The sequence below is a fragment of the Rattus norvegicus genome, chromosome 6, assembly GCF_036323735.1.
Source record: "Rattus norvegicus strain BN/NHsdMcwi chromosome 6, GRCr8, whole genome shotgun sequence".
Taxonomy (NCBI): domain Eukaryota; kingdom Metazoa; phylum Chordata; class Mammalia; order Rodentia; family Muridae; genus Rattus; species Rattus norvegicus.
The window spans coordinates 141,200,450-141,272,538 of record NC_086024.1 but is presented as its reverse complement, the minus strand read 5'-3'; positions in this window follow the sequence as shown (position 1 = coordinate 141,272,538).

The following is a 72,089-nucleotide window of genomic DNA, read 5'->3' as shown; positions in this document are numbered from 1 at the left end:
TTCTCTCATTACCCCTCCCACTCCTGCTTTTTTGAGGATGCTTCTGCTCCCACACATACACACACACACACAACCATGTCATCTCCCTGGGTTTCCAACATACTGGGAAAAGGAGGTTTCACAAGACCAAGGGATTCTCCTCATATTGATGCCAGACCATGCCATCATTTGTGGGTGGATTAGTCCCTGGGAGCTCTTGGGTATCTGGTTGGTTGATACTGTTGTTCTTCCTCTGGGGTTGCAAACTCCTGCAGCTTATTCAGTCCTTTCTCTAACTCTACCATTTGGGTCCCCATGCTCAATCTGATGTTTAGCTACAAACATCTTCATCTATATCAGTAAGACTCTAACAGACCCTCTCAGGAGACAAGCTCCTGTGCACAAGGACTTCTGGGCATCAGTAGTACTGACTGGGTTTGGTGAATACATATGGGATGGATTCCCATGTGAGGCAGTCTCTGGATGACCTTACATTCAATACCTGCTCCACTCTTTGTCCCTGTGTTTTCTCCCATGAATATTTTCTTCCCCTTTCCAAGAATGCCTGAAATATCCACAATTTGTTTTTCCTTCTTATTGAGCTTTATATGGTCTTTGAATTGTTTCTTGGGTATTCCAAGTTTTTGGGCTAATAGCCACTTACCAGTGAGTGCATACCATGAGTGTTTTTTTCTGATTCGGTTATCCCACTTGGGATGACATTTTCTAGGTTAATCCATTTGCCTAAGATTTTCATGAAGTCATTGTTTTTAATAGTTGAGTAGTAATCTGTTGTGTAAATATACCAAATTTTCTGTATCCATTCCTCTGTGGAAGGACATCTGGGTTCCTACCAGCTTCTGGATATTATAAAGATAAAGAAGGCTGCCATGAACATAGTGGAGCATTTGTCCTTGTTACATGTTGGAGCAGCTTGTGGGTATATGTCCAGAAGTGGTACAGCTGTTACCTCAGGTTGTACTATGTCCAATTTTCTGAGAAACCATCGGACTGATTTCCAGAGTGGTTGTCCTAGCTTGCAATCCCATCAAAAGTGGAGGAATGTTCCTATTTCTCCCCATCCTCACCAGCATCTGCTGGCATAAATTGTATGTTTAGGTCTGAAAATAAAAAATAAATTCTGTTATGTTTTTATTTTCTAATTGTGATTGAATTATAATCCTGGACATATAATGAAAGATTAAACACATAATCTAGACTTCTTGGATAATAGTAAGTCTGTTTTTGTTCAATGAAAACTGTAGAAAGGAAGAAAGAATAGAGAAAGGAAGGAAGGATGAAAAAGAAGGAAGAAAGAGAGAGAGAAAGAAAGAAAGAACAAAGAACGAAAGAAAGAAAGAAAGAAAGGAAGGAAGGAAGGAGGGAAGGAAGGAAGGAAGGAAGGAAGGAAGGAAGGAAGGAAGGAAGCATGTGATGGTTGCTACTCAGAGCTGGGGAAGGAATATGAGCATTTGTCAGATTGTAAGATAACCTTGGACACTATTGCATGACTAACTCCTACTTTCCTATCCCAATTCCTCAGTATCTTGTCAGCAGAGACCCTCTGATCCTCTACCATGAAATACCCCTGGCATCTCATTCCTGAACAGGGACTCATAGCAGTAACTCTACTTAGGGATAAAAATAATTCTTCAGTGAAGTGCTTTACAATCCCCCCGGGTAAAATATTAACCAGAAATTTAAGGAAAGGCAACCCAGAAACTGCCCCACTTGGGGATCTATCCCATCTGCAGACACCAAACTCAGACTGCTAGGGTCCAGTCACAGTGGGAGTCTTCTTTATTGTAAGTTCTTCTTGAGGCAGTGGAGGAGGAAGAGCATCTGCTGCAGGTAAGACTTCATCCTACTTAGGGTTGATTTATAGTAATAAAAATTTACTTAGCTAAGTCTAAGTTATTATGGTGCTGTAGATGTCCTGCCCACTGTAATCCTCTTATTCCAGAAACTGTAGTTGCTTGCACTTAGCACTTCTTCGTAAAACAGCAAGGAAAGAAAGGGAAGAAAGAAAGAAAGAAAGAAAGAAAGAAAGAAAGAAAGGAAGGAAGAAAGAAAGAAAGAAAGAAAGAAAGAAAGAAAGAAAGAACGAAAGAAAGAAAGTGTCCCGCGCTTCGTCTCGCCAGCAGGAACGACGCGGCACACACAGGATCCTACTACAGAAAAGCTTTAATGCCTCTTGAGAGGGAGAGCATAAGCTTACAATGCGGAGACGCCGAGTGAGGAATAACCGTCCCTTATATAGGAAACTATCCTCGCCTAGGACGTGTCACTCTCTGACTGGTCACTGCCAATTATGCCAGATGACGTACCAAAACGTACGTGTCCCTTTGAGTAGGGAAGTTACCAGGCGCCTGCATATTGCCCTTTTTACTAGGTGCGTTCTGTCGGATGCCAGTGCCATCTTGTAATGGAGTTTGTGAGGACAGCTCCTCGGACAGCTCCTCACATCTGTGAGGACAGCTCCTCGGACAGCTCCTCACATCTCCCCCTTTTCTGTTTTTTTTTTAAGCAAACAGGACACCCAGATATAGGAGGGTGAAGACAGAGGTCATATCCTCGTACAAAGTTGGCGAACCTGTACAAGAGAGATACCCTTAGGCTGTTGTTGGGACCCAGGGCACTCCCGACCCGTCGCACTGCCATTTTTCGAGGGAGGGAAAACTGGGGCAGAAACCCTCATGTAATATGACATGCCTTCCAGGGAGCATATTTGGTAGAACTTCCCTGTGCGATGCTAAGCTCGTCACCCCTCATGGGCTGCTCAAGCCGGACACTCTAATCCTGTGCAATGAACCGAGGTTCTAGGAGTGCAAGAGCTGTCCAGCTGGCGACCGGTTGCTTGAGCATGGTCAACCAGATATCGGCTGACGCTCCTTGTTCAAGGGCTACAAGCGCCTGGGCGATCACTACTTTGTCCTTTCTTGTTTGAGATCTCAATTTGCAAAGCAACCAGAGGAGTAACACTAATCCACAGCAGAGGATCACTCCAGAAAGTCCCACTCCCACCCATTCCTTGAAATAAGAGACTGCTGAGGTGATCCAGGACGACAATCCCTCCGTCAAAGACAGGTCCAGTCGGGTAGAATTTACTTGAATGATGGTCGCTCTCAGCTCCCGAAGTGTCTGTTCAAACTCCGAGGTCCAATTCTGTAACAGATGCTGTGAAAGACTCTTAGACAGATTAGCAGCTCGGGTAAATTTGTCATATTATATGGAGGTGACACAAAGGCCTGGGAGTTTTTGCTCACAGCCAAGCTGGGCCAGTTGCCATAGAATGTCTAATTGCTCTCGGACCAGATCTATACGTTGGTTGACAAGCATAAGGCCTCCCTATATCTGAGTATTGGCCGAGGCCTGTCTGTCCCGAGCCACAGAGATGGTGGCCGATAAATCATTGATAGTTTGGGTTGTCTGTATTGAATTTGACAAGGCCAATGCTGAGGCAGTAACCGAGGCAGCGACTGCTGTCGTAGCAATAATGCCAGCAATAATAGCAGAAGTACCAAAATCTCTTTTTCCTCTAAATAAGGTCATGGTCCCCGGGGCATCAACAGGTATCGGGATAAAGCGAGGCATGCGGGTAACTACTGCGATATTTTATATGAGTAGCTGTCCAGACAGAGGCAGCAGGTTTGATGTTCCCCGTCCAGGAAAATGACAACCGTCCCTTTTCACCCTTTCCTCCAAGTAGCATCGCCATGGGCGTAAGATCAGTGCAGCTACCATTAACCCAATGTAAGGCCACCACCATAGAGAACTATGGCGTTAGCCACAATGTCCTCCTCACCAGTTCCCCATGTGGCCTCCCTTAACCAAGCAGAAGATTGATTACATAACATAATGCAAGGGAGATCAAAAGATGTTTTGTTGAATATGCCAAAACAAAGGCTGCCCTTAAGGGGAATAGTCCTATTTTCTTTTAGTCGTTCAACCGGTGGATCCTTAGGTAAATAGGCCAACCCTAAATCCCTGTTAGTGGTACATCACCGGCATCGGGAGTGGAAAGGTTGACATTATTCCCCATCGTAGCTCGCCCTGCACCGTTGCTGGCATCCATGGAAGAAGAGTGAGGGGGTGCAGGAGTCCCAGTCCCTTCTTGATCACTTGCTGTGATGCTCCCAGTAAGTCGTCCTGGGATCCATATGGGATTTTCATTGTCCTGTGGAAAAACACAGACAGCTCCCCTGGATCTTATTAAAACAGGATCTGGGCCTTTCCATTCATTTGTTAATACATCCTTCCATTTGACTAATTCTTTTGTCCTCTTGGGCTCTGAGCAATGTCGCTCAGCCGCTGTTTGTCCAGCTTCTCAAGATTTAAATATGATTTGAGTGTCCAATGAGCACGCTCTATGATTCCCTGTCCTTGAGGGTTGTAGGGCAGGCCCGTCAGGTGGGTAACCTGCATCTGAGCACAAAACTGATGGAATTTTTGAGATGTGTAGGCGGGGCCATTGTCAGTTTTTACACATTTTGGCTATCCCCAAGCACTCAATGCTTCAAGGCAGTGCTGAATGACATGTGTTGTTTTTTCTCCTGTAAGTGGGGTGGCATGTAGAATGCCGGGAACATGTGTCTATAGATACATGCACATACTGTAATTTTCCAAAAGTAGAATTATGAGTAACATCCATTTGCCAGATTTGCAATGGTTGTATTCCTCTCGGGTTGACCCCGATGTGAGGAACTGGGAGGAACTGGCAGCACTGTTGGCATTGGGTGACTATATCACGTGCCTCTTTTCTAGTTATAGAGAAGCGGCGGCGTAAAGTTTCTGAGGTGACATGGAAATTGCCATGAAAGGCTTTAGCGGCCTCTAAAGGAGAGGCCAGGGCCACAGCTATCATTTTTGTGGCTTTGTCAGCCAAATCATTCTCTGAACTCGTTGGGCCAGGGAGTCCAGAATGGGCCCGTATATGAGTAATGTATACAGGGAATCTTCTATTTAATAGGATAATTTGGATTTTTCGGAAAATATCTGCCACAGTACTAGTGGTTTTAATTATATCGGCGGTTTCAAGAATACTAATAGCACTAGCTCGGCCTCCTCCTCTGAGTCTAAGGTTTTATTTTCAGAGCTTTCAGAACTGTCAAGGTTCAGTGCTTCTAGCTCTTTCACAGGGTATAGGCTGGCTCCCCCTCCTGGTTTATGTGTAGAGGAGGAAGTGCTGGAATCTGAAAGTTTCAACACTCCCTTGTCTGTGGACTTACCGGGAGGGCACTTTTTCTTTCTTAGGACGTCTTTTTTCTTGCGCGCGCCCAACCTCTCACTACGTTCGGTTTCTGACAGACTTTCCCGGACTACCTCGAGAGTGGCCTGTCCTTCTACTACTGCTGCCTTACACGATTCATCCTTTAAACAATTCTTAACCAGCTTCCATATAGCTTTGGTCCCTAGGCGCAGATCCTCTTCCGCCAATTTTCTGTCAAGGTCTTTTCCAAGTTTGTTCCATGAGGCAATTGTAAACGAGCCTGAACAGGCAAACCAAGGCGCCACCCTCTCCACCTCCTTCACAAAGTTTTTAAGTGTTCCTCCTCCAATTTTGATGTTCCTCTGCTTTAACACTGTTTCCAAGGCCGTGACCACAGACTGTGAGGATCCCATGATGGGCCAGGAATGCCGGCGGCTTATCTACGTCCGTCTGACAAGGCGTGAGGTGAAAGGGTAATGTAAGGTTGGAGAGGTGGGAGGGAGAAGGTGAATTGGTGAAGGAACACTCTTATTGAAGTGGGGGGGATAGCAGGTTTCTGGAGGGGAAAGCAGGAAAGGTGATAGCATTTTAAATGTAAATTTAAAAATCCAATAAAAAAACAAAAATGGGTAGACTATTGGTTAATGATAATTTTATATGTTTAATAATAACAGGAAAAGCATTTTAATAGCAGAGATCTTTACAAAAATACATTCTCTTTTTATCTAAAAAGAGAAAACCAGTCACAGATTATATAATAATTTGATGAAGGCCATTCTGGAAGATCACATGCTAGTTATTTCCTTGACCCATTATGGTTCTTGACAGCAGGCACTATTGCTGGTGCCAAGAAGTGCTTGATGATAGGACCTTAGTTTATCTGTCTCCTGAGAGGCTCTACCAGAAAATGTTCAATCCAAATGCAGATACTTGCAGCCAACCATCTGACTGAGCACAAGAATGACAGTGGAGGAGTTAGGGGGAGGACTGAAGGAACTGAAGGGGTTTAAAACCCCATAAGAAGAGCAACAATATCAACCATACAGATTCTCAGAGTTCTCCGAAACAACCACCAACAAAAGAGGATACATGGAGGGACACATGGCTCCAGCTGCATATTTAGCAGAGGATCACCTTATCTGGTATCAGTGGAATAGAGGCCTCAGCATAAGAGAATCCTAGAGTGCTAAGACAGGAGTATGTGGTTGGGAGAGCATTCTCAGAGAAGCAGATGGGGATGGGATAAGGGTTTTGCAGAGGAGAACTGAGAAGGGGATAACACTTGAATTGAGAATAAATAAAACCACATATAAAAGAGCTTATACAGCTAACTAGCAATCCAAGGGAAGAAGGTGGTTTTTGTGATGATATACAGAAGACACACACTCACAAACTCTTGGTTTATGAAGCAAATGAAAATGAATAAAAAAAGAAATTGACCTGAAAGAGGATTAAAGGGAAGGAAGTATAAATAAGTCGTGGCCTATAAGGAGTCTGTTGAAATGAACTTAAATACATATAATACAGTATACTGAAATGAAAGGGTGAATTAAAGTCAGTATTTATTAATTGACTGTTTTCTTAAACTTTGTGCAGCATTGAAGTCCTCAGTTTGCAATCCATGCGTGTTTGGATTGAGAATCCTGGAAAAGACTAGAAAGGGATATTCAGGTTTGGTATCAGAAGAATGTACCTAAAAACATGATTATTGAGGCTGCTTATATTGCAGCATTTTTAGGGAAAGCTTTATATATGGCTAGGTGTAAAGAGAAAGACACTTAGCAGGGAAAGATTGTGGGGAAGATACTCCATCATTAGATCATAAGCCTAAAAATAATTCCCCCATTGTATTTCCTGTTTCTCATGAGCTTTTAATATTGAGAATGATAAAGATGATGATAATGATGATGATGAGAATAATCCACTCAGTCCAAGAAATAGACAAATTTAGAGGAAGAGGCTACAAAATATGATAATTCCAATTGGCTTATTTTGATATCTAAAACCCAGTTTCAGCCTAATATGTCTAAAAAAGATAAAATTTCATTTTATTCACTGGAACTTAAAAAGGATCTTAAACCTTCCCTCAGTTTTGAGAAGAACTTGAATATGTTCCAGTGTTTTGGATCATAAAAAAGATGAGGACTGTAACAGGATCCTTTACTCTATAAACATAGAAAAGTGCTTATACAATCTACTAGCAATCCAAGGGAAGAATGTGGGTTTTGTGATGATATACAGAAGACACCCACTCACAAAATCTTGGTTGATGAAGCAAATGTCAGTAGCAATTTCCCACCATTTTGTACAATACATACATACATACATACATACATACATACATACATACATACACACACATAAATACATAAAACACATTTGTTTAATGAATGAAAGCTTCAACAACTTCATACATACAAAGAGAGGCAGACAGACAGGTAGACAGACAGAAAGACAGGCAGAGAGAGAGGTAGATATGTACACATTCACACATTGAGTTAATGAAGCCAAGCTCCACCCACTTTACATATATGCCAATACATATATTTTTGATTTATGAAGCAAAGTCTTAACAACTTTATTTTTGGTACCAGAGCTTATGTATCCAAGAAAAGTCTTTTTAGTATTATAAAAGTTATAATGTTTCTGGGTTTTATATTTCTTTAAGTGAATAACAATTACAAAATAGTTGTTTCCTCAATACCTTTACATGAGAAAATGTTGCAGGGTAGAGGGCTAATATCCAAAATTTATAAAGAACTCAAGAAGCTGAACAGGAGCAGTACAAATAACCCAATATAAATGGTGTACAGAGCAAAACAGAGAATTCTCAACCAAGGAATCTTCAAGGGCCCAGAAGCACTTAAAAAATCTTTAATGTCAATAAATAAATAAATAAATAAATAAATAAATAAATAAATAAATAAATAAATAGTACACTGTTGCTATCTTCAGACACACCAGGACACAGCAGAAGATCGCATTACAGATGATTTTGCACCACCATACGTTTGCTGGAATTTGAAATCAGGACCTCTGGAATATCAGCCAATGCTCTTAACTTCTGAGCCATCTCTCCAGGTGATAGAGCAATGCTTAACTTCATGAAAAAAATCAGAAAAATCAGGATAGTTAAAACAATCCAGCACAGTTAAAGAACTTCTGGAAGCACAACTACCCCTGATTTCATGCTATACTACGAAGCAATAGTAATGAATACTGCTGAGCAATGGAATAAAATTGAAGACTCAGAACGTAACACAGAGGCCTATGGACATTTGATGTTTGACAAAAATTCCAACACCATGCAATGTAATAAAGGGACTATTTTCAGAAAAAAAAGGTTAATGTCCTTAGTCATTGTGAAAATGCAAATCAAAATGACACCTGAATTCCACCTTATACCGATTAGAATGATTAAGATCAAAAATTCAAGTGACATCACATGCTAGGAAGGGCAGCATATGGAGAACAAAGAACACTCTTCCATTGTGGGTGAGATTACAAACTGGTACAACTACATTGGAAATCAATTTAGCTGTTCCTAAGAAAATTGGAAATAGTTCTAACTGAAGACTCAGCTATCCTTCCCCTGTGCATATACCCAAAACATACTGCAACATATAAAAAGTTCCAACTGAAGACTCAGCTTTAAAGCCCCTGGTCATATACCCAAAAGATGCTGCAACATACCAAACACACATGTGCTCCATTATGTTTATAGTAGCTTTATTCATAATAGCCTGAAATTTGAAGCAACCCACATGTCCCTCAACTGAAGACACTGTACAGGGACTGTGGTTCATTTACACAATGGATTCAGTTCAACTAATAAAACAAAGAACATCATTCATTTGTCAGGCAAATGGATGGAGATACAAAATATCATCCCTCAGTACTTGTGGCTCATTCTAGAACTTTTACACTTGTTGTCTACCCTGACTCTCTCCAACCCAAGGGTTTCTCTTCACTTCCCTTCGCCCACCTTCTTATTCCTATAATATTTAGCTATTTAGGTTTTCTGGTTTTGTGGTCCCTATTCATCCCCAGCTCCTTACTTCACTCCTTAGCCCTTTCTCCTCTTCCTTCTCCCTTATCTTTCTCTCTTTCTATCCCCTTCACTCTCTTACCTCTCATGACCAGTATTATTCTGCAAGCCATGTGCAATCTAAACTCTTCCAGATGCCTTTCACTGTTATATCACTCACACCTACAATAAAGTCTTTCTTCTTCTCCTCAATCATAACTAGAGCCTGTAACATCCTGTTTTTTGTTCATCTGTTATCAATACCTTGGAAGTTGTGTACATCAGCCTCCTTCCCAAAGACAAGCCCTCTCTGAATCAAACTGCTGATTTAAATATCTCAAAGTATGTACAAATCATTTATTTCTGCTAGTTTCTGCCACCATTTTTGACTCCCAATTTTAGAGTGTGTTTTTCAAATACTTCTTCCCTCTATTGTCTACAATGTACATCTTTCCTCACCTACTTAAAATGTCATCTCTCCAGTTGCTGGGTTATCATCACCTAGGTATCTCTCTAACTAAAAATGTTATGTCTATCATCTGCCTGCCACAGTAGCTTTGCTACTCTCTTCATAGAAAGACATGATCCACTGTGACTACTGGAACCCTTCTTTTCCTCTAAAGCCTCTCCCATCCACCTCTTCATCAATTATCTGTACTAACTGCTCTAACCACTTGGTATCCTCACCTGGGTGGCAAACCAGGGCTTCCTTCTTTGTCAGTTATTACACTGTAAGCTACACTTCTGTGCCAAAAGCTCCTCTGTTCCTACTTAAACTTGATCATGTGAAAAGGGAGGTGTCTCCCTTCTTATTTGGGATATTTCTCTTTGGCAATCACTTGTTTGGGGATGGACAAGAATAAACTTCTTGTCACAGTATACTTACACTTTTACTCTCTTTTTGTCCAGTCCTTCCTGGATTTTCTCTGCTACCTACAGACTAAGATTCTCCATCTTCTCTATGCACTTTTGTTCTCTATAATATTGTAAGTCTCCTTGGTGTAATTTCTAATTGTGATCCTTGTCCTTCATGACTATAGTGTTCTCTGTCTCTATGATTTGCCTTGAAAATTTCAGGAACCATCCACCCATCAGAGGTCATTGTTTTTAATGGGTATTTTTTATTTATATTTTAAATGTTATCCCGTCTCCCAGTTTCCCAACCATAAACCCTATACTATCTCCCCACCCCCTTCTTCTATGAGGGTGTATCTGAACCCAACTACCCACCCTTCTGGTTCCCTGCCCTGAATTTTCCCTATACTGCTGAATGTATCCCTGGCAGTTCCAAGCACTTTTCCTTCCACTATTGCCAAACAAATCCATCCTCTGTTACATATGCAGCTGGAGTCATGGGTTTGTCCATGTGAACTCTTTGGATAGCAGTTTACTATCTGGCAGCTTGAGTTGGTTGGTATTGTTGTTCTTATGCAGTTGTAAACCCTGACAGTTCCTTCAATCCTTTCTCTAACTCCTCCAGTGGTAACCCATTCTTAGTTAAATACTTGTCTTTCAGCATTTGACTCTGTGTTTGTCATGTTCTGGCAGAGTCTCTCAGGTGCCAGCTATGTCAGGCTCCTGTGAGTATGCACTTCTTCGTATCAGGAATATTGTTTGGGTTTGGTGGCTCTAAGTATATGGGCTGGAACCCCAGATTGGGCATACTCAGAATGGCCATTCTGGTTGGGAATCTTTCTTTAGGTTAGGGAAGTTTTCTTCTATAATTTTGTTGAAGATACTTCCTGGTCCATTGAGCTGGGAGTCTTCACTCTCTTCTATATCTATTATACTTAGGTTTGACCTTCTCATTGAGTCCTGGATTTCCTGTGTATTTTGGACCAGTAGCTTTTTCCATTTTCCATTATCTTTGACCATTGTGTCAATGATATCTATGGAATCTTCTGCTCCTGAGATTCTCTCTTCTATCTCTTGTATTCTGTTGTTGATGCTTGTATCTATGGCTTTTCATCTCTTCCTTTGGTTTTCTATATCCAGGGTTGTTTCCCTTTGTGCTTTCTTTATTGCTTCTATTTCCATTTTTAATTCCTTCACCTATTTGATTGTGTTTTCCTGGAATTCTTTCAGGGATTTTTGTGATTCCTCTCTATAGGCTTCTAGTTGTTTATTTATGGTTTCCTGCATTTCTCTAAGGATGTTCTTCATGTCTTTCTTGAAGTCCTCCATCATCATGATCAGATGTGATTTTTAAATCTAGATTTTGGTTTTCTGGTGTGTTTGGATATTCAGTGTTTGCTTTGGTGGGAGAATTGGGCTCTGAAAATGCCATGTAGTCTTGGTTTCTGTTGCTTGGGTTCCTGCACTTGCCTCTTACCATCAGGTTGTCTCTGGTGTTACCTTGTTCTGCTATTTCTGACAGTGGCTAGACCTTCCTATAGGCCTGTGTATCAGGAGTGCTGTAGACCTGTTTTCCTGTTTTCTTTCAGCCAGTTATGGGAACAGAGTGTTCTGCATTCAGGCGTGTAGTCTTTCCTGCCTACTTGTCTTCAGCTGTTCCTGTAGGTCTGTGTCCTGACTTCACCAGGCAGGTCACTTGGAGCAGAAAAGTTGGTCTTACCTGTGGTCCCACGGCTGAAGTTTCTCATGGGGGGCTGCTTTTGAGTTCTCCGTGAGGGTGTGAGCCACCCTTTCAAGGGCCCCCGTGTGCCGGGGTCCCAGATGGCGTTGGTGTTTCCCTCTGGAGTCAGAAATGTGGGCAGAGTGTAGTCTCTTCTGGCTTCCCAGGCGTGTCTGGCCCTCTGAAGGTTTAGCTCTCCCTCACTCGGGATTTGGGTGCAGAGAACTCTTGACTGGGTCCCTTCAGGTCCGGGTGGTGTCTGGACTGCAGGGGACCTGCCCCTTGAGTGCCCCTATCTTCAGGTTCCCAGAGGCCCTATACAGTTTCCTCTTAGAAGTTCTCTTATTTCTGTGTATGTTTTTTGATTTCTTGAGTAGATTTTGAATTTGAAATTTGAAATTTGAAAAATGTTCTTCCTAACTCTATGAAGAATTAAGTTGGAATTTTGATGGTGATTGTAATGAATTGGTAACATGGTCATTTTTATTGTATTCATCCTCCCAATCCATGAACATGGGAGATCTTTCCATCTTCTGAAGTTCTCTTCACTTTTTTTAAGTAACTTGAAGTTTTTGTCATACAGATCTTTCACTACCTTGGTTAGAGTCTTCTCATGATATTTTATATTATTTGATACAATTATTTCCTTAATATTTTTCTCAGCTAAGTTTAAAAATAGACTCAACCAAAATGGAGATACTTCAGGTCTTCTTCGAAGGGGAATGAAAAATATTCATAGGGGGGTATATGGAGACAAAGTTTGGAGCATAATCTGAAGGAAAGGCCATTGAGGGACTTCCCCATCTAGGGATGCAACCAATGTACATACAGCCACCTACTCCAGATAATATTACTGAAGCCAAGCAGTGCATGCTGAAAGGAGCCCGATATAAATATCTCCTGAGAGGCACTGCAAGAACATGACAAATACAGAATCAAATGCTCATAACCAGCCAATGAACTGAGAATGGGGTCCACATTTGAGTAATTAAAGAAAGTATTGAAGGAGCTAAAGGGGTTTACAACCCCATATGAACAACAAAACCAAGTAATCAGAGCTCCCAGGGACTAAACCACTACCCAAAGAGTACACATGGACAGAGCCATGGCTCCAGCCAGCCGCATATGTAGCAGAGGACTGTCTTGTTTGGCAACAATGAGAAGAGAAGCCCTTGATCCTGCCTATGCCTGATCCCCAGTGTAGGGGAATGCCAGGGCGGGAAGTCAGGAAGGGGTGGGTGGTTGAATGGCAGAATACGCTCATAGAAGAAGGGGAAGGGAGAATTGGATAGGGAATTTATGGATGAGAAAGCAGGAAAGGGGATAATATCTGAAATGTAATTAAAAAGTACCCATGAATAAAAGACATATGGGACATCATAAAATTGAAAAGCATCTGTAAGAGAAAAAAACTAACAATAGGACAATAGATTGGGAAGGCCACAGATTGGGAAAAAGAATTTTGCCAACCCTACATCAGATAGAGGGCTAATACATAAAATAAATGAAGAATTCACCAAGCTAGATTCCAGAGAACTAAAATGAAAATTTACCACTATTAAACATGTGGTACAGAGCTAAAAATAGAATTTTTAACTGTGAAATCTCACATGGCTGAGAAACATTTAAAAAAATTTAATATTCCTTAGTCATATGAGAAATGCAAGTCAAAACATCCCGAGATTCCACCTCACACCAATCAGAATGTCTAAGAAAAAAAAAAAAACTCATATGAAAGCCTCTGCTGGCAAGGATGTTGAGAAACAGTAATACTCCTCCATTGCTGATGATATTTCAGGCTGGTACAACCACTATGAATACCAGTCTGGCTGTTCCTGAGAAAGTTGGAAATAGTTATTCCTGAAGGCCATGATATAACACCGCTGAGCATACACTGAAATGATGCTCTAACATATAACAAGGACACATGCTCCACTGTATTCACAATAGCCTTATTTCTAATAACCATTACCTGAAAATAACCCAGATGTCCCTCGAGAGAAGAATGAATATAAAAGCTGTGGTACATTTGCATAATGGAATACTACACAGCTATGAAAATAAATGACTTCATGTAATTCGCAGGCAAGTGGATTGAAATAGAAAATATCTTCCTGATGGGGGTAACCCAGACACAAAAGAACACACATGGTATGTACTCACTGATAAGTGGATATTAGCCCCAAAACTCACCATGCTGGTGGTTTAACCCAGAGAACATATGGAGATTAGGAGGAAGGAAAACCAGCATATGGATGTTTTAGTCTTGCATTCAGGAAGAAAAAAGATGATAGTGGGAGGTGGAAGGAGGGGGGCTCTTGGAAGGATAGAGGAGGGAATGGAAATAAGGGAGCAGTATCAGGTACTGAATGGGACAGGAAAGTAGTTCTGCCTGTCAGGAAATAGAATAAAAATATGTAGCAGTGGAGTGATGAGGAATTGTGTATAACCACAGGAGGGTTCCAAATGCCATGGAAATGTGAGGCTCCTAGGCCTAGTGGGGATGATTTTATGAGACTGGGAGATAGAACCTGTAGAGACCATCTGCAGTAGAGAGGCAAGACACTCGGTCATTGGAGAGAGCCACACACACACACCTAAAAGTTTTTTTTTAAACCAGAAATGTTCTTTTCAAAGGAAGAACAGTGATTAAAAAAAGGAACAGAGACTGAATGCAGTGCCACCTAGAGACTACCCCACCTGGGGATATATCCTGTCTGCAGACATGAAATCAGACAGTCTTGCAATTGACAAGAGGCACTTGCTGACAGGAACCTGGAGTGACTGCTCCTTGGGAGGTTCAGCCAGCAACTAATCAATGCAGATGTGGATGCATGGAACAAACCATCAGACTGAGCTCATGGGCCACTGTTGGAGAGCTGTAAGAAGGACTGAAGGAACAAAGGACAATTGCAACTCCATAGGAACAGCAACATCACCCAGCCAGACCACACATGGATCCCAGCAACTAGACCAAAACCTAAGGATTGTACAGGAAGGGATTCATGGCTCCACATAGCTATGTAGCAAAAGATGTTCTGGTCTGACCTCAATGGGAAGGGACAGCCTTGGTCTAGTAGATGTTTGATGTTCCAGCATAGGAAGATGCTGGAGGGGTGGGACAGCAGATGGTAGGGTTGGGAGACCACACTCATAGAAGCAAAGGGGAGGGTGGAGAGAAAGGTTCTGGGAGCCAGGTTGTGTGTAGGGTTAAGCGGGTAGTGGAATATCATTTGTGATGTAAACAAATGAATGGATTAATTTAAAAAAGGAGGGGAGAGGGAGAAGAGATGTTCAACATCTTTAGTCGTCAGGGATATGGAAATCAAAATGACCCTAAGATGCTATCTCACACCAATAAGAATGGCTAAATATAAAAACCCAAGTGACAGCAGATGCTGGTGAGGATGTGGAGAAAGAGGAATACATTTCCACTGCTGATATGATTGCCAGCTGATAAAACCACATTAGAAATCAATCTGGCAGGTCCTGAAAAAATTGGAAGTAGTTCCACCTGAAGACCCAGCTATACCACTACCAGACATATACCCAAAAGTTACTCCAGAATATAACAAGGTCATATACTCCCCTATGCTCATAACAGCTTTATTTATAATAACAGAATCTGCAAACTACTCAGATGACTCTCAATGGAAAAAGGGATACAGAAAACGTGGTATACTTAAACAATGGATGACCACTGAGCTAATAAAAAGAATGAATTCATGAAATTCACAGGCAAATGTATGAAAGTAGGAAATATCATGCTGAGCGACATAAAGCAGACACGAACACACATGGTATGTACTCACTGATAAGTGAATATTAACCAAAAATCTCAGAATGCCCATGATCAAACTCACAGATCATATGAAGCTTCACAAGAAGAAAGACCAAAGTGTGAATGCTTTATTCCTACTTAGAATTGTGTACAAAATAATCGTGGGAGGTAGAAAGATGGAACAAACAGGGCGAGAAAAATGAGGGGCATTGAAAAAGGGGAGTATGACCATGGGGAGAGAGAGGAGAAAAGTTCAGGGAGTCAGGACAATGAATAGATATATGAAGCAGTGGGGGATGGGGACTGGAGTAGCAACTAGATTGTCCTAGATACCAGTGAAGTGAAAGGTTCCTAGGATCCAACAAGAAAGACTTTAGCGAAAACAGCCAAAGAAGGGGAGACAGAATCTGTAGAGACAACCTTCAATAGATAGGCATGGTCCCCAGTTGAAGGATGGGGCCACCCACCATGCTCAAATTTTTTATTTATTTACATCCAAATAAGGTTCCCCCATTTAGTCCCGCCCTTAACCTCTATTCCTTCTCCACTTCTCCTCTGAGAGGTTGGGTCCCCCATGGCTATTCCCCAACCCTGACACATCAAGTTTTTGCCACATCCAAGGACATGAATATATTTTTGCTGGTGGTTCAGTCTTTGAGAGCTCCCTTGTGTCCAGTTTAGCTGACTTTGTTGATCTTCCTGTGGGGTACTCATCCCCTTCAGGGCTTGCAATCCTTTCCCCAAGTTTTCCATTAGCATCTCCAAGCTCCAAAGTTTGACTGTGGAAATTTGCATCTGTTTTTGTCTACTACTGAACAGAAAAGACTTATGCTAGACAGCTGGCATATACTCCATGGCATGTGGTGTTGCTCCACCACACCACAAAGGCACATGTTCCACTATGCTCACTGCAGATTTTTTGGTAATACCCAGAAACTGGATAATTCAACTGAAGAATGGATACGGTGGTTCATTTGCACAATGGAATACTCCACAGGTATTGAAAACAAGGACAATGTAAGTTTTGCAAGCAAATGGATGGAACTAGAAAATATCATCCTATATGAGATAACCCATACCCAAAATGACATGCATGGTACATACTCACTGGTAAGTAGATATTAGCCTTAACGTACAAAATAACGATGATCCATGCCAGAGACCCAAAGAAGTTGAAGAAGAAAGAAAACCTGAGCAGGAATGCTGAGACCACACTTAGAAGGGCTCCACTATGTTCTTAGCAGCCTTATTTTTAATAGCCAGAAGCTGGAAAGAACCCAGATGCCCTTCAACAGAGGAATGGATACAGAAAATGTGGTACATCTACACAATGAAATATTACTCAGCTATCAAAAACAATGACTTTATGAAATTCATAAGCAAATGGATGGAAATGGAAAATATCATCCTGAGTGAGGTAACCCAATCACAGAAAAACACACATGGTATGCACTCATTGATAAGTGGATATTAGCCCAAATGTTCGAATTACCCTAGGCGCACAGAACACAAGAAACTGAAGAAGTTTGACAAAAATGTGAATGCTTCACTCCTTCTTTAAAAGGGGAATAAGGATACCCTTGGGAGGGAATACGGAGGCAAAGATCAGAACAGAGGCTGAAAGAACACTCATTCAGAGCCTGCCCTATATGTGGACCATACATATACAGCCACCAAACTAGATAAGATTTATGAAGCAAAGAAATGCAGGCCAACAGGAACCAGATGTAGATCTCTCCTGAGAGACACAGCCAGAATATAGCACATACATAGGCGAATGCCATCATTAAACCAATGAACTGAGAACGGGACCCCCCGTTGAAGGAATCAGAGAAAGGACTGAAAGAAATTAAAGGGGCTTGAGACCCCATATGAACAACAATGCCAACCAACCAGAGCTTCCAAGGACTAAGCCACTACCCAACGACTATACATGGACTGACCCTGGGCTCCAACCTCATAGGTAGCAATGAATAGACTAGTAAGAGCACCAGTGGAAGGGGAAGCCCTTGTTCCTGCCAAGACTGAATCCCCAGTGAATGTGAATGTTGGGGAGAGGGCAGTAAGGGGTGGAGAATCGGGAGGGAAACACCCATAGAGAATGAGAGAGGGAGGGGTTGGGGGGTGTTCACCCAGAAACTGAGAAAGGGAATAACAATCGAAATGTAAATAAGAAATACCCAAGTTAATAAAGATAAAAAAAAAGATGCAGATGGATGGAACTTGGGTGGGATATTGGAGGGAGAGAGGAATGAGGAGGTAGGATCAGGTATGGATAGGGACAAGAGTGAGGAAGAGAGTGCTCAGAGACTGAATAGAAATTTATAGCTGCTGATGGTGAGGTTGTATGCATCTCTAGGAAGTCCCAAAGACCTGGAGCAGTGGAGGCTCCCAGGAGTCAATTCAGGTGACCTTAGCCAAGATGCCTAACAGTGGGTAAGGTAAATGGAACCTGAAGAGGCTGCCTCCTGTATTCAGACAGGATCCTCAGTAGAGGGATAAGGACACAAAACCAATCTTGAAATTTCTGACCCAAAATCTAGGCTCCCTAAGAGAAATGCAGCGATGAAACAGAGACTTTAGCAAAGACCAAACAATAACTGGTACAAATCAAAACCCATCCAATGGGCAAGCAAAAATCCTTGACATTATTAATGATGCTCTGTTTTACTTTCAGAGAAGAGCCTATTATAAAAATTTTAATCATGTTCAGTAATTCATTAGGGGTGTTCTAATCATATCTTTGACCTGAGGTTTCTAAATTTGAAATTTTATATTTTTACTTCAATCATCTTCATTATTTCAATCTAATATGTGTTTAATATTAACCAGGAGCTTAAGTCATGAGAAAGTTGAGACATTATTTTCTTTTGTCTAGCTGGTATCCCGAACTACTGTTTACCTTACCAGACAGTACTAATGTTAATTTGTTATGCTGGAGATCTCAGTCTATAATAAAATAATTTTAATCATGTTTGGTATTTCTGCAGACTGAGATATTATCCTTGTTTAACCTGAGATTATTACATATAAAGTTCTCGAGAAAGTCAATAGAAATAAAGGCAAGAAGGAAAGAAGAAAAGAAAGAAAGAGAGAGGGAGACAGAATTTCATCACTATCTTAACTAAGATCTGCCTCATAATTTATGTAACTCTGCCTTGTCTTTTAAAACATCTTTATAAATGATATGTTTTAATGCATCATTTTTATTATGATATTAAACTTTATTCACCTTTAATTATTCATGTAAAAGAATGTACCTTAATGAGAGCCAAAATTGTTACATCAAAATAATCCACTTGCTATTAATGTTAGCGTCATTAAATTGCACTGTTAGAATATGGTTTTGCCTTTTAAAAATTGTGATTAGGCTATATGTATTCACTCTTTAAATTGTACTTTATTTTGATATTGAAAAAAATTGAAAGATTATAAATTTCTTAAAATAATTTTAGAAGTTTACATTAAAAAGTGTTAAAAATTGCTGCCATAAAATAAAAATCCCTTAGCTAAAGTCTATTCATGTTTGTTCAAAGAGATGGACTTTAGAATATATATCTAAACTTTGCTCTTGCTAGCAAAATTAAACTACATCGTTTTTATTTACTGAATCATATAGGTAACTGTTACATTCTATAATGATGCATATATAAATGTCAGAAGAGTTACCAGTCTCCTTATGGACAATGTTAGTTTATGAATTTAAAAGTTTTGTTTTGATACTAAGATAATACAAATTTAAATTTGTTAATTTATGTCTAAATAAAAGAGGGATAATAGCTAAGTTTTAATCTGAAAGCACTAAATTACTGTAAACTGCTAAGGACATTTAAAAAGTGCAAGTTAATAGCCACATTTTAAATAATCAAATCTTTAATGTGTTCAGATTATGTTTATAGTCGTGCTAAATACTTAAATCAGAGAAAGTATTTAACTCAAATATGGTTGGGAAGTTCCATCCCTCAACCTGGTGGAAGATGTAATGAATAGGGCATTTAAGATGTTTAAACTTATCATGACAGAGACTCTTAGATCCTAACAGTTATGCTTTCCCTCGAAGGTCACAAGGACAAAGAACTCCACTTGGATTATAGTAACATTATTAATTCTATAAGAGCAGTACATAAGTCATCAATATTAACATTCCAACTGAAAGCTTGGGGAATATCATGGGATTGTGGAAGGAAATAACTAAACAACCATAGAGTGAAAAGGTTGATGCAAATTATTTGACTTTTTGATATGAAACAACATTTGGACACTGAATTTAACAGGAACAATTTCTTGCTTACAAACTATAGTGAATCAAACTAGTAATGATTACAATATAGATGGGAGATCAGTTCCTCAGGCTCTATCCCTGGCTGATGATCCATGGATGCATTGTTCTTTCTGAGGTAGAAGCACTATTTGCGTGTGTATGGAATCTGACAGATTACCCAGACCTCTGTGCTGGGTTATTGTTCAATATAGAAGAGGACATTAACTAGGAAGGGATAGGTATTCGTGGTTCTGGGGAGTGGCTGGAGGAGGCTAAGTGAGGTCGGTATTATTGAAATATACATGTATAAGTAAGAAATTTTCCATAATATTATTTAACAAAATTATTTGATATGTATGATGAGAATACCTGTGTGAGTTATTTTCAAGTGCTTAAGTATATATAATCACAATATTTCAGAACCAAAAACTTAAAAACGCTTGAGAGAAAAGTTCACATACTAGTAAGAAGATGTAATGTTTGCCTTTCTGAGCCTGAGGTACTGTATTAAAAAATAATGTTTCCTGTTGTTATAAAATTAAAAAAAAATAAAAGGCTGTCTTTTATCCCCATTATGTCCCACACCAAAGTGCCCCAAAATATAATATATATATATATATATATATATATATTAATCTGAGTCAGCAAAGTTTATCACCTGCTTTGCTCCATCCTGTATCACACTGTCAAAGGTTTCTCTCTGAGCCTGTCAACAATCTTTCTACCAATCTCATTCCCACAGTAGACTTCACCATGCCAGAAATTTATGTCCCAACTCTCCCAAACTCAAATTGCCACATGAAAGAACACACACAAAAATAACCTCTGATCCATTCATAAGATATAATAGCCTACATCAACATACAAAACCCTATAAATATCTAACCCTTGAGAACATTCATAATAACGTGTAAAAGTACAGAGTGGAATCTTAACAGCCACCTCCACGTTCTCTTGGCGGCTTCTTCTCCAGTCTCCTTCCATTTCCTTTTCCTCCTCTTCCCTCAACCTTTTATACTGCTCATCATTCCTTCTCGTCCAATGATAGGCCTCATTCTATCTTGCCCCTGCCTTCACCTGCGTAATGACGTCATACCACATTTCACTATTTTTGTCTAGTTATTTTTTTCCCTCGATTATAAGCTGAGTACAGTTACTTTGTACTTAAAACCATAAAATATATCTAATACCCAGTCCAACACTTTATCAATTAAACAAAACATTTAGTTATCCATTCCAGCTAATGAAAGCCTGAAAATCTGTATTATATCCTGGCTAGCTTGTATATTATCTGATAGCTATCTAATAAAATGTTTATTTTCAGAGTTAAACAGCCTGATAGTCTATGAGATTATAATCAGTCTTCAACCCTGTCAGGAATCTGAGAATGAACAAATATCTATACACATAGGAAGTCTAACATGGCTTCCAGAACTGAGAGGTTGCAGAGAGAAATCTCTACTAACACAGTCCTCTGTTAGCAACATGTGAGGGCAAACCTTCAGCCTTCTGGCCCAAAATCAACTGACAGACTCTCGAAATGTAGAAATGTAGACTCTCAAAGGGATAGTAAGTGTTTCAGTAGAGATTATCAGTCAAAAACTATTCTGCATAAAGTGTCCCTTTTTGGATGTATTAGTCTGTAGGTGAAATAGGAAGTTTCTGCCCAGTAGCTGCGTAGCCACAAAGTATTGCTTCAACTGAGATACTCAATTTCTTTGTTAAATCCATCAAAGGGGAACTTTTAGGAGCAGATATGTCTCAACAAAAAATAACTTTAAATCTCATATTTTGTGTATTTCTCACATTTTTGAAAATCATCTACCTATATAAGTTAATCTGTATTGCTGTCCATTAATTATCTTATCATCTTAAAAATATTCTAACAAACTTAGAGCTGTAAATTTGCTATTTGGTGCTTAACTCACATGCACAATCCACTCTGACGTTTGTAATGGCATAGGTAGATGGGCTGGCTCTAAACCTTGTATTTTTAAACTTTTTTAACAAATAAATTCTATACCAAAGCAAAGATATGATTTTAGATTAGTTACCAAATGAGATTATGACTGTACAACTCAATCTAGCTAATTCCTCCCTGTTAAATTACAACAATTTCTAGATTCTTCATAAAAACGACCTTAGAATAACCACTTTCAACACCCCTAAATTCCAGTGAATTGGGACGATGAATCTTCTATAACTTCCTCAAGCTCTACATGGGTGTTGAGATATCCTTGTGGTAGGAAGAATGAAGCAAATGTTGTAGCTAGATATGTGTCTTGACTGGACCCAGCTGAAAGTCCTTGAGACCAGGAATCCAAGTAGGTGCCTTCTGTAATATATAATTCTCAAGATAAATGATTAGAATAGAGATATCTTTTTGTTTGATTTTCTTGAATCTAGTTTTTCAGGCAGTCTCCCTATCTTGAATCTGATCAGTATAACTCTGTGATATTTCCAGAGACTAATCACACTTTTTATAAATACAAAGTCAAAATCTTTCTCCCAAAATACTGTGTTCCTTTGTCTGTAACATGAAAACTTGTGTCTTGCACTCTCTCCAAGAGTAATAATATGGCTATAAAACTCAGTCACACCCAAAATGAAGTTTAAACAATTTTCTAAGAGGATGTAGGCTAAACAATAGTGTTAAACAATGAGCCTGATAGGTTTTTGTAATCTGTCATACCAGGAAATTAACCCAAAATTCCTGTGGAGCCCACATTAAGAGAATCTGAGCTTCCTGTTGTGGAAAATATCAAAAATAGCCACAAACCCTCACTAGACAGCATCAGTGAGCCACATAGCCTTTAGTGGGGGTAATTTTTAAAACAATTTGTACAACTTTTACCAATTTTAATACCAATAAGCAACTTATTGAACCAGGACTTTAGCCTAAAATATGATCTGCTAAAGTCTCTTCCCAGAGCCTCTGATTTTTATCGAACCTTAATAACCAAAATTTATTGATCTATTTAGTCTCTACCCAGTGCCACCAATTTTTATTTAACCTAACACCCAATATATGTTGATTTGTTAAGCTCTCTGTCCGGAGACATAGATTTTTATTTAACTTTATTAACTTGTAAATATCACAATATTCTACTTTCAGTCAGTGACTAATTTTTCCCTATCTTCGTTCTGAACCACAGATGAAAATCACACTTGATTCGGATAATCTCTGTACTCTCTTCTTAAACAAACTGAATCAGCTTCTAATATTACCTGTCATTAAGAAGTAGCTTGTCTAACTAGAATTTCAACTCAAAATTCTTGGGCAGCCCATTTTAGAAGGAATCTGAGTATACTGAAAGACTTTTTAAGTAAGTTTCCTTAAAAAGCTGCTTTTATCTCTGACACTCTGAGCAGTAACTACTTATTACACAGCAGGGGACCTACAGCCTGCCAGCCCAGGCAGTTTCTGTTTCTTTGCTTAAATTCACTTGAGACATCATATGACTCAACATGGCACTTCCCTCCTCTTAGAAAACAAACCTTTCTCTCAACTCTTAGGATTACTAGTGGATTCTCTCCCAGCACATGATTTTGCCATCTGTTGTTGTAAAATTATAAAAAAAAATAAAAGGCTGTCTTTTACCCCCACTAGGTCTAGCACTATAGTGCCCCAAGATATCTGATATATATCTTAATCTCAGTCAGTAAAACATATTCATCCGCTTTGCTCCAACCCATATCTCACTGTTGACAGTTTCTCTCTGTGCCTGGCAACAATCGTTCTACCCATCTAGGTCCCAAGGCAGACGTCACCATGCCAGAAATATATATCCCAACTCCATGGTAGCCCAGTGTCTCTGCTCCCACACACTCTCTCGAACTCAAATTGCCACATAAAAGAACACATAACAGAATATCCTCTGATCCAATTGATAAGATATAATTGCCCACCTAAGTATACAAAGCCCAATACACATCTATCTGTTGAGAGCATTCATGACCACATGTATAGGTGTCCTCCTGGTGGGTTCTTCTCCATTCTCCTTCCATTCCTGTCTTCTCCTGTTCCCTCAAACTTTTCTCCCACCAATGTGACTTTTCTCATCCAATGACAGGCTTTGTTCTATCTTGTACCTGTCTTCACCTGCGTAATAAATTCATCCCACTGTTTCCCAATTCCACCAAATGTCCTGATAGTTGATTTCTCTTTTTCCTGGTAAATTCAATCACAGTGTGTATATTTATCACATCTCTTTTATACATTCAACAGGTCATTAAAATCTAAAATGATTCTATTCCAAAACTGGTTTGACTAATTTCAAATATACCATATTAAATTTGAGTTTTTTACAAGTCATCACACTGATTTCAAGAATATTTATAATAATTAACCCTCCCACTAATAGTAAGTAACGATGGACTTTTAGACACATTGGGTGCATATAAGTGCTCTAAATCTATATTATTAATTTTTACTTGTCAGGATGAAATTTAAAATTAGAATTAATTTGGCTTTATGTGATGACTAATGAAATTTAGTACATTTAATGTTTATTAAAAAGAAGATAAAATATTAACCCAGTATTGTTTTGAAGAATATTAGTGAAAAGAATCTACAGTAAGCTAAAATACTAACCTACATAATAATACCAACATACAAAAAAATTAAACACCAATGATTCTCTAAAAAGGAAACATGAATGTACAGTACATATATGAAACAGTGTCCAGTACTCTTAGAATCGCAGAGAAGAAAATGAAAGGGACTAGTTACTCCATTTCACTTAATACATTTTCATCAAGAAAATATTCAACATATCTCTTGTAGATCCAAAGAAAAAGAATTCTTACATATTGCTGGTAGGAAGGTGAACTGGTTAACTGAAAATAAAATATTGAAGTGTCATCACAGACATATAATAAACAGTACTGTAATACTGCACTGTTACTGAACTCTGAACTCATCCATTTCATTATTGTATTCTGCAATAAATGTACCCCTACAGCTTCAACCCATGAGCTGATGATGATATTGTGGGAAGACAAGCAAATTGGGACCCACTCCCTCCTCATAAAACCTGTCCAGACTCAAGCTCTAGCATAGGAGCCTAATCCTGATTTCCTCAGCTTTCAGTTCCCTGATTAAGTGGCCAGCAATGAACACATATATTTCACCATGAGATTGTGGATGAACTGGATATTTCTTGTAACAATTTTAAATGGAATTGGTGAGCAAGAGATACTGAGTCTGTGAGTATGTGTAAGTAAGAAGGACAGTGGATTGGTGTAACATTTTCCTGAGAAGGATTCTTACTATTTCAGGTATCAGTGTGAGCTGAAGTTGGTGAAATCAGGAGGAGGCTTGATACAACCTGAGAGTTCTCTGAGACACTCCTGTGCAGCCTGTGGATTCACCTTCCCTGATTTCCACATGAGCTTGTTCTACGAGTCTCCAGGGAAGGCACCTGAGTGGTTGGGTTTAATTAGAAATAAAGCTAATAGTTACACAACAGAGTACAGTCCATGTGTGAATGGTTGGGTTACCATATCCAGCGATAATTCCCAAAGCATGCTCTATCTTCAAATGAACACCCCTAGAGCTGAGAACACTGCCATTTCTTACTGTACAAGACTTTTACACAGTGAGGAGACTTTAGTGTGAGCTCATGCACAAAACTTCTTAGAGAGGTGCTCAGGACCTACAGGGGCCACACATGACCAGAGAAAAGACAGTGCATTGCCTCTCCATTGCTTATTTTTCATCTGGAAAGGTCTTTGGAACTTATAATGCTTTATCTACTACAGAAGTCTTTGCATTGGAAAATGACAACTGAACTGAAGTGCTAATCTATGAGAAATTGTAATTTGGGTAATAATTTCTACTTCAAAAGAGGGAAATTTTTGAACACATGAACACAGATATGTTGTGTTTCCAATAATATATTGTATTTGGTTGTATTGATCTTCAGCTCATTGGGTATCAGTTTAATGAGCTGATACCATGAATGGCATCTCCACGTTCACTTTAAAAGTGCATTACAGTCTTACTTTACACCAACATTTGGGGACTTGGTAAAATTATTGAAAAATTATTGCAGGAATGCACTTGTCATACTTGATAATTAAATCATATGATACAAAGGAATTACTGTAAATGAAATGACAGATGAAATTTGTCTGTAAAGTATGTCTTCATGAAAAAATGTCTCTTTTTTGATAAAAAGTCATTTATGTTACACATATTACATTAAATTAATTTTATAGTTCAGTTTTATATGGACTTCTTGCAGAAACACTGACCAAACATAGAAATTTTCAACATCTTGACATAATATATTAACATAATATTCATTATTAGTTTTTAAATCACTGCATAAGAAAAACTGCCTAAATTTACTAATATAGGCCAAACAATTCTATCTCATTCCATTTTTTAATATTTTTATTAGATATATTTCTTTACATAGATTTCAAAGTTTATTCCCTTTCCCAGTTTCCTGTCCATAAGACCCATTTCTCCCCCTCCCACTCCCCCATATAGGTATTCCCCCATACATCCCCCTTACTGCACCAGCCAGATTCCCCTGCACTGGGGGGACAGACCTTGGCAGGACCAAGGGCTTCCCCTTCCACTAGTACCTGAACAAGGTTATTCTATGCTACATATGCAATTGGAGCCCTGAGTCAGTTCATGTATAAAGTTCGGTAGTTGTTTAGTCCCTAGAAGCTCTAGTTGGTTGACATTGCTGTTCTTATGGGATTGCAAGCTCCTTCAACTCTTTCCATAATTCCTCTAATTCCCCACAAGGGGGTCCTGTTCTAAGTTTGGTGGTTTGCTGTTAGTATTGACCTCTGTATTGGACATGCTCTGAATAAGTCTCTGAGGAGAGAGCTATATCTGCCGTTTCAACAAGCATTTTCTAGCTTCATCAATCTTATCTAGTTGTGATTATATATATATATATATATATATATATATATATATATATATATATATAATACATGGTTTATACATGGGCCATTCTTTCAGTCGCTGCTCTAAACTTTGCTTAAATATCCCCTACTATGGATATTTTAACCCTATAAAGGAGTGGAAGCATCCACATTTTAGCCATCCTTCTTCTTGAGCTACTTTTGGTCTGTGGAATGCATCTTGGTTAATTTGAGCTTTGGGGCTAATATCCACTTATCAGTGAGTGCATACCAAGTGTGTTTTTCTGTGATTGAGGTACCTCACTAAGGGTAATATATTCAAGTTCATTCCATTTGCCTATGAATTTCATGAAGTCATTATTCTTTTTTTTTCATCTTTATTAACTTGAGAATGTCTTCTTTATATGTCAAATGTTATTCCCCTTCTCAGTTTCCAGGCCAACATCCCCCTAACCACTCCCCCTCCCCTTCTTTATGGGTGTTCCCCTCCCCATCTTCCCACATTACTGCCCTCCCCACAACAATCACATTCACTGGGGGTTCAGTCTTGGCAGGAACAAGGGCTTCCCCTTCCACTGGTGCTCTTACTAGGCTATTCATTGTTACGTATGCAGTTGGAGTCCAGGGTCAGTCCATGTATAGTCTTTGGGTAGTGGCTTAGTTCTTGGAAGCTCTGGTTGGTTGGCATTGTTGTTCATATGGGGTCTCAAACCCCATCAAGCTCTTTCAGTCCTTTCTCTAATTCCTTCAACAGGGTTCCCGTTCTCAGTTCAGTGGTTTAATGATGGCATTCACCTATGTAAGTGCTGTATTCTGGCTGTGTGTCTCAGGAGAGATCTACATCTGGTTCCTATTGGCCTGCACTTCTTTGCTTCAACCATCTTATCTAGTTTGGTGGCTGTATATGTATGGGCCACATGTGGGGCAGGCTCTGAATGGGTGTTCCTTCTGCCGCTGTTCTAAACTTGGCCTCCCTATTCCCTCCCAAGGGTATTCTTGTTCTCCTACTAAAGAAGGAGTGAAGCATTCACATTTTCGTCATCCTTCTTGAGTTTCATATGTTCTGTGCATCTAGGATAATTCGAGCATTTGGGCTAATATCCACTTATCAATGAATGCATACCTTGTGTGTTTTTCTGTGATTGGGTTACCTCATTCAGAAAGATATTTTCCAGTTCCATCCATTTGCCTGTGAATTTCATAAAGTCATTGTTTTTGATAGCTGAGTAGTATTCCATTGTGTAGATGTAGCGAATTTTTTGTATTTATGCCTCTGTTGAAGGGCATCTGGGTTCTTTCCAGCTTCTGGCTATTATAAATATGGCTGCTATGAACATAGTGGAGCAGGTGTTTTTGTTATACATTGGGGTATCTTTTGGGTATATGCCCAAGAGAGGTCTAGCTGGGTCCTCAGGTAGGTCAATGTCCAATTTTCTGAGGAACCTCCAGACTGGTTTCCAGAATGGTTGTAGCAGTCTGCAATCCCACCAACAATGGAGGAGTGTTCCTCTTTCTCCACATCCTCTCCAGCATTTTCTGTCACCTGAGTTTTTGATCTTAGTAATTCTCACTGCTGTGAGGTGAAATCTCAGAGTTGTTTTGATTTGCATTTCCCTTACGACTAAAGATGTTGAACATTTCTTTAGGTGTTTCTCAGCCATTCGGCATTCCTCAGCTGTGAATACTTTGTTTAACTCTGAACCCCATTTTTAATAGGATTATTTGTCTCCCTGAACTATAACTTCTCGAGTTCGTTGTATATTCTGGATATAAGCCCTCTATGTGTTTTAGGATTGGTAAAAATCTTTTCCAAATCTGTTAGTTGTTGTTTTGTTCTAACAACAGTGTCCTTTGTCTTACAGAAGCTTTTTAGGTTTATGAGATCCCATTTGTTGATTCATGATCTCAGAGTATAAGCCATTGGTGTTTTGTTCAGGAAATTTTCTCCAGTGCCCATGTATTTGAGATGCTTCCCCACATTTTCTACTATTAGTTTGACTGTATCTTGTTTTATGTGGAGGTCCTTGATCCACTTGGACTTAAGCTTTGTACAGGATGATAAGTGTGGATCGATCTACATTCTTGTACATGCTGACCTACAGTTGAACCAGCACCATTTGCTGAAAATGCTCTCTTTTTTCCATTGGATGGTTTCGGCTCCTTTGTCAAAAATAAAGTGACCACAGGTGTGTGGGTTCATTTCTGGGTGTGCAATTCTATTCCACTGGTCTATCTGTCTGTCTCTGTACCAATACCATGCAGTTTTTTTCACTGTTGCTCTGTAATACTGGTTGATTTTAAGGATAGTGATTCCCCTGGACGTATTTTTGTTGTTGAAGATAGTTTTATGTATCCTGGGATTTTTGTTATTCCAGATGAATTTGCAAATTTTCTAACTCTTTGAAGAATTGGATTGGTATTTTGATGGAGGTTGCATTGAATCTGTAGATTGGTTTTGGTAAAATGGTCATTTTTACTGTATTAATCCTGCCAATCCATGAACATGGGAGATCTTTCCATCTTCTGAGATCTTCTTCAATGTCTTTCTTCAGAGGCTTGAAAATCTTATCATACAGTTCTTTCACTTGCTTGGTTAAACTCACACTGAGGTATTTGGAACTATTATGAAGGATGTCGTTTCCCTTATTTCTTTCTTGACTTGTTTCTCTTTTGTGTAGACAAAGGCTACTGATTTATTTGAGTTAATTTTATACCCAGCCACTTCGCTGAACATGTTTATTAGGTTTAGTCATTCTCTGGTGGAACTTTTGGCATCACTTAAATGTACTATCAACCATCTTCAAATAGAGATATTTTGTCTTCTTTTCCAATCTGTATCCCTTTGATCTCCTTTTGTTTTCTGATTGCTCTGGCTAGAACTTCAAGAACTACATTGAATTAGTAGGGAGAGAGCGTCAGCCTTGTCTAATCCCAGATTTTAGTGGGGTTGCTTCAAGTTTCTCTCCACTTAGTTTAATGTTAGCTACTGGTTTGCTGTATATAACTTTTACTATGTTTGGGTATGGGCCTTGAAATCCTATTGTCTCCAGGACTTTTATCGTGAAGGGGTGTTGAATTTCGTCAAATGCTTTCTCAGCATCTATTAAAATGATCATGTGTTTTTTTTTATCTTTCAGTTTGCTTATATAGTGGGTTACATGGATTGTTTTCAATATATTAAACCATCCCTGCATGCCTGGGATGAAGCCTAATTGATCATGGTGCATGATTGTTTTGACGTGCTTTTTGATTCTATTTAACAGAATTTTATTGAATATTTTTGTGTTGATATTCATAAGGGAAATTGGTCTGAAGTTCTCTTTGTTTGTTGGTTGTGTTGTTTAGATATAAGAGTAATTGTGGCTTCATAGAAGGAATTTGGTAGCACTTCATCTGTTTCAATTTTATGGAATAGTTTAGATACTATTGGTATGAGGTCTTCTATGAACATCTGATAGAATTCTGCACTGAACCCATCTGGACCTGGGCTCTTTTAGGTTAGGAGACCTTTAACGGCTGCTTCTATTTCTTTAGGAGTTACAGGGTTTTTTAAATGGTTTACCTGTTCCTGGTGTAACTTTGGTACCTTGTATCTGTCCAGGAAGCTGTCCATTTCCTCCAGATTTCCAAGTTATGTTGAATATAGTATTTTGTAGTAGGATATGATTATTTTTTTGAATTTCCTCTGATTTTGTAGTTATGTCTACCTTTTCATTTCTGATTTTGTTAATTTGGACAGACTCTCTATGTCCTCTCATTAGTCTGACTAAGGGTTTATCTATCTTGTTGACTTTCTCAAAGAACCAACTTTTGGTTCTGTCGATTCTTCTTATGGTCCTTTTTATTTATACTTGGTTGATTTCAGCTCAGAGTTTGATTATTTCCTGCCTTCTACTCCTCCTGGGTGTATTTGCTTCTTTTTGTTCTAGATCTTTTAGGTGTGCTGTCAAGCTGCTGATATATGCTCTCTCCTGTTTCTTTCTGCAGGCACTCAGAATTATGAGTTTTCCTCTTATCATGGCTTTCATTGTGTCCCATAAATTTGGGTATGTTGTACCTTCATTTTCATTAAATACTAAGAAGTCTTTAATTTCTTTCTTTATTTCTTCTTTGACTAGGTTATCATTGAGCAGAACATCGTTCAATTTCCATGCATATGTGGGTGTTATTCCCTTATTGTTGTTGAAGACAAGCTTTAGCCCGTGGTTCTCTGATTGGAGTCATGGGATTATTTCTATCCTCCTGTATCTATTGAGGCCTGTTTCGTGACAAATTTTATGGTCAATTTTGGAGAAACTACCATGAAGTGGTGAGAAGAAGGTATATCCTTTTGTTTTAGGATAGAATGTTCTATAAATATCTGTTAAGTCCATTTGGTTCATGACTTCTCCTTGTCTATATCTCTCTTTAATTTCTCTTTCCATGATCTGCCCCTTGTTAAGAGTGGTGTATTGAAATCTCCTGCTATTATTGTGTGATGTGCAATGTGTGCTTTGCGCTTTAGTAAGGTTTCTTTCATGTATCTAAGTATTGTATTTGGAGCATAGATATTTAGGATTTGAGAGTTCATCTGGGTGGATTTTTTTTTGATGAATATGAAGTTCCTTCCTTATCTTTTTTAACAACTTTTGGTTGAAAATCAATTTTATTCAATATTAGAATGGCTACTCCAGCTTGCTTCTTCAGACTATTTTGTTGGAAAGTTGTTTTTCAGCCGTTCACTCTGAGGTAGTGTCTGTCTTTGTCATTGAGGTGTGTTTCCTGTAGGCAGCAGAATGCAGGGTCCTCATTGCCTATGTAGGTTGTTAATCTATGTCTTCTTATTGGGGAATTGAGTCCATTGATGTTGAAAGATAATAAGGAATAGTGATTGTTGCTTCCTGTTATATTAGTATTTAGATATGAGATTATGTTTGTGTGCTTGTCTTCTCTTTGTTTTGTTTCAAGACGATTAGTTTCTTGCTTTCCTAGGGTGTAGCTTTCATCCTTACGTTGGGCTTTTCCCTTTGTAGAGTTTGATTTGTAGAAAGATATTGTGTAAATTCGGTTTTGTCATGTAATATCTTAGTTTCTCCATCTATGTTAGTTGAGAGTTTTGCTGGATATACTAACCTGGGCTGTCATCTGTGTTCTCTTAGGGTCTGTATGGCATCTCTCCAGGATCTTCTGGCTTTCACAGTCTCTGGTGAGAAGTCTGGTGTAATTCTGATAGGTCTGCCTTTATATGTTACTTGACCTTTTTTCCTTACTGCTTTTAATATTGTTTCTCCATTTTGTGCTTTTGGTGTTTTGACTATTATGTAATGGGAGGAGTTAATTTTCTGGTCCAATCTATTTGGAGTTCTGTAGGCTTCCTGTATGTTTATGGACATCTTTTTCTTTAGGTTAGGGAAGTTTTCTTCAATGACTTCGTTCAAGATATTTACTGGTCCTTTGAGCTGGGAGTCTTCACTCTCTTCTATATCTATTACTCTTGGTTTGCTTTTCTCTCTGAGTCCTGGACTTCCTGTATGTTTTGGACCAGTGTCTTTTTCTGTTTTCCATTGTCTTTGACAGTTATGTCAATGATTTCTATCGAGTCTTCTGCTCCTGAGATTCTCTCTTCTACCTTTTGTATTCTGTTGTGATGCTTGTATCTGTGGCTCCTTGTCTCTTCCTTTGGTTTTCTATATCCAGGGTTGACTCCCTTTGTGCTTTCTTTATTTCTCCTATTTCCATTTTTAATTCCTTCACCTGTTTGATTATGTTTTCCTGGAATTCTTTCAGGGATTTTTTTTGTTTCCTCTCTATAGGTTTCTACTTCTTTATTTATGTTTTTGTGTGTTTCTCTAACAGAGTTCTTTATGTCTTTCTTGAAGTCCTCCATCATCATGATCAAATGTGATTTAAAATCAAGATCTTGCCTTTCTGGTGTGTCTGAATATTCATTGTTTGCTTTGGTGGGAGAATTTGGCTCCGAGGATGCCATGTGTTCTTGGTTTCTGTTGTTTGGGTCCCTGCACTTGCCTCTCAAAATCAGGTTGTCTTTGGTGTTACCTTGTTCTGCTATTTCTGACAGTGGTTAGACTGTCCTATAGGCCAGTGTGTCATGAGCACTATAGACCTGTTTTCCTGTTTTCTTTCTGCCAGTTATGGGAACAGAGTGTTCTGCTTTCAGGTGTGTAGTCTCTCTTTCTATTGGTCTTTAGCTGTTCCTGTGGGAGTGTTTCCTGAGTCCACCAGGCAGCTCACTTGGAGCAGAAAATTTGGTCTTTCCTCTAGTCCTGGGGCTGAAGTTGCTCCTGGGGAGCTGCTTTTGAGCTCACCGTGAGGACGGCACCCAGAAGGACCTGCTCTGCCTTTTCCCGGGGTCCTGGTACACCGGGATACCAGATGGCGTTAGGTGTTTTCCTCTGGAGTCAGAAATGTGGGCAGAATGTAGTCTCTTTTGGCTTCCCAGGTGTGTCTGCCCCTCTGAAGGTTTAGCTCTCACTCCCACTGAATTTGGGTGCAGGGAGCTGTTGACCAGGTCCCTTTTGCAAGTCCCTTTTGCATTTGTGATTCTTTCTCTAATTCCTCCAACAGGGACACCTTTCTCAATACAGTGGTTTCCTGCTAGTATTCACCTCTGTATTTCTCATACTCTGGCAAATCTCAAAAGGGACAGCTATATCTGGCTCCTGTCTGCATGTATTTATTCCCTTTATCATTATTTTCTAGGTTTGTTGGCTGTAGATATATGGGGTGGATGCCCAGGTGATGCAGCTTCTGAATAGCCATTTGTTCAGATTCTGCTCCAAACTTTGTCTCCATATCCCCTCCTATGAATATTTTTGTTCCTCCTTTTAAGAAGGAGTGAAGCATCTGCAGTTTGGGCATCCTTCTTCTTGAACTTCATGTGCTCTGTTAATTGGATCTTGGCTAATCCAAGCTATTGAACTAATATCCACTTCTCAGTGAGTCCATACCTTGTGTGGTTTTTGTGATTGGGCTACTTCACTCAGGATGATATTTTCTAGTTCTATACGTTTGCCTATGAATTTCATGAAGTCATTCTTTTTGAAATCTGACTAGTACTCCTTTGTTTAAATGTATTGAATTTATTTTCTATATCTATTCCTCTGTTGAAGGGCATCTGGGTTCTTTCCACTTCTGGTTATTATAAATATGGCTGCTATAAACATAGGGAGTCTGTGGTCACTGCATCAAACCTTATTTAAACATAGAACTGAATATATACCACTATATAAATGATGTCATAATATGGGGAGATTCATCAACTGCCCTTCCCAAATTAAAGACCAGCTAATACATTTTCTATCTTACCTAGGATTCAAAGGAGTCCCTCATAACCTACAACATATTCCATCCATTCTGTTTTTAGGAATGGAAATCTCCCTCAGCTCATTATTCATCCTCAATCCCACCCTTATGTTCTCTCTGAAATTAAGTCTCGCCTCCCTCCAGAACTTTTTGGGAAAACTTAATTGGCTTGGAGCCTGGCTGTCCCTTCCCATAAGAACTCTTCAACCTTTCTTTAACCTCCTAAAAGTAGATAAAATGTTTTCATCCCAGAGGATATTGTCTCCTGAAGCAAACCAAGCTCTAAATTTTGTCATTTTAGCCTAAAATGGCATGGCTCTTTTTAGGTAAGACTCAATGATGCTAATCTATAATTCCTCCCCTACACATGTCGGGGTTGTATACCAAACCAGGGCATCCTGGAATGGCTCCATATCCAGATGGGTGCTGCACTATGAATTCTAAATGAGGTGGATTCTTTCATTAATATGATTAAAAAAGGGCAAGTATGGAAGCCTACAAACTTTGGAAAAATAACCTGACATTCTTTTTCAAAAAACAAAAGCAAAAACAAAAAAACAAATGTGCAAAAACCAATAAATTAACCTTTTTCCTCTCTGATATTTAATAACTAATCAAATATCATTCCCATTTTACTCTCAGTTTAACACCTTTACTGGATATTTTTGTGTGTCAACTTGACACAAGCTTGAGTTACCACATAAAAGGAGATTCAGTAGTGGAAATGCCTTCTGAAGACCCAGCTGTATGGCATTTTCTCAACTAGTGGTCAAGGTGGGAGGACCCAGCCCACTGTGGGCAGTGCCCTCCCTGGCCTGGTGGTCTTGGATCCTATAAGAAAGCAAAGCCAGTAAGAAAAATCCCTCCATGGCTTCTGAATCAGTTCCTGTTTCCTGACCTGCTTGAGTTCCAGTCCTAACTTCCTTTGGTTGTGAAACAGCAACAAGGAAGTAAGCTGAATAAACCCTTTCCTCCCCAACTTGCTTCACGGTCATGATGTTTGTGCAGGAATAGAAACCCTGACTAAGACAACAGGATTCCCAAGACATGCAGACAACATTATTCTGCTGTAAATTGTCTCTGCGCATCATCTGTTGTGATTGCTGCCCCTCAAAAAATTTTAAAAGCCCATAATTGGAGCAACTCAATATTTACTGATGGCAGAAAGAGGTGACTGCACCAATAATATACTACTTCCCTGAGGGCGAACTGCTTATTCTGTGATTCAGAGAGCTTCCCCATCATTCCTCCAAATATAAAGAAATATTTCCTATCTATCTGGCACTAAAGGAAGTCAAGGTGACACTTAAATTTTTCTTAGACATATGCTGTCAATTTGCTCCCTTGGCTGTCAAGATCCTTTGTCACATGAGATGCCAACCCACTTTCCCCTCTACTCATACAGGCTTCTAGCTTCATAGAGGAAAGAGCCTCCCCGATTTACATCCAGTATGTCAGATCTCATAGACCCCTGCGAGGAACAAATACAAAGGAAATACCTTTACTGACCAAATCATCTCAACAGGAATATGCATAGGCTCCAGTGAGCAGACAGACCAATTCCTGTCATATACAGACACAAATATAAAAGGCCTTCATGGCTGCTTCCTCCACATCCTCTTGTTTAACTCTAAAGGACAATAAATATGTGCTCTTCTTGTGCATCCCATATTACCCTATCAACTTTACACATAATGGACAACAATCCCAGATGCCCAAAATCCAGTGACTTATGGCAAATTGATGTCATCAACACACCCCAATTCAGGAGACAAAAATGTTTTTTTTTGTTTTTTTTTAAACCATAGATTCATGGTAACATACTCATGCTCTATATAAGCTACAGTCCAAATGAGTAAAAACTCAAAAGGGTTAATTCATCATATGTCCTACACATTTAACATCATAGGCATTCCTCAAAAGATAAAAACTGATAATGACTTTGCCTTCACTATCTCTCAATTCAACACCTTCTGCACACAATGGACAATTGTCCACCATACTTTCAGGGCCAAGAAATAGTGTAAAGAACATTTCAAACACTGAAAGCTCAACATCTAGAACAAAAGAAAGCCTCCTAACCCTAAATGTACAATTAACGATAGTTCTGTCTATACTAAACTGTAATCTACGAAAAAGTCCAAACACCTCCTATCTCCCTCCATTGGCATACACCAAAATTAGCATTTCCTGTTCTAATATGATGATTTGATCCTTTGGATGGGATTTGGAAGGTACCAGATTCCCTCTTTAAAACTTGGAATGGGTTTGTTTGTGTTTTCCTACAGGAATAGTCTGATTAATCGAATTCCCACCTGAAATTTCTGATAACACCTCATCTACCAAGAAGATGGTCTGCCTCTAGCTGGCAGATCACAGACAGAGGAGGAGGAAAAGGAGGAGTTAGGAGTCATTTAGTTAGTGTAATGCTCAGTGCAAGCAACCAAGGTTTATGGCTATATTCTAATTGATGCTCTTCTGGGAGATCTCTGCTTAAGACTCTGTTAGCTGGACACACTGATTTGCACATTCCTCCAGCTCTTAGGGTGGTCAGACTATTTCCTGTGTGAGGCTATAGTAACATGTTTTATTCTTTGGGATAGCAGTCTTTTATATCCTAAATAATTAACCATGCTTCTTGATAATGGTTTTCCCCGATAATGCCATCTTGAACTGAAATCAATAGGAATACTTGACGTCTTATTTTCTGCATCTTCACTGTATAAGTTTTTAGTACTTGATTCTTTATGTTTACACTTAAATGCAATTTTTTAGACAAATGCTTACCTTAAATTTCACATTTTCATCAATTAATTTGACAAATAATTCCTATCTGATGTTTTGTGTCATGTCCAGAAACCTTGATAAATCTGTATCATTAAAATCAAGAATGAAAATGTTTGTTTTCACTTTGATTCTTTTTCTTTTTTTGTTATTGTTCTACTAACACCTGTTTTAGTTTAGGCCACTATAGTGCATGTGCTTGATGAATAATGCAATTAATTTTTCTTTATCAATTTGGCTGATTCACTTGATGTTTTCAAATTTGATTATGCTATTTTATTACACGTTAAATGCTTTCATGTGTTCCAGAACTAGGTAACAGATATTCTTCCTCACTTTATCTCATTACAGTGAAAAATTATTATAGTTTCTGTTTTTTTACAATAGTTACAATTTCATTATTTTATTCATTTATGTGTGTCCTGCGTGGTGTGTGTGTGTGTGTGTGTGTGTGTGTGTGTGTGTGGTGTGTGTGTGTGTGTGTATGTGTGTGTATGTGTGTGTATGCACGTACGCGCATGCACTCACATACTTGCATGGTTTGTCAATGAGAGATAAACATTTAACGAGTCCCACTTTGCTGATGCAACATATCTTTGTTTCTCCTGCACGCCATTTACATCAGACTAGATGTTACAGGAGTTTTCTGTCAATCTTACTGTCTAACCCTTTCCTTTATGCATCTGCCTCCTGGGATTACACATTGACAAAATGCATTTTTACCTGGGTTTCAGGACTAAATTAGGTTATCATGAATGCTTAACATTTGTGTTTACCTGTTTCAGCATTTTAGTTTATTGAAAGAAGTTATATATTAAGATAATTACAATAACATGTAACAACTTTCACTCTCCACAGTTCTCAGTAAGCCTGAACTTCTGATCATATCCAGCATTCTATGGTAACCTGTATCCAGCATATTCAGAGGAATGTGTATTCTGATTCTAAATTCCTTAATATATAGATCTCTGAAAAGGGATGATTGTTCAAGAATAGTTATCTTTAGTCCACATTAAGGATACTCTATAAGTGCCTGTCATCTGTTGATTTTTCATCATAGTCTTGATTCCCATGATATTTCTCCTTTCTTTGTTTAATAGCACATCATCAGTATATATTACGGGAGCTTCAGTGTTGTGTTCCTCCTCAATTTTAACAGACTATAGGTAACCTGTGTGCAGAATTCTCTCTCTCTCTCTCTCTCTCTCTCTCTCTCTCTCTCTCTCTCTCTGTGTGTGTGTGTGTGTGTGTGTGTGAAAGAAGATTTTTTTTAAATTTTGAGTGTAAGGTTAAGTCATTACCATCAGGTAAATTCTTTTTTTAGATACTTGTGACTAAAATGTCCATATAAATCATGTTTTTCTGATTTATATTCTGGGATTTCGATGCAATAACTTTGAAGTCCAGTATTAATTTTCGGCCCTTATATATTATTTGGACTCTACTCTTTCCATTACTTGTGGAATTATATACTGAAGCATATTAAGATTTGTACTTGTTATCACAGATGACCTTGGGCTAATGGAGAGGAATATTTCCCTGCTTTTATGTAATCTTTCTTACACTTTCATTTGGCTGTTTGAGCAGACTTGGTTTCCACCAAGTTCAATAACTAAACTGTGCAATTTCAACTGTGATCTTGAGTTTCTAGATTTTTTGAGCCAAAGCTTCTATACCCCACTTTCCCTCCTCAGATTTTTCTTTCTTTTGCATAATCTAATGAGCAGATCTTCAATGTGATCATCTTTGCTCTTTTTCCTAAATAATGAGATGAATGCTGTTCTCAGGTGATATTCCAAAGCTCAGTTGGTTTATCTGTAGTTCAGGAAACTGAAGACTCCTCAAACGTGAATCAGCTAATTAAGTGATAATAAACCCTTTGTTCAATGTTTCAGCCAGAATATCAGTCACCATTAAAGCAGAGAAGCAAAGCAGAGCAAGCTTCTGTCAAATGATAATTTTTTTTCACTTAAAAGTCAAACAGAAATCCATCCTCTATTCTATCCCTATGGCCCCTAGAAAGTGAGAACCAAACATAGCAATTAACATTAAAAATAGAAATGGTAAATGCATGTGATGTGCCATAACTAAATTGTGTGGAAAGTAAATTCGCGGGGTGGCATGTTGCAACTGAGGCCATTCTTTTTGGAGCACTGGGCATGCACACATTGAGAATATATAGAAGTGTAATTATGACCTGTGCACTGAAATTGAGCTTACTAGTCACTCCATGTTTCTAGTGAACAAATAGGAAATAATCAGAGAAACATTAACTAAAATTCATAATAAAAATAAAATCACAGTGTCTTGGCCAGGTACACACGCGTAATGACAACATTTTGCAGTTTGTTATTTGAACATTAAAATACAGGTGTGTCACATGGCTTCAATGCTGAAAGGGAGTTCCCAACCTCATGAAGCAGCTGCACTCTGACCTGGAGCTGCCACAGGGATTTGCATGTTCATCAGTGAATAGGCATATTGAACTAAATCCTAAAGGAACCCAGGAAATGAAAAATTGATTTGAAATAAACACCAAAATGCAACTCATGTGTAAGTATAAAATAAATTAGATAGCCATTAATTTCTGACAAACAAAATAATGAAATCTGATACCAAGTCTTTCAATATTAGCATTGTAACCTGACTTATCCAGTACATTTACAAATAGTCTAAGACTTGTCACTTCTGGGCTCCCACTATATATCATGCTCTATAGCAGGAAGTCATGCAAATAGGGAGCCTTTCTATTCATAAAAAGCAGACCAACCTGACCTTGCAGTTCAGGCAGAGGAGCTCTGCTCTGGTTCCCAAAACTTCTTATTGACTACTCAACATGGAGTTGGAACTGAGCTTAATTTTTATTTTTGCTCTTTTTAAAGGTAATTTTTTGTAAAGCAATGAATGCTGAATGTGAGTTGACATGAATATGCAGATCAATGGGCATGTGTAGCAATTTTTGACCAGTATTTTCTGTACTTACAGATGTCCAGTGTGAAGTACAGCTGGTGGAGTCTGGAGGAGGCTTGGTGCAACCTGGGGGGTCTCTGAAACTCTCCTGTGTAGCCTCAGGATTCACTTTCAGGGACTACTGGATGAACTGGGTCCGGCAGGCTCCTGGAAAGACCATGGAGTGGATTGGAGATATTAAGCCTGATGGCAGTAACACAAACTATGCACCATCTGTAAAGAATAGATTCACAATCTCCAGAGACAATGCCAAGAGCATCCTGTACCTGCAGATGAGCAATATGAGATCTGATTACACAGCCACTTATTACTGTGTTAGAGACACAATGAATGAACTTCAGTGTGAAACTAGACATAAACCTCACTGCCAGGTAACTCTGATCCACCAGGGGGTGCAAAGGACCCCTGGTATGCACAACACTGGTTCAGACCAGATTATAAAGACATAGTTGAGCACTCTTCTCCCTTTCACCTTCATTTTTCAGAAAATCTGTAAAATATTTGTTTAGAGGAAACTAATGTTCTCAAAACTTTCCTTGTTTTTCTGCTGTTATTAAAAAATAGGAGGCAGAGTGTCAGATTAAGAAAATGCAATGACACCCATAAGGCCATAAATTTTTGTCTTCATTACTGAAATCACAGGAAGAAGTACATGGAAACCGCTATGTTGTAGTTAGGGTTTCATTACTTCCACAAGACACAACAACAAGGACAACTCTTATAAATTATATCATTTCATTGGGCCTACATTACAATTTCAGTGGAGGAGTCTGCCGTCATAATGATGAGAATCATGACAACTTGCAGGCAGAGATGGTACTGGAGGAATTTCCAGTTCTCCATCTTGATCTGAGAACATTCAGTCAGACTGTTTTCTGCAGGAAGCCTGTAGAGGAATGTTTTCCACACTGGGAGGGCTGGTGATGATGCTTGCCTATTCAAACCACCAAATCCTATTTGTTTGTTTGTTTGCTTTTCTCAGATTCAAGACAGATCTAGGTCAGATTTCTTGATTAGAGTAGCATTTATATTTAATGGCAAATCCAGAGGGAGATGGGAATTAATGGACCATAAACTGTAGTGCATCCTAAACCTCCATTCTTCTCCCTGTGTTCTGTTCACATCACATTTCAGATCTTACCCTCTCTTTTGGATACTTCAATTTATTTCTTCATGACTTTCAGGACTATTCGTTATAGGATGTTATATCAATATATTTAATCAGTAAAGGCTGTGTCTATATGAAGATATACATTTAAAACAGAGTTCTTGCCTTATTCAAGACACGAAAAAAGAATTACATGTCTAGAAAGTTATATAACATATACATAGCAAACATAATGTCCTTCATAAAAAGTTAAATCTATTCATCTCAAAAGCCTCTCTCACACAATTTGATATTTTATCTAAATACTTTATGCATAACATTGATACCTTTTCTTCAAAAGCCTCAGAAATTCCAGCCTCATTTTTGAAGGAATTTCCCCCAGTCTGCAAAAGCTGAGAATGCCTTAGTTAATTTCTATGTGAGAGAAAGAGTATGAAAGTGGGTAAAGTATATGAGAATAATTATGGGAGAAGAAAAAAAAACTAAGTTGAATTTAAAAATAAGAAAAGCAACAAGCACATGTATGAAGCACTCAAATATTATTAAGCACACAAGTAATTATACTCACGTATGACTTTGAAGTGAACTCATGAGAAAATCCAGTAGACATGAGCATCACATTTCCATAGAATCCTGAGTGTTTGATAGTTATTGTTTAAAAATCATAAATTGGGAAATGGCTAATTTTAGATCAATAGCTTATTACCTTCTGTTTAATTTAAAAATACAGTGTGGAAACAGATGACTAGGCAGTTAACATGCTGACTTACATAAATTTTTCTGGCCCAAGTATTAAATATATAGTGAATAAACAATTTTCAGATGTAAAACTCTCTATATAATATGTCCTGTATAGCTGTGATTTATGCTTTTCCTCTTTAACCTCTCTTTCCCTCTGCAGCCTCTGATAATCATGAGAACATTGCTCACCATTCCTTAGTTTCTTCATTTCATGCTCCACAAAACTCAACTCAGGCAGCATTTGCTTCATGTATCTGGCTCTTCTTACTTTGTTCAATTTTCACAGGGCCATTTCTATTCTCTCACACACAGGACAGCATTTCCTCCATCTAAACACCACATGACAGCATTTTCATAACTTCTCACTTTCTTTATCCATTCCTTCTACTATAAACAAGGTGATTTTCTTCATTATCTTTTCGTTGCAACTTCGATCATTTTGTACATACATAACATGTGTTTTGATTATATTCCCTTGTCATTCCTCTAATTAAGTCCTAAATTTTCACAATTGGCAAATCACTCTCAAACTGATAATGATAGACCTCCCTTTAATATCTCTGTGACTGTTAATGAACGCTCATTTCTTGCACCTGGTGATGGAGTCCTTTCATTGACACACGGCACTGTAGTTTATTCATAGCAAAGTAGGTGATTGGGAGCAGTTATGATGCTGCTGCATTTTGTTTGTTAAACAGTACATACCACTGTGACTGTAATTACACGTAAACCAACAAGATGTTCATATGTGTGTGCCGTCTTCAGCATTTTTCTATTCCTGTTATTCTAAGTATGTGATGAATATTCCAGTTTGCCTATAATTTGAATTTCAATGATTTAACATATTTACATATCTATGTACAGGCATATGTATTCCTTATATAATATCTATGTAATATGTTTGGCTATTTATTTCAATTTTTATTATCCTGTGACTGAGTTGACTTACCTACATATTTATACATTAGCTCATAATCATATTTATGCTCTGTAAACATTTTCAAATACTGATACCAAATATTCAGCCCCGAAATCATGTAAATGACACTGAATAAAAATGTAAGGTGTCCGTGTATGTGTGTGTGTGTGTGTGTGTGTGTGTGTGTGTGTGTGTGTGTGTGAGCGTGTGTGTGTGTGTGAAAATAGCTAATAGGAAGACGAAGGCCAGGAATTTGGGAGTGAGAGATGTGGGCATCATGGTATTTTGTTTTCTTCTTTCTGCTTTATTTTAATATAACTAGCATTGCTTTATAAATATTTATCTATGGTGGAGCTCACTGTGGTCCTTTATTTATTAGTTCTATTTTTGGGAAATGTCTGAATGTCTGATTGTTTTCAGCATATACATTCTTTACATTTATGCTGTTAAATTGGTCCTGTGGAGGCTTGATGCCCCAGTGCAGGGGAATGCAAGAGTAGTGAGGAGGGAATAGGTTAGTGGATGGAAGTGTACCCTCATAGAGACAAAGGGAAGGGTGAAAGAATGGATTAAATGAGATGCAGAGTTTGGAGAGGGGTAACCAGCAAGAGGGATATCATTTGAAATGTAAACAAATGAAATGATAAATAAAAAGAAAGTTATTTGTATAATATAAAGCCATTACTATAAATAAAATGTATGATGGGAATTTATTATACAGTATGGAAAACCTTTAAAAAGAATTCCTAACACTCCTAATAAAAATATATTATCTTACATTAATTACACTTAAATAATTTTATATTTCAATTTTATAATGAACTTTCCCACACTGAGAAAATATAAAATTCTGTCATATTATTGGAATAACTCAATAAGAATATTTATTGCAAATATTCTTGGTACCTTATTAGTTTTATTTAATGACATTTTCTTATTGTTTTTACTTTATCAATTATATTCAGTTAATGATTTCTGTAAAGTACCTTACTAATTCACTTAATGTGAAGAAGAAAAAAATATAAAGAACAGTCGAATAAGTAGGAGGAATAGTAGCTCAGAGTAGAGGAAGAGGAAGAAGAGGAAGAGGAAGAAAGATTAAAGATCAGTGAAAAGACCTATATAGGACCAGAAACTAAAAATGATGCTGAGTTTCAGGCTTTTCCAAAAGGCTTTTCTGGCTTTTCCTTTATATGGTTTGTTTTTTTAAGACAAATATTAAATTTTTGTTTTCATGATTGATTAGGTATTTTCAACATGGTCCAGACATTTTTAGACTATATGGTAAACCAATGTAGCATGAATTTCTTTCCAAGGCAATCAAATAATTAAATCTTCATGACCTATAAGTTGGGGTATAGAAATATTAGTGTATTTGTAAATAAGAATAGTAATTGAAAAAATGGCATATAAAATAATGTAATCATTTTTTAATTTCTTTAGTTAATCGTATATTTAATTTGATTAAACTAAAATACTAAGCTTGGGGAAACATAAATAAAGTGGAATATGGCTCATGTAATACTTTATTAACATTTTCAATAATTGTGGTTAAACTGGCCATTGGACAATGAAGCCATGAAGTTTCACATTGGATATTATAATTTCCACATCAAATGTATTTTTAAAATTATCATTAATCATTTTTATATTCCAGTGTTATTCCATCACAGTCAGCCCTCTACCAGTTTCTCATCCCATTTCTCCTTCCCCATCTCCAAGAGGATGACCCAGCCTCCCCATCCCCACACCACCAAACCTCCACACTCCCTGGGCCCTCAAATCTCTTGAGGTTTAGATGGATCTTCTCTCTCTGAGGCCAGACCAGGCAGTCCTCTACCCTATATGTGTCAGAGGTCTTGGACCTCTGTATTATGTCTAGTTGGGGGCTCTGTGTCTGTGAGATCTAGGGTGATTAGGTTAGTTGAGACTCTTCATCTTCCTATGGGGTTGCCCTCCTCTACAGCTTATTCCAGTTTTTTCCTGCTTCAAACATAGGGTTCTCTCTAGCTACTGTGCAGTGATTGAGTGTAAATATCTGCATCTCTCTCATTCAGCTGCTTTTTGAGACTCTCAGGGGCAGCCATGCTAGGCTCCTGTCTGTAAGCCCACCATAGCAGCAGTAATAGTGTCAGGCCTTGGAACCTCCATTTAAGATGGATCCTAGTTTGTGCCTGGCACTGGAACTTATTTCCCTGTTGCTTTTCCAATTTTGTCCCTGGAATTCTTTAGGCAAGAACAATTCAGGGTCAGGGTTTCTGAATGTGGGATGGCAAACACATTCCTCCAATTGATGCCTTGTCTTTCTACTAGAGGTGGAATCTACACGTTCCCTCTTCTTACTGTTGGGCAATTCATCTAAGGTCCATTCCTTCTGAAAGTCTCTCATCACCCAGGTCTCTGGTACATTCTAGAGAGTCCCCCACCCTCTACTTTAGAGGTTGCCTGTTTCCATTCTGCTTGCCCTCAGGACTTCACACCTGCCCGCCCACCAATACCTAATCATGTTTCCCTATTTGGCTCCCTGTCCCCTCTCAAAGGCAGGTCCTTCTGTCTCTCTGCCTACCATGATTGTTTTCTTCTCCTGCCCAATTGTGATTGGAGCATCCTCACTTGGGCCTGTGGCATCCTAAACTTCTTGAGTTCTGTAGATTGTATCTTGGGAGTCAGGAACCTTTAGGCCAATATCCACTTATAAGTCAATATTAAGTTATGAGGGAAATGGAGATTCTACCTTACACCAATCAGCTAAGTTCAAAATCTCAGGTTACAGCACATACTGACCAGGATTGCAGAAGGAGGAACACTTCTCCACTTCTGGTAAGATTACCAACTCGTTCATCCACTATGGAAATCAATCTGTAAGTTCTCAAAGAAAAAATGGAAATAGATCTACCTCGAAATCCAGCTATACCTTTCTTGGGCATATAACCAACAACGTTCCAACATACCGCAGGTAAATGTCCTTTTGGGTTAGTTACTTCACTCGGGATGATATTTTACAGTTCCATTATTTGCCAGCAAAATTCATGATGTCTTCATTCTTAAAAGCTAGATTGTATTCCAATGTGTAAATGACCCATATTATTTTATCCACTCTTCCATTGTACAACATCTGGGCTATTTCTGGCTTCTGGCTGTCTCAAAAAAGGCCACTATGAATATGGAGCATATGTATCCCTGTGGCATTGTGGGTCATATTTATTTGTTTTTACTGTTCACTTTGTTTTGTTTGAACTATGCTTCTCATCTTACTAACAGCAGCAAAACTTGGGGTCATTTCTCTCTCTGATCATGAAATAGTGTGTTGTTTCTTTGATGTGAACTAAAATAATACCAGCTGAGCCACCTCTCTGGTTTAGGAATATATATATATATATATATATATATATATATATATATATATGTTATGTATATATACAATATATGTATATATATGTATGTTATGTATATATACAATATATGTATATATATGTATATATACATATCTATACAATTTAACAGCTTTTTGAAACTCAATTCACCTCAGCATGGCAGCATTTGTCACAATAAATGATTAATCTCACATTTAATTGCTCACACCTTAACCCTTAGAGACATCTGTATGTTGAAGCACATTCTAGACTGCTTATACAAAGCACTTGATGTGATGCCAAGGAAATGAAACAATGAGTTATGTTAACATCCATACATCATTACAACAGTATTTCTACGCTACTATACAGACCAAGAAATTTTTCTGAAGTCAAGTGTCTATGGCTGATGTACAAGGTGTTCTTGTTATGGGTTACTGCCTGAAATATAGGAAATATATAGTGCAAGCAAATACATCATTTTTTATTAGAATTTTAAAAATGAGGTTAAACCATTATGTGGAAAAAAGCACTTTCAATAAATGGGGCTGGTTCAACTGGCAGTCAGCATGTGGAAGAATACAAACCAATCAATTCTTATTACCCTGTACAAAGCACAAGTCCAAGTGGACAGAGTACCACCACATTAAACTAATACATTCAAACTAATAGAATAAAAGTGGGGAAGAACCTTGAACACATGGGCACTGGGTATACTTTCCTGAACAGAACTCCAATGGCTTAAGCTGTAAATCAAAAATCAAGAAGTGGGACTTCATAAAATTGCAAAATTTATGTAAGCCAAAGGGCACTGTCATTAGTACAAAATGACAACCAACAGATTGGGAAAAGATCTTTACCAATCCTATGTCTGATAGAGGGCTAATATATAATGTATTCAAAGAACTCGAAAAGCTATATTCCAGAGAATCAAATAACACTATAAAATGTGGGTTACAAAGCTAAACAAAGAATTCTTTTTTTGGGGGGCTGGGGGGGTGTTCCTGTCTTAAATTCATATAATTGATTTTTTATTTCATATTTTTGGTGTTTCAAGACAGGGTTTATCTACATACCTTTGGATGTCTAGTACTTGTGCTGTAGACTGTGCTGGCCTCGAAATCAAATATCTTCCTTCCTCTGATTCTGAGTGCTGGGATTTAAGGCATGTGCCACCATCGCCCGGCTAGAATGTTTTAAGATCCGTGTGTGTGTGGATGGGCCAGGAGAGGTCAGAAAACAACTTGAAGCAGTATGGTCTCTCCATTGTGAAGGAACTCAGGTCCTTAGCCTTGACAGCAAAATGCCATCTTCTGCTGAACCATTTCACTGACCATGCACCTGTGTTTTAAAAATCATTCGTCTAAAGCCATCGAACTGAAAAGTATACTTCTTACTAAAATGTGAATTATACAACAACAACAAAAAAAATGAAAACAAAACAAAACACCTCTAATTCCCCAGGGGAACTACCCAGCACAGTCAGATGACCAGAAGGGTCACTGGTCATGCCCAAGAGCTTAGACCAGACTGGGAAGACTCAGTTGATGTGCCCTTACTCCTTCCACTTGTTTCTAATGAGCATCTATGGTTCAGAGGGCAAGATCTGGCCAAAAGACAACATCTCTCTCAGCCTCTGGTTTGTTTGTTTGTTTGTTTGTTTGTTTGTTTGTTTGTTTGTGTTTTTTCCTCCTAGCAACCAGTTGGCCTACGTTTCTAATCAGATGAAAAGCACAACACAATTCACTCAGACCAGTCTGACTCTCCCTTAGTCCCCTCCCGCGGGTAGCTTCGCGGTCCCGCCCCATTCTCCCAGTTCCTTGGAAATCCGCTAGAGCCTTCCTCTAAACTCTCATCCCCATTGGCTGACAACTGTGGTCATAGCCCCGGCCCAGTCTCCTGCATGTTAATTGGTGGAGCTACACCTTATCTGCGAAGAGATCACAGCGCTGACGCCCAAGTGGCCAGACAGCTGTATGGTACAATGTGAGTGTCTTCACAGCATGGCCCTGCGTGATGTCCTAGTCCAGCAGCAAGGAGTTGTGTTCAACTGCTGAGGGGCTCTGTGGAACAGCGAGCACACACTGCTGGGTGCCCCTGAGCTGCTCCAGGGGCTGTCGCGGGCATTCAAGGTCAAGCTACTTGTGGGCAAAAACAGCCAGAGTGCGTGGCCTGAGCTGGTGCTGTGCTTCGCCCACCTGAATTTCTTGGGGCTGTTCACTGAGTAGCTCTTCAGCTCCTCGCTTTGTGCAGCTTGTCTTCTCCCCGAACTACCAACACACTGTGCATCTTATCTGTGCTGGGTGGCAAGGGACTGTGGGCCGAGCTGTGGGACTGCGCCTGGCTGGGGACCACTGCAATGACCTGCACGTATGCGCCTTGCTCATGATTAGCACTTTCTTATGCCAAGTTGACTGAGGAGCGTGTGCCACAGTTCGACCCCTACAGCCTGGTAGTGGCCAAGGATCTCAACGATTGGCACCACTCACCATAGGAAGCCTGACTCCCAGTGAGCACAGAACTAGGCTCTAGGAAGAGTTCAGGGCCTGGACAAGCTTCTCATAATTCCTGTAGCTGCCCACTGTTCAGTAGTGGCTGAGTACTAGTTTGACAGAAGAGCTAACTTAGGCTCACTGTAGCTCAGGGAATTCAAGGTGGAATCCAGGTTTGGAACTGGCCTCCTGGCTAAACTAAGAATTCTTAACTGAGGAATATTGAATGGATTGGAAGTATCTAAAGAAATGCTCAACATCCTTAGTCATCAAGGAAATGTAAATCAAAACAAACCTGAGATTCCACCTCACACCAGTCAGAATGTCTGAGATCAAAAACTCAGGTGACAACAAATGCTAGTGAGGATGTGGAGAAGGAGGAACATTCCTCCATTTTTTGGTGAGATTGCAAACTGGTACAACCACTCTGGAAATCAGTCTGATGCTTCCTCAGGAAATTCGATATTACACTACCTGAGGACACAGCTATAAAACTCCCGGTCATATACCCAAAATACACTTCAACATATAAAAAGGATACATGCTCCAATAGTTTCATAGCAGCCTTATTTATAATATCCAGACGATGGAAAGAACCCAGATATCCATCAATAGAGAAATGGAAACATAAAATGTTGTACATTTGCACAATGGAGTACTACTCAGCTAGTAAAATCAATGACTTCATGAAATTCACAGGCAAATGTATGGAACTAAAATATATATCACCCTGGGTGAGCTAACTAGTGTCTCCCCCCCAAAATGACATCGACACACTTTTCAATATATATTAATCCAGATGCCCGAATTACCCAAGATATAATCCACAGACTACATGAAGTTCGAGCAGAAGTATGACCAAAGTGTGGATCCTTCAGTCCTTCTTAGAAGGGGGAGCAAAAATATTAATAGGAGGAAATATGGAGAAAAAGTTTGGAGCAGAGGCAGAAGGAAAGGCCATCCATAGCCTGCCCCACCTGGGGATACAGCCCATGAACATACAGGCACCAAACACTGACAATATTCCAGATGCCAAGAAGTGAATGCTGACAGGAGCCTGACATAGCTGTCTCTTGAGATGCTCTGCCAGAGTATGACAAATACAGAAGAAGATGCTTACAGCCAACCATGGTGCTGAGAATGGGGTCACCATTTGAAAAGTTAGAGAAAGGATTAAAGGAGATGTAGGAGTTTGCAATCCCATAAGAACAATAATACCAACCAACTAGAACTCCCAGGGACTAAACCACCATGGAAAGAATACACATGGACCTACCCATGTCTCTAATGAACACCACCCATATTCACCAAAGAGTGGAGAAATCTTTGGTCATGTCAAGGTTGGACCCCCAGTGTATGTTCCCACTGTACAAAGTTGGAGAGGCAGAAATTAATTGGTGAATGGGTGAGGGAACACTCTCATAGCAGAAGAGGAAGGGGATGGGATAGATGGTTTATAGATAGGAAACCAGTAAAGAGGCTAACATTAGAAATATCAAAAAATAACCAATAAAAATAAATAAAAGCATACTTAATGAATACTCAAGTGTTCAAGTCATAATTACTAAAAGTGTCAGAAAAGAATCCATCTCTTTCAGAAGAGAACTGAAAGGGATGTATATAAATATACCTGGACCTGCACCATTAGAGTGTGGTTTGTTTTATGGTATCATCCTAGACAATGTCACTGAGATAACCTAAATGCAGATGCAGAAACACAGTGCCTCCCTCAAGTATTCAGAGTAAAAATAGAAAACTAAGTGGCCTTATACTATATATATATATATATATATATATATATATATATATATATATATATGTAACAAAATTTACATTATCTCTGTGATACTTTGTCAGTTTTTTTCTAACCATTAGGAACTTTGAGATTAAAAAAGAGGAAATATAATATTTGTAATAAACTTATAGTGTACTATACAAATTGGTATATCACACAAAGTCATGAGAGTCCCCCAGAACCTTCAGTGGACACATGCCTGTGCACTGTTACAAAATATATCAATCACTGATACCCATAGCCCAAATATCAGGCATAAAAAAGTGAGGACTCAAGTGATAGACATCCAACCAGTCAGGAAAGACCCAAACAATATACTCAGCTGAAGGATTCTCTAATGAAATCTATGCCCCTGATCAACAGTACAAAGTGATCATGGGAGGAAGGCATAGTGTGGTAAATGAACATAGAGTAGGTCATCTTCATGTTCAAAGAGCACTGGCTATTTGTCATCATATAGGATATCATTTCTTATTTTCCTGGGAGTACATGGGCAAGGCAGGGATGAAGATACTATCCCTGACGTTTATTAACCCAAAGTAAATTGCTCTGTCTGTAAGGGACAATTGTTCTATCATCTGCTTCCTTTTCATATCCACTAAATCCTAATTACTTACTCAGAGCAGGCCCAGTCTCAGGCTGACAGCCCAGTCATGGCCAATGCACACCAATCTCCTTTTTCATGAGCTTCCATCAAATTTGTACTTTTTCATGCATGGTGGCTTTTCTCTGAATAGCCACAGGTCACAGGGTTTAAGGAAAGGGTGCTGGACATGTGGCTTATAGTGTGTGTGACATAAGTTTCATTATTCTCAGGTTTCCTTTCCTAGGTATAGCTAAAAGAGTTACATTTGTCATGATAAAACTCTGACAGGCCCTGTTTCTCAAATGTACTGTCTCAAGGTACTCTATAGCAAACTATATTAATTCTGTCTAACAGCATTCAAGAAAGAATTAGAAAATGTTGGTGTTACAATATTTATTACTGGAGGCTCATCTAATTGGAACTTCAAATCCAGAGAGAACAACAGTAATAGGGATACTTCAAATACCCAATCATTTAAAAATCTGAACTTCATGCCATCTCTTATTGTACCCCAATAAGGTACAATAAGAAGATGACTTTAGTGTCAATTCAGAATCAAACCTCCCTGCATAAGAGGACTTCTTAACATACGAGCTTATAGGTGTTTAAATGTTAGAGTATATGGCTTCTCCTTGCCATTCAAGCAATCCATTAGGGACCCTTTGTGTTGTTATGTTCTATGACACATTCTTTCCCTATGAGTGTATCCACAACATTTTGTCAAGCCATATGATACCTATATACATTTAAATTATATTATTACTTACATAGCAAGACCCTAGATATGAATACAGCTTTCTTTTATCCTTTAATTTCAGTTAATCTTTGTATAAACTATCACTTCGCCATTTCCAAATATAATTTCATGTTTGAACTGTTGTTTTTCCAGTATCTGCCCACTTTCTTTCTGCCTTGTCACTTATTTACTGCTAGTCTGGAAAAGAACTAACCAGATCTTGGTGGTTTTGTTCCTATGTCTAATCATAAGTCTCATGTTAGCATTCAATTTACTCACTTGATTGGCTTAATAAATATCATTACATTGTTGATAACTGAAACACAGTTATACAGATTCCAAGTGTCCCCTATCATTCTCCGTTTTTAACACGGAAATTATTTTGTTTTGGTCTCCAACTCTCTTCATTCTTTGGATAATTAACTTAATATCATTTTTTATAAATGTCTATAACCAAATTATTTTCCTTTTCAGTGTGGAAGAACATTCCAAATTTATATCACTAAATCAGAAGCTCACCTGTGCTAAGTTCTAGGTCCCTACTTCCTGCACATTGCTTCTTTCTACAACCACAGGAGATGCACAGGTCCATCCTCCAGTATGGGACTCTTTTTTGGGGGGATGGCTTCTGCCATCATTGAAGGCCTCACTTTCCATAAGTCTATGGGCTGCAGTAAGAGGTGCTTGTAAAGAAATATGTGCAGCGGGATCTCAGACGCTCAGTTGTTTTTGCCACTTGCTCATTGTGCCGGCTGTTCATAGAGTCCACTCGAATCCTGAGGAATGTGGCCTTTCTGCACATGTTTTGTATTCCCATTGATACAAAAGGAAACATAGGTTTTGGAGATCATAAATTATAACAAATATTGGAATGTACTAGAAAAGTGAATAATTAACTACCTGACCGCAAAGTTAGCATGGCCTGAGGCTGTGAAATACTGACAAAAAGTCCTAAAATGTTAATAGCAATATATATGTTCAGTATGGATATTTGCTTATTCATACTTACTCTTAGTAATATAGCTAAAATATTTAAACACACACACACACACACACACAAACACACACACACACACACACACACACACACACACACAGACACACCAAAATCACCACCAAGACCAATATCATCAACATCATCCACAATCATTGTGGCAGAAGTAACCAGAAACAGGATGAGAGATCGCAAAGACAAAAGTGTGGTCCTTGGAGAGAATGGGATATGAGATGCCCCTGGGTATACAGAGAATAACAAGGGTATCCTGGATTCTCATGTATATAAAAGGTGAGTGGAGACACTATTCCTCAAGCAAGACTCTGGAAATGAACTACCAAGGACAACATTTATTCTTATCCTGCTGAGGACTGATCCATGTTGTCAGAGCTGTGGGATAGGAATGTGTGACTATATGAATCTCTAGGTTTCTACCAGTGTCTTTGAAGATATATAAGGATCAAAAGTACACTGTGTTCCTCACTTTATTCTTGATCATGTTGTAAATGCTGGAGATGCATTCTACCCACACTTGGCAATTACTATTCTTTTTTCAATCCCCAAGCACTACTGAACTGTTCTTATTTACACAAAACCAAATAAGTTAGAACAGTTTCAAATATTTTTGAGTTGTTTCTAACTTTCCAATAACTTTGTAGAATAGGCCGTGGAAAATAGGGAACTTTGTAATATTGAACATTACTGTAACTACCAATCATTCTCCCATTGAAATCATGGCATCCCAATGTGTTTGCCCAAGAACTTATTGTCAACAGCCAGTTGTGTTTATGTAATGCTGTCATGAAGTATGCTAACTGCTGAAATAAGTTCAGATTTGGATGTTAATCACTTTACAATTAGTAGAGATTTGTTAGTAGAGGGGCTTGCAATGATTAATAACACAAGAAGGTCAAGCTTAAACTAAAATGAAAAAAAAAGATAAGATGTTTGATATACAATAGCTTTGTAGGAATGAGACATTAGATAAAGTTTATTCACAAAAATTTGAAATAATTTCAAGTAAAATGTGATAAGACACCACAATATTCAGTCTCTGATGGCACTGGAACAGATTACCATACAGTTTCAGATTATCTTAGCAAATGTGGAAGTCATATGGCTCTGACAAATCCAGAAATTAAAACAGAACAGGTTCTAGGGAACATGAACTACGTCATGGTAGAGAAAGTAGTAAAGCTCTGAAATCAACTCTGAGAAGGCAATATCAAAATACTGATCAACTAATGATGACTGTATTGTTTCATCGTAGGAAAAGGAAATATATGAGAAGGTGTATCAGAAATCAACAATATAGAAATATTTTGAACAACTGCTTCACTGAGGACACAGAGATGCAACTTCACAAAACTCCCTTGAGGGGAAGTCATGGCCCCTAGGAGGTGCTCATATCACATCAAGCCCAAGTACACAACATTGGGGCAAGTATGAGCCTCTCTTTGGTGGCTGTTCGCTGTTGTAACTGTTTCAGGCCTTTCGGAGGATGACATGGATAAGCATGTTGCTTCTTTTGTCCTTAAGTAGTGATTTTCCATATCTCCTAGTGTGGTGCTCCTGGTACAGCTTCAGGAGCCATGTCCTAGACAGATGAAGCTATACAGTCAGTGTATTTCATCTGCACTATACTGGTTACACCACCACAAATAACTATATTGAATCCATGAGAGCACTGGAAAACCCTGTAGTTGATGAGATAAATATATTTGGTAGATGGTACACTGTACAAACTCAAGAATCACATCTCCATTATAGAGACAGGGTTAAAGCCCAATTCTTAAAGAAAGTGAACTACATAACTACCAAGGACACAGCCACATATTCCTGCACATGAGATACTGTGAAGTGACTTCAATGTGGGCCCAGATGCAAACATCCTTGCAGAGTAAAAAAGGTGACCATGCAGGGTGTTCAACACACATGAAGCCAAGGGACATAAAATTGTGGTTAGGGTGTAAAAAGACTGAAGTGTGTCTCTGATCTTCATTCTAATCTCTCTGGAATACAGAGCGATTTTCTCAGTCAACATTATAGAAATAAGGTATTTGTGTAAAGTAAACTAAGAATTCCCTCCTTGATGTGACAAACCACATCTTCACATCCTAGTTGAGGTGGGTGATAAGTTGATTCCAGGTCTCATGAGTACTACATGAGAAAAATCTTCCTCTGAGCATCTTCACTAGACTAAGATATGCAATGTTGCCTTGCAGTTCCAAACTAGATGCAGGACTATATACAATAGATGGCATATTGAATTACCACAGTTCTACAGTAGTTGCAATAATGAGTTTTCAGTTTCTGAGAACTTGGAGAAGTCCCCATGACATGGTGATAGATGAATACCAGTCATCTTTTTAAGTTCTGTTGTGTCCTAGTTTGATTTATTTTGCTGTGATAAATATGAAGAACATAAGCAACATGTGAAGGGAAGGATTTATTTTAACTTACAAATTCAAGTAATTGTTCATTACTAAAATCTGGTCATGTGTCAAGGTCTATGGAAAAATGCTGCATATTACTTTAGTTTCACTGTTTTGCAACCTAGTTTCCTTTCATAGCTCAGGCTCATTTTTCCCGGGGAGAGTATCACTCACACTGGAATGATTCCTGTTAATTGTCAGGTAGCAAATGAGAAAATGACTTCTACAGATGTCCACAGGCCGGACTAACATACGAAATTCATCTTCTAGTTTATGTTAATTATAACATGAAATGTACAAAAACATCTACACATTTATTCTTGATGAACACTTTTCTTGCTATGACTATTATGTCATTTCTCCAATATAAATCTTAGCTTTCGTTATGAGAACCACATTGACTGGATTTGTGTGTTTATGAAAACACCATTTACTACTTTCATTGTTTCATGTGACTTTTTAGGAATTAACAACACTTTACTTGCTTACTGAAACTTTTAGGGCACATTATAATAGTTAATGTCAAAATTCTCCTTGAAGGGCATGGGTAGGATTTTGTGCCTGTGTAAAACTTAACAAAGACCCCAAAAGTACAACAATGCCAAGCAACCAGAGCTTCCAGGGACTAAGCCACTACCTAAAGACTATACATGGACTGACCCTGGACTCTGACCCCATAGGTAGCAATGAATATCCTAGTAAGAGCACCAGTGGAAGGGGAAGCCCTGGGTCCTGCTAAGACTGAACCCCAGTGAACTAGACTGTTGGGGGGAGGGTGGCAATGGGGGGAGGGTTGGGAGGGGAACACCCATAAGGAAGGAGAGGGGGGAGGGGGATGTTTGTCCGGAAACCAGGAAAGGGAATAACACTTGAAATGTATATAGGAAATACTCAAGTTAATAAAAAAAAAGAACATTAAAAAAACAAGGCATTTTTAACATATAATTATGAAAGTGTTTGTTGCTTTACAGCTATTTCAACTTAGGGTCACCTAGGAAAGGAATCTCTGATGATTTTCTGAGTAATTACCACAATTAGGCTAATGAAATGGGAAGACGACCCTAAAAGTAAACAGCAGCTTTCCCTGTGATATTCCTGGACTGCAAAAAATGCTAGCCAAGCACCAACATTAATTTGTCTTTGCTTCCTTGCATGGATGAAATTGACAAGCTGCTTCAACACACTGCCACCATGGCTTTTCCAACAAGATTAAATGGGTCTCAAATTATAGCTGAAATAATCCTTTCATTCTTCATGTAGTTACATTTTTTTTAAGAGTATTTACCACTGACACTAGAAAGGTAGCAAACTGTTGTGCCGAGATACATACCTTTAGTCCTAAAACTCAGTAAGCAGATAGAGGAGGATGAAATTAATCTGTAGAGAAATGTGCTACACCAGACCAAAGTCTATCATGTCTGCTTAGCTGCCTAAAACTCAGATTAAAAGGAAGAATTCCATTTTTCCACCAGGTCTTCTCCTTATGTAACCTTGACTAAGGAGTCAAACCCCACATCCTCTACCTGAAGTTCATGACACCCTTGGCAATCATGGAAGTTCAACTTCCTCTTTCCCAACAAATGCTGAAGGAGCAAAAGCCCAAGACTCCTGCAATGACTCTCCATACAAATGAAGCATCCACAGCACTTTGTTTTCAATTATTTATTTATTTATTTATTTATTTATTTATTTATTTATTTATTCACCACTGTACATCATAATCACAGCTCCCTCTCCTCACACAGTCCCTCCTCCATCCCTCCACTTCTCTGAGAAAGGGATGTGACCACCTTGGTCTTCAACCCATCCTGGCACATCAAGTTACTACAGTACTAGGCACATCCTTTCCGTTTGAGGCCATATAAGATGGTGTCATTAGGAGAACAAGATCTACACATAGGCTACAGAGTCAGGACTACTCCTGCTCCAGTTGTTGGGGACTCAAATGAATACTAAACTAGACATCTGTTACGTATGTGTGAGGCGAGGTCCTGACACGGCTTACTCTTTTGTTGGTGGTTTAATCTCTGGGAATCCAATGTGGCTAGATTAGTTGACTCTGTTAGTCTTCTTGTGGATCTTCATCATATTTGGGTCTCTGAATCCCTCCCCCAATTTATCCCAAGAATCCATGAGCTTTGGCTAATGTTTAGCTGAGGATTTTTGTATCTGTTTCCATAAGTTTCTGGCTGAAGTCTCTCAAAGGATAGTAATGCTCAGTTCCTGTTTTCAAGCATATCTGACTATCATTAATAGGGTCAGAAATAGGTTCTGGCCCATGGAATGGTTCTAGAATTTGGCCATTTTTCGTCCTTTTCCTCAGTCTCTGATCCATCTTTGTTCCTGCATACCTTTTAGGCAGAAAAATATTTGTGGTGGAAGGATTTTAAGGTAGGTTGATATCTTTTTCCTCAATGGAACTCCTGTCTGGCTTTAGGAAGTGGCCACTTGAGGCTCTATATCTCCCACTGCTAGGTGTCTCAACAATATCAAATCCTTGGACCTTCCCCTGTCTTGAGTCTCTGAAACATCATAAAGTTGCTATCCATTTCCACAATTTCTACATGTGATTCACCCTGCTGCATTGCTCCCCCAACATTCTACCACCCTGTTCCTTCATAGAAAATATATAAATAACTCAAGAAGTTAAATACCAACACACAAAATAACCCCACTAAAATGTCATATAGAGATAAACAGAATTCTTCACAGAAAAAAATTTAGTGATTAATAAACACATAAAGAAATGTTTAACATCATTAATCATAAGGAAAATACTAATCAAAATTTCATTTTATACCTATCAGAATGACTAGGAACGGTAATTCAGTGACAGCACATGATGACAGGCATGTGGTGCAAAGAGAATACTTCTCCATTACTGGTGAAAATGCAAACTTGCATGACAAGTCTGTAAATAAATTTGGCAGATTCTCTTAAAATTAAAAGTATTCCTACCCTAATACCCAGCTATAACACTTATATCACTCATGGGCATATATCCAAAAGATGCTCTAACACACCACATGAATATATATTCATAGAAGGTTTCTTTGCAATATCCAAAAAGTAGAAACAATCCAGATATTCTCCCAACAGAGGAATGGATAAATAAAATGTTGTTCAGTTCCTCAATAAATTAATACTCAGTTATTAAAAATAAGAACATCCTAAAATTTAGAGACTAGTCCACAGACTAGCAAAAAATCATCCTGAGTAGAGTAACCCAGACCGAATATGACATTAACATACATATTAATTTATAAGTGGATGTTAGCCATAAATTACAAGATAATAAGGCTAGAATCCACAGACTCAAGGAAACCAAATAAGAATGGTGGCCCAAAAGAAGATTCTTGAATCTCACTCACGATAACAAATATCATAGACATCAGAGATTCATTCACAATACTTTAAATTCTATCTAATGATTAAATTTACCATGACATTACCTTCCCATTCTCCAGTGATTATTTATAGCCTTTGTTAACATTAAATAAACTCTATGTGCACATGATGTTTCACTGAAGACCATCTTAAAAAAAAAAAAAACTGTTTCATTGAGTACGTTTTAAATATCGTGTAATAGTAAAATCTTTGGCGGATTTCCTTCTCTTACTTTCTTACCCTAGCTCTCACCCCCAGCTAGACAGGCACACTCCACTTCATCCTTCCAGTCTGGTTTATAATCATGTCTAGATACCATAAGAGAGAAAATAAAGACCATAAAAGCCACAGATAGTTCCCAACATGTATACTACAAAATCTCTGAGTTTGAGGCGAGCTAGTTTGCAAGAATTAGTTTACACCAACCCAGAGTTATACAGATTAAACAATAAATAAATAAATAAATAAATAAATAAATAAATAAATGAATGAATGAATAAATAAATAAATAAGCAAACAAAATTACTGGCACCAGAAGTTGGTATCAGAAATTCAGTCCATTGTTGCTACAGAATTGACCTATGTGTTCCAAAGTCTGTGAAAAAGCCTTTGAAACATAAGCAAAAAATAAATCGTACATTTTGGATAGTAATTGCTTGAATACTCTAAGAAAAGACAATTGTGGGAATATGGAGGACCAGAATAAAATTAAGAAATAAAGAGAGAACTTTTTACCTTTCTTTCTAAGTGAGATTCAAGCATCCTTGCATGAGCCTTCCTTCATTTAGCTTTTTTGGGCCTGTGAAGTGTACCTTGAATATCCTATACTCTTTCTCTAATATCCGTTTATCAGTGCATGCATACCGTGCATGTCTTTTTGGTTCTGGACTACCTCACTTCCGGTGATATTTTCTAGTTATATCCACAGGGTGCAGATGGAGAAATAGAATTGTGTGGGAGAGGGGATTGAGAGTGGTTTAGTAGGGCTCAAAATCAGGTACGAGGAGAACAAAGCCAGGAGAAAAAAAGAAAATCTACAGCTGCCAGGGGTAGCAGTTTGGTGAAAATCTCTAGGAAGTCCAAAAGATCTGGGAATGGGGATGATTCCAGTAGAGAATACAGAAGACTTCATCCTAGACATATAACTGTGTGGATATGGAACCTGAAGAGGCCACCTTTCGTAGCCTGGCTATACTCTCAGTATAGGGATAAGGATGCCAACCCACCCAGGAAACTTTGAAATCAAAAGGTATTCTGTCTAAAAGCTATGTGGCAACAAAGGTGAATCAGAGACTGAAGGAATTCACAGCCATTAACTGGTCCAACTTTGGATATATTCCAAGGATAGCATTGAAACCTGACAGTATTAATGATATGTTCTCATCCAAATTTTGGAAGCGTTTTTGTTGTTGTTGTATTTTTGTTGTTTGGTTTGTTTGTTTGGCTGAAGGGCATACTTTTCTTTCCCTGGTTTTTAGAGGTTTGCTGTAGTATTTTTTATTTTATTTATTTATTTTTTGATAAAGAACAATAAGTTGGAAGTATAACAGATAGTGAGGGTTTTGGAAAGACTTGGGGAATGGGATGTGCATAATTAATATTAAGTTAAATTTGTTTTCTATAAAAATATAATAAAATTAATAATAAATAATATTGGAAGAAATAAGGAAAAAGATATAATTGAAATAGATAGGGAGAAAGAAGAACAATTAGTTACTGCTGTTAGGAGTTCAAACTGGAACTAGCATCATGGAACTCAGTGTGGAAGTTCCCCAAAAAGCTGGAAATAAGTCTACTAGATGATCTCTGTATACTACTCTTGAGCATAAACAAAAAAAAATGTAGTTCTGACCATGGAGATATATGTTCTTCTATAGTCATTGCTATGCTTTCAGTATAGCCAGAAAAATAGAAATAGTATATATGTCTGTCACCTGACCAATAAATAATGAAACTATGTATTTTCACACAATTTAATATTTAACCAGTTATTATGTTATTTATTTTAGTAACAAAACCATTCCTAAACAGATGTGTAATACTTTCCATGTACTTAGAATATATTATCTCCACCTAGCAGTCCAACACAGGTTGATAGATCATTGTAACATGATGTCTTAGAACAAAAGCACTGTGCACAGAGGGCTATAGAGTAAGATTCTACTCCTGATTTGAGTGAAGGGAATATGTCTACAATGTGTCTAAGCTGAGTGTTATAAAGTTTTGTATTCTACCAGTAATGAGGGATTTTCAAAAATGGAGCTCTAAAATAATTTGAATTAAGATTCTGGAATCACAAAAGGAAAACAAGAGCAAAAGTTGAGATTTCCATTGAAGACCACATATTTGATGTGCATTGTCCCCTGGGGAATGGAACATGGCACACTGATTGCACATTTATCCTCCCAATGGCTTAAAATGGTTGAAGTAAAGAACGAGACAGACAACAGTTATTTGTCTTGGACAGATCTGGTGAAAACATTCTTTTGGTCTCTAGATTCTGAGGATACAATGAAGTCCCTACATAACAAATTTAACAAATTTTCAGGGGACATAAGTGACATCCAAGGACAGGAAAAAAAGGAGAGAAATCAGGAGCTGTACTGGAATCAGAATCAGACCTTGGGTCTACCACACATTCCAGAGCCTGGGAAGTCAGGGAAGATTGAGGTGACTATGGAGAGTACAGATGGGACTTGGAGGAAAAGCCAGATCAAGTATGGCATTAGAAACTTCACAGTTTTTATTATAAAATAATACTTTTTCTGTAGAAAGGAATTGCCACAAAACTTTGATATCAGTAAATATTAGTTAAACCAAATCTAACCTTAAATCGAGGTGTCATCCAAAGTTCTAGATTTAAAGAAATAAAAAATTCACTGGCCTGGATGTTGCAAAGCTACTAATTGGGGGAAGGGAGGACCCTCATAAACAAGTACAAGAAAAAGAAAGGAAGAAGACCGAATTTGGAAGGACCTTGCGATTTTTGTTCTGGTTTCTCTCTCTCTCTCTCTCTCTCTGTCTCTCTCTATATATATATATATATATATATATATATATATATATATATATATATAATAAACAATATGATAATTGGTCTGAGAAAGAAGATTTTAGACTTGCCAAAATGATTTCTTACTGAGAAAGCACACTTCAAAAATGTAATTCTGTTTTTTTTTTTTTTTTTTTTTTTTCAATTGACGGGCTTCACATATCCAGCGCTTGACATTTTTAGAAGGAAAAGAGGAGACATACCGAACGACAAAGGACACCCTGATTTCAGTCCTCTGAGTATTTGAACAGTATATTCTAAATGCAAATTAATAACAGACTCTAGATTTAAATGTCCCCTTTTCCTGTAGTAGCTCACAGGTCTCTGCCAAGATAAGACTGGCCTCATTTGGGAAAGCAAGATTCTGATCCAGAAGATGAAACTACTGGGGCTCCTTCTGTGCTTCGCAGCCATTCTGCAAAGTCAGTCTCTCTAATTGGGTCTCCTATGTTATACATAGTTTCTTTGGGGTTTTATGACTCCATGTTACAAACAGAAAACAACTCTGATTTCAGGTACTCTGTCCCAGATTCAGCTGAAGGAGTCAGGACATGCTATCATCAAACCATTACAGTCACTGATTTTTACATGCACAGTATCTGGATTCTCCATTACAAGTAGTGGTCATTGCTGGCACTGGATCTGTCAGCTCCCATGGAAGGGTTAGAGTGGATGGGGTCCATAGGTTATGAAGGTTCCACTTACTACAGTCCATCATTCAAATGCCATAGCCCTCTCCAAAGACAGATCACTGAACACATTCTCTATCCAGCTGAGCTCTGTGACTGCTATGAACACAGCCCTGTATTTCTGTTCCAGGGAAAACCAGTGAGGAAACCTCATTATAAGCCAAGACATAAACTTCCTGCATGAGTGTGAGGACCAATAGGGTGCATTATGTATAGGTGAAATTTCATAAGCAGACACAGACAGAGGCTTATCACTCTGAGGCTATTATTTTATATCTTTATATTTCAGTGCCTTACACTTGCATAAGACATTCTACAGATTTTTCCTACTGTCTTAAATGTTTCTGTGCTGAAGTCAAACAGATCAGAGGTGTACACTGTCTTTCAGTTACCTATTTCTTTGCATATGGATAGTAAAGACACGACATATCCTAAGAAAAATAGGATGCAGTTCTGTGATTACTGTCACAGTTACTGTACATTTATTTATATGTACAGTTTCCAATTACCTACAGAAAACACTGTTTCCTACAGTTGTGCACTGTCTCCTGTTTTCCAATCTTTCTTTACCCTCTTCCAGGATGATACCTAAGCCTCAGAAGGAGTGAATATTGCATAATCACCTTGCAGAAGTACTGTGAAAATCATAGGTTTTCCTAAAAATATATTTGTAAAAATTTGTATTAGGGATTCAAGAAAGAAACATAAGTTTATTTTCCTGTTTGCCTTTAAGTAATATCCAGTTGTAACTTGGTTTTTTAACGTAAGCTTAGATATTCTGACTCTGTAATTTCTAAGCACCAGAAGACAAGATGTACTGCTGGGAAATGAAGCCATTGTGGATTTACAGAACAAAACACATTATCTCTACCTCTAGATAGTGAAAATGTCAATTCTACCTGAGGTTTACGTCTTTTGGGGGCAAAGGTAGCTTATAGCTACTATGTTAGAGACACAGGGAAAATACCTCAGTGTAGTCAATCAACCACAATTACACACATACATGCACACACAAACTCTCTCTCTCTCTCTCTCTCTCTCTCTCTCTCTCTCTCTCTCTCTCTCTGTCTCTGTCCTTCTCCTCCTCTTACTCCTCAGCCTACTGCTCCTCTTCCTCCTGTTCCTCCTTCTCCTCCTGGTCCTTCTCCTCCTCCTAGTCCTTCTCCTCCTCCTCCTCCTCCTCCTCCTCCACTTCCTCCTCCTCCTTCCATTCTTAGATTCAGCAATACAACTTAGGAATTTCCTTGACTTTTGGCTCTGTTATTACATTCCATTGTCTAAACTTAATATTTTTTGTCTATGTGTGCTGGTATTTGCTTTTGTTTTGTTACTACCTAAGAAATCACATAGGTAGGGTCTGCAAGACAGAATTTCATCATTCAACAACAGAAATAACACAGCCATTGACAGCATGGTTGAAGTTGATGACCATATCTTTGTCATTCAGTTGGATGCTGTAATTTAAACACAGTTTTGTCACATAACAAACCATAAAGTTGTGTAAAAGTTTCAGTTTCTACAAAACTTTTTGGTGTCCCATCTGAACTGGTTTATCTTGCATCTGTCAGTAACAGGCTGAGAGATTTGTGTGTTTGTGCTACTGAAAGTAAAATCAGCCTGTATTGAACTCTCATAGTTCATCATTACCCTTTCCCCCAGTAGATCACATGATACCCAGGAATGGTCCCATCATTAGATAAAAGTGAACAGAAATTTCTGATGTATTCTATGCAATGTACACTGTCAATACTATTATGTACCTCAAGTATAAGTTGGGATAGAAAAAAGAAGTATGCCTTTATCTGTGAATTTAGAGGGAAGATAAACAGAACGACTAAGCATGGTATGAGGATTTGGTTGTCATTAGATTTGAACTGAGCAGGCAAAGGTAAGTATCATAGGATGACTTCTGGTAGAACAGGCTTAATTCCTCAAGGAAAATCAAAGTCCTGTCCTCCACAGAATTCAACTTCATGTCTGCCCTTATATATCACAGTAACAGAGAAAAGATAGGACAACCTTTTTACCTATAAGATATGGATAAAACATTTTAATACTGTTTACAAATCGGTTTAGAAAAACCCGTAAATGGGCACAAGATTAATCAAATGGATAATACATTTCATTAGGTAAACAGAGGACACTGTACTACTGTAAACTATGAATTATAGATAACATCAAGTTTGTATAATCAATATCATTGCTACATTCTTGTTGAAATGAGACACCAAAAACTAAAACCCAAAATAAATCAATTGTGCAGAGTCAGAGGAACAGGTGCAGCGTGGAGTCAGCAAGTGTGATTCCTGAGTATATCAAGAGTTATTCTTCTCATTTAATCACCTGAAAATCCTAGGTAATCATGCGCTGTGTCAGAACCCTTGCATTGAAGGACACTAGATATGACAGGGGTAATTGGTTTAATTTCCTACTATCTATTTGAAGTTACAGAAGACAAATGCCAAAATTCCAGTCAATGGAATCACCATGAAGATAGTTATTGTCATAGTTATATGAGATGATCAGTTCGAAAGGTAGGACATTACAGCATGTTCTCAGGAAGACACAATTCTAAGGCTTCACATGCTGTGTCTCTTCCAAAATCATTAATATGGTAATGTTTGTGTGTAATATTTATTAGACATCTGTGAGTTCCTTATCATCTCCAAGAAAATAAATTTTGATTTTCTGAATAAGTAGATTGTAGCATGGTTAGTTTCAATTTAAAACAAATATCCAATTATAATGAATATATTTCTTTCAGGGTCTGCATTATGTGACTAAAGATTATCTTATTTATTTACATTGCAAATATTATTGCACTTCCTAGTTTCCCTTCCAAAAATCCCCTATCCCCTATCTCTGCTTCTATGAGGGTGCTTCACACGATTATGTTTTTCAAGTTCTATCTTCATTTTTTTTTCTTCTTGTTTTATAAACTACATTATGTCATTTTCAACAGCTCGATAAGGCTTTATTGTATAAATGCACCAAATTTTTGTTATCCATTTTTCAGTTAAGGGTCATCTAGGTTGTTTCTAATTACTAACTATTATTGGTAAACCTAATACAAATATAGTTGAGCACATATCCTTGTGGTACAATGTAGAAGTTTTGGGGATATACCCAGGAGTGGTGTATCTGAGTCTTTTCTAAGAAATCACCCTACTCTTTTCCAAAGTGACTGTTCAAATTTGCACTCACACCAAGAAAACCAGAGAGGCTGAATATCAAGGAAGGCTTAAATAAAAATACAAGAAACCTCCTGGGATGGGAAAATAGAATAGATGTCATAATTGGAGAGGGACTGGAATCTGGAAAAGGAGAGAAATGGGAAAGTACTTAGAAAATGCATAAATTAGTGCTATTTCCGGATCAAGCTAGAAACAGAGTACTGTTGAATCTGCATGTGAACTACAAGAATAACCCTAGAAAAGGCTTCTGGGGGTGGAAGACAGGAATCCTGTACTGGACATCTCCTCGAAGCAGACAAGGACTCAAGTAGAGAGATTGAATCATAAACTCAAGGAAAAAATCTTTAGCCTAGAGTTTGTCCTGCTTACAATATTTGCTGGGATCAGAGCCTAGGAACACTGTCATCAAAGAGACCAAAGAAACCTTTTTTGATACTTATGGGAAAAGATAAAGAATGTTACACTCAAACATTAGAGTTCAAGCAATTCTATTGAAGACAATTTAGAGGTCTGGAAGAGTAAGGGACACCTTAAGAACATGACAAACAGAATCAATGGACCAGTACTCTATTGGACCACTGGAAATATGGGAGCCTACAGAGTCTGACCTCATTCTCCTGTTTTTACATTATAGCTATTTTCATGTTCTTATTGGGTTCCTAAAGGTGAGAAGGCAGTGTCTCTAGCTCTTTTGCTTCTTTGTGAGACCCCTTTTTCCCTACTGACTCAACTTGCCCTGTCTTGATTTGATCGGCTGGCTTAGTCTTATTGTAATTTGTCATACAGTGTTTGGTTGAAGTCATTGGGATGCATGTTCTTTTCTGAGGAGAGGAGGGATGAGTATCTGAGAAAGGGATGGTAAGAGAACGCATTGGGGAAGTGAAGGGATGGTAAATAGCCGTCAAGATGTTATGTATTACAGAACAAATTTTTAAAATTTCAATGGGTCTATTTATTTTTCCAGGATGAACTGTGCATCAATGGAAGGATTTTAAAGTTACTCACAGACACTGCATTGGGATCAGTCTGCTCTTTCATTACTAGTAGGATGTCTTTTCTAATATATATATATATATATATATATATATATATATATATATATATATATATATAATGTGGTCTGTTTGTGCGTGTGTGTATATGTGTGTGTGTTTAACGAATATGTAATATTCAGTTTTTGACTATGGTTAATAAATATGAAGAAATCTGACCTATCACAGTGGTCCAGATATCGCCCGGATCTGAAGGGACCCAGTCAAACACCTCCCTGCACCCAAATCCTGTGGGAGGGAGATCTAGAACTTCAGAGGGCCAGACACACCTGGGAAACCAGAGGAAACTACACTCTGACCACATTTCTGACACTAGAAGAAAACATCCAGTGCTATCTGGGACTCCTGTGCACAGGGTCCGGAGCAAAGTGAGGGCAGGCCCTTCTGGCTGCTGCCCTCACAGAGAGCTGAAACTCGATTTGAGAAGCAACTCAAGACCTGAGACCAGAGGTAAGTCTAACTTTTCTGCTCCAAGTGACCAGCCAGGTGGACTCAGGACTCACAAAGGCAAAATTCCACTGGGACCTGGCACTTCCAGTTTCTAGATGGGGACGGAACCTCGCTGATTCCACCCCACAGCTCCCTGCTCCCAAACCCCGTGGGAGAGAGAGCTCATATCTGAGACTGGTGGGCACTCCTGAGACTTCAGGGCAGGAGAGACATCTAGGACTGCCTACCCCTGCCCATATCCATGGCCCAATAGGAAATTTTATAGGGCCTCTGGGAATGGGAAGATAGGGGCACACATCGCTGTGGTCCAGACACTGCCCAGATCTGAAGGACCCAGTTAAACATTTCCCTGCACCCAAATCCCATGGGAGGGAGAGCTAGACATTCAGATGGGCATACATCCCTAGGAAGTCAGAGGAGAATACTCTCTGCCCACATTTCTGACACTAGAGGAAAACATCTAGCGCCATTTGGGACACCTGTGTACAGGCTCCCAAGCAAAGGTAGGGCAGGCCCTTCTGGTTGCTGCCCTCATGGACAGCTGTAACCCAGATCTGAGAAGCCATTCCAGGCCCAAGACCAGAGGCAAAACAAACTGTTCTACTCCAAGTGACCTTCCTTGTGGACTTCGTACACATGCCCACAGGAATACCTGAAGACCAGGAACGACTACACGCCTTAAAGCAGAACACTTTGTTCCCATATCTGGCTAAAAGAGAACAGGAAAACAGGTCTACAGCAGTCCTGACACACAGGCCTATAGGACGGTCTAACCACTGTCAGAAATAGCAGAACAAAGTAACACCAGAGACAACATGATGGCATGAGGCAAGCGCAGAAACCCAAGCAACAGAAACCAAGACTACATGGCATCATCGGAGCCCAATTATTCCATCAAAGCAAACACTGCATATCCAAACACACCAGAAAAGCAAGATCTAGATTTAAAATCACATCTGTTCATGATGACGGAAGACTTCAAGAAAGACATAAAGAACTCCCTTAAAGAAATGCAGGAAAACAGAAATAAACAAGCAGAAGCCTATAGAGAGGAAATGCAAAAATCCCTAAAGGAATTACAGGAAAACACGATCAACAAAGTGAAGGAATTAAAAATGGAAATAGAAGCAATAAAGAAACCACAAAGGGAGACAACCCTGGATATAGAAAAGGAAGAGACAAGGAGCCATAGATATAAGCATCACCACCAAAATGCAAGAGATAGGAACGAGAATCACAGGAGCAGAAGAAGTGATCACAGAAGTGATCGACACAACTGTCAAAGAAAATATAAAACGGAAAAAGATATTGGACCAAAACATACAAGAAATCCAAGACCCAATGAGAAAATCAAACATATGGATAATAGATATAGAAGAGAGAGTGAAGACTCTCAACTCAAAGGACCAGTAAATACCTTTAACAACATCAGAGAAGAAAACTTCCCTAACCTAAAGAAAAAGATGCCCTTAAACATATAAGAAGCCTACAGAACTCCAAGTAGATTGGAATAGAAAAGAAACCCCCCACGCCAAGTAATAGTCAAAACACCAAATGCAGAAAACAAAGAAAGAATATGAAAAGCAGTAAGGGAACAAGGTCAAGTAACATATAAAGGCAGACCTATCAGAATTACACTAGACTTCTCACCAGAGAATATGAAAACCAAAAGATCCTGGACAGATGTCATACAGATCCTAAGAGAACACAAATGCCAGCCCAGGTTACACTATCCAGCAAAGCTCTCAATTATCATAGATGGAGAGAACAAGATATGCCATGACGAAACCAAATTTACACAATACCTTTCTACAAATCCATTCGTACAAAGAGTAATAAATGGTAAAGCCCACCACGAGGAGGCAAATTACACCCAAGAAAAAGCAAGAAACTAATCATTTTGTAAAAACAGAAAGTGAAGACAGGAACAAACATAATCTCACATCCAAACATGAATAAAACAGGAATCAACAATCACTATTCCTTCATATCTCTCAACATCAATGTACTCAATTCACTAAAAAAGACACAGATTAACAAACTGGATACTCAATGAGAACACAACATTTTGTTACCTACAGGAAACACACCTCAGATACAAAAACAGACACTACCTTGGTGTAGAAGGCTGGAAAAGAAAGCTGGTCTGAAGAAAAAAGCTGGAGTAGCCATTCTAATATCAAATAAAATTAATTTTCAACCAAAAGCCATAAATAGATAAGGAAAGACAGTTCATGTTCATCAAAGGAAAAATCCACCAAGATGAAAACTCAATCCTAAATAACTATGCTTCAAATACTAGGGCAACTACATACATAAAAGAAACCTTACTAAAGCTCAAAGCACAAAATGCACCTCACACAATAATCGTAGGAGATTTCAACACCTACTGTCATCAATGGACAGATTATGGAAACAGAAATTAAACAGACACAAAGGCAGACTAAGAGAAGTCATGAACCAAATGGATTTAACAGATATTTATAGAACATTCTATCCTAAAAAAAAAGGATATACATTCTTCTCCCCACCTCATGGTACTTTCCCCAAAATTCACCATATACTAGGTCATAAAACAGGCCTCAACAGATACAGAAAGATAGAAATAATCCCATGCGTCCTATCAGACCACGACGTGCTAAAGCTGGTCTTCAATAATAATAAGGAAAGAATGCCCACATACATATTTGAATTGAATAATGCTCTACTCAGTGATAATCTGATCAAGGAAGAAATAAAAAAGAAATTAAAGACTTCTTAGAATTTAATGAAAAAGAAGGTACAACATACCTAACCTTATAGGACACAATGAAAGCTATGCTAAGAGGAAAACTCCTAGCTCTGAGTGCCTGCAGAAAAAAAAACAAAACAACAAAAAAACGAAAAAACAAAAAAAACCAAAAAACAAAAAAAAGAAACAAAACAAAGCAAAACAAAACAGAATAGAGCGTGTATCAGCAGCTTGTCAGCACGCCTAAAAGCTCTAGAACAAAAAGAATCAAACATACTCAGGAGGAGTAGAAGGCAGGAAATAATCAAACTCAGAGCTGAAATCAACCAAGTAGAAACTAAAAGGACTATACAAAGAATCAACAAAACCAAAAGCTGGCTCTTTGAGAAAATCAACAAGATATATAAACCCTTAGCCAGACTAACCAGAGGACACAGAGAGTGTGTCCAAATTAACGGAATCAGAAATGAAAAGGGAGACACAACACAGCCAGAGAAAATTCAAAAAAATCATCAGATACTATTACAAAAGCTTATATTCAACAAAACTTGAAAATCTGCAAGAAATGGACAATTTCCTAGACAGATAACAGGTACCAAAGTTAAATTATGAACAAATAAACCATTTAAACAACCCCATAATACCTAAGGAAATAGAAGCGTTCATTAAAGGTCTCCCAAACTAAATGAGCCCAAGTCCAGATGAGTTCAGTGCAGAATTCTATCAGACCACAATAGAAGACCTCATACCAATTCTATCCAAATAATCCATGAAATTGAAACAGATATAGCGCTACCAAATTCTTTCTATGAAGCCACAATTACACTTGTACCTAAACCACACAAACCCAACAAAGAAAGAGAACTTCAGACAATTCCCCTTATAAAATACTTGAAAACTGAATGCAAGAGCACATCAAAACAATCATCCATTTAGATCGACTAGGCATCATTCCACGGATGCAGGGATGGCTTAATATATGGAAACTCATCAACATAATCCACTACATAAAAAAAAAACTGAAAGATAAAAACCACATGATCATTTCATTAGATGCTGAGAAAGCATTTCACAAAACTCAACACCCCTTCATGATAAAAGTCCTGGAAAGAATAGGAATTCAAGGTCCATACCTAAACATAGTAAAAGCCATATACAACAAACCAGTAGCTAACATTAAACTAAATGGAGAGAAATTTGAAGCAATCCCACTAAAATAAGGGACTAGATAATTCTGCCACTCTCTCCCTACTTACTCAATACAGTTCTCGAAGTCCTAGCCAGAGCAATCATGAAACAAAAGGAGATCCAAGGGATACAGAGTGCAAAGGAAGAAGTCAAAATATCACTATTTGCAGATGATACGATTTATGCTTAAATGATCCCAAAAATTCCACCAGAGAACTAATAAACCCGATAAACATACAGCAAAGTCGCTGGGTATAAAATTAACTCAAATAAATCAGTGGCCTTCCTCTGCACAATAGACGAAGAAGCCGAGAAAAAATTTAGGGAAATGACACCCTTCATAATAGTCCCAAATAATATAAAATACCTCGGTGTGACTTTAACCAAGTAAGTGAAAGTTCTGTATGATAAGAATGTCAAGTCTCTGAAGAAAGAAATTGAAGAAGATCTCAGAAGATGGAAAGATCTACCATGCTTATGGATTGTTAGGATTAACATAGTAAAAATTGCCATTTTACCAAAAGTGATCTACAGATTTCAATGCAATCCCCATCAAAATTCCAACCCACTTCTTCATACAGTTAGACAAAACAATTTGCAAATTCATCTGGAATAACAAAAAACCCAGGATAGCTAAAACTATCCTCAAGAATAAAAGGTCTGGTGCACAGAAGCTCCCGGAAAGGGCAGCACAGGTCCTCCTGGTTTCTTCCCTCGTGGAGAGCTCATAAGCAACACCCCACGAGCAAACTTGAGCCTTGGGAACACAGGTAAGACCAACTTCTCTGCTCCAAGTGACCTGACTGTTGGCCTCAGGACACACAGAGGCAAAATTCCTCTAGGATCAGACACTTCCTGTTTTTAGCAGTATTCCCAACCTCGCTGATCCCTGCCCGCATTTCACTGCTCCCAAAGCCCCTGGGAGAGAGAGCTAACCACCCAGACAGGTGGGCACTCCTAATACCGCAGAGCTGAAGAGACCACCAACACTGCCAACCCCTGCCAACATCCCTGGCCCAAGAGGAAACTGTATACGGCCTCTGGGATCCCGTAGATAAGAGCAGTGGAGCAGCAGGTCCCCTGCACCTGACACACAGCCTGAACCTGAAGGGATTGACCGGATAAACAGTTCTCTGCATCCAAATACCATGGGAGGGAGAGGTAAACATTCAGATAGGCAGACACACCTAGGAAGCCAGAAGAGGCTACACTCTACCCACATTTCTGACTCCAGAGGAAAACACCAAGCGCCATCTAGGGACCCTGGTGCACGGGGTTCCCGGAAAGGGTGGCACAGGTCCTCCTTTTTGCTGCCCTGAGGAGAGCTCATAAGCAACACCACATGAACAAACTTGAGCCTCGGGACCACAGGAAAGACCAACATTTCTGCTCCAAGTGAACTGCCTGG